At 34.1% G+C, this 60948-nt stretch overlaps 3 protein-coding genes and 1 long non-coding RNA gene across 5 annotated transcripts; 2 read left to right on the top strand and 2 right to left on the bottom strand.

Annotated features, from left to right (window-relative positions):
* The first annotated feature begins 301 nt into the window (after positions 1–301).
* On the top strand, positions 302–2301 carry LOC136803030 (uncharacterized). Its single transcript, XM_067059780.1, has 2 exons — positions 302–830; positions 1419–2301. The coding sequence occupies exons 1-2, from the start codon at positions 488–490 to the stop codon at positions 2030–2032; spliced, it is 957 nt and encodes a 318-aa protein (XP_066915881.1). The 5' UTR covers positions 302–487; the 3' UTR covers positions 2033–2301.
* A 24160-nt stretch (positions 2302–26461) lies between these two features.
* On the bottom strand, positions 26462–42677 carry LOC136803031 (centrosomal protein of 162 kDa-like). Of its 2 annotated transcripts, none has more exons than XM_067059782.1 (22): positions 42522–42677; positions 42059–42259; positions 41828–41903; positions 41346–41403; positions 40942–41027; positions 40290–40485; positions 39632–39744; positions 38862–39070; positions 38470–38509; positions 38233–38319; positions 33490–33660; positions 33157–33318; positions 32474–32887; positions 32226–32311; positions 31576–31783; positions 31177–31454; positions 30747–30915; positions 30070–30309; positions 28848–29113; positions 27778–28491; positions 27297–27587; positions 26462–26871 (listed from the first exon to the last, which is right to left on the bottom strand). In XM_067059782.1, the coding sequence occupies exons 1-22, from the start codon at positions 42600–42602 to the stop codon at positions 26506–26508; spliced, it is 4512 nt and encodes a 1503-aa protein (XP_066915883.1). In that variant the 5' UTR covers positions 42603–42677; the 3' UTR covers positions 26462–26505. The 2 variants fall into 2 exon arrangements, with proteins under 2 accessions (XP_066915883.1, XP_066915882.1); XM_067059781.1 differs by having other exon boundaries at positions 38862–39073.
* Positions 34911–37075, top strand: LOC136803032 (uncharacterized). The gene is made up of 4 exons (XR_010846089.1): positions 34911–34996; positions 35400–35460; positions 35854–35925; positions 36985–37075. It is a non-coding gene; the product is annotated as an uncharacterized lncRNA (long non-coding RNA).
* Positions 42678–42787: 110 nt separating the features above from the next.
* On the bottom strand, positions 42788–60504 carry LOC136803041 (alpha-1,2-mannosyltransferase ALG9-like). Its single transcript, XM_067059794.1, has 18 exons — positions 60396–60504; positions 51741–51876; positions 51133–51267; positions 50862–50932; positions 50511–50599; positions 48253–48326; positions 47936–47997; positions 47707–47794; positions 47411–47516; positions 47162–47250; positions 46074–46107; positions 45747–45826; positions 45162–45233; positions 44910–45042; positions 44337–44493; positions 43975–44104; positions 43531–43661; positions 42788–43305 (listed from the first exon to the last, which is right to left on the bottom strand). The coding sequence occupies exons 1-18, from the start codon at positions 60464–60466 to the stop codon at positions 43191–43193; spliced, it is 1773 nt and encodes a 590-aa protein (XP_066915895.1). The 5' UTR covers positions 60467–60504; the 3' UTR covers positions 42788–43190.
* Between the last annotated feature and the right edge of the window lie 444 nt (positions 60505–60948).

Raw genomic sequence — 60948 nt, forward strand, 5'->3', positions numbered from 1 at the left:
CTCAAGTAAAGATAAAACGTCGGCAATTCAACTTCTATAATCATCTGAGTAATCCCCTCGTCAGGGGGTCGTGTCAAAACATCGGTGAATGCCACTAAAAGAAGGGGGTAAAATACCCTTTTAAACAAATGAAACAATAAGAAATATTATTCAGAAAACAAAACATTGAAACATTGATGTCGGTATCTTTTACCGCTAATCGATGTTAATATGTGACGGCATTTCTCGACAACCGTTAGAAACTGGGGGTCGTGTTTGTAAAAATTTGTCATTTAAAAAAAGGGCACCGTCACATCTGTGAAACATTACTTGAGTGACTTTTTTGAAGACAACACCAATTCCTCAAACAGTCAATTATTGATAATTTCTAAATGAACTTTACGTAAAATTGGGATTTTGGCGAACAATAAGAATTATAACGGCTGTCTGGTGAATACTTATAACTGAACCTACTTGGTTGTTGGAAAATTTTGAAACGGCAACACTAATGGCAATCAAAACAGATTTCAGTATCGCATTCTTACTCGGACATTGCGAGAACTCGCGAAAACCGACTGACAATAGATGGCCGAAACACGACGACGAACGAAAACCTGCAATATGCATCGATGAAGGTAGCAACATTCGGGTGGTTGAAGATAATCATGATGATAATGAACATTATAAGAACAAGATACGAGAAATAGAGAGATTCGACCATCAAACACTTTGTGGTAATCATAAGATTTTGGATGAAGGATCTGTTTCATCTGGTGAATCGTCTTCACCGCCGTTGCTGTTGAAATCACCAGACTTCAATGATGATAATTCATCATTTCATTACGATAAAGGTTAGATATTTGCTAGGCTTCTGCTCATCCTCTAGTGAAAAAAGTTCTGCGATTCAGACTAGATATTCGCTAGTACATCTAATGTTAAAATTTCTTCAGACTCATTAAAGTATATAAAGACGTTTACCTGTTTGAAAATTCTGCATCATTAGCCAGAATTTCAAGCATAATGTGTCCTAATTTCTGTGTTAAATCCATTTTCTGTCCCAGACGAAAACTTTGTTTTAACCACTTTATATAGAACGTAATACCTTTCTAATGATTCACTCGATCCTTCCCTAAGAATGTTTTTCATGTATCCTGAATCAGCTCGCTAATGTCCTCAGTTCCTGTTTTACATTGTGATATTCTTCTCTGAGTGCAGAGTCTGTCTTCACTTGAACATTTTGTTGTTGTTTTTTATTGAAAGGAATCCTTCGGAATCCTTGCTCCCTATACTTTTTACAAACATTTAAATGTTAAGAATTGCTCTTAGAAATTGTAAAAGTTCTTAATTTAAATTCTAAGCACTATAAAAAGGTTCGAACTTTAACTAGAGAAGGTTATGTCTTCTATGTATTTTATTTTCGACTTGTTTTCTTTCTTCAGAATACGACGTCAATCAACCACATCGAACACGTACTGCATTTACACGAGATCAACTCAACAAACTTGAAAAAGAATTTAATAAAGAAAACTACATCTCGCGAGCACGTCGAGTTGAACTCGCTACCGATTTACAACTTCCCGAAAACACGATCAAAGTTTGGTTCCAAAATCGAAGAATGAAATCGAAAAGGAGGCGCCTTGGTTTCAATCGATATTATCACCCAGCATATTCTGGGTATTATATGCCGACCGGGTACTATCCATACCACGGCTCAAGAAATAATATGTGTTCGTGCTGCCCACCACATACGAATCGAGTTGTCGATTATACTGCATTGTCCCGAAAACCATCACCGTATCATCATCCAACTAGAGATCTAAAAGAACCACCCCATACTATTTTTAATAAACATTTTCAACGCCCTCTATCCGCCTTACCACCACCTACTCTACCAACCAGACGTTTTGAAGATATTCGTGATTTTACTACACAAAAACATAATGACTTGAAACCATTGACTACTCCAAGAATTCATGATGATAGAAGAAACCTACAGACAATCAATTCTTTTCCTCCACTTCACACAGCACGCTCTTCAAAGATTTATCTTTGACTTCTTATTTTTATTTTGAAATTTTAGATTTAAAATTCTGAGGGTAAAGTAATGATTTCTTGTTTTGAAAATTTTCAAAAAAAAGTTTCGAAATTTCTTAAATACCTAATTATATATAATGATTTTTCTAGCAATCTTTTTGAATAGTGAATTTTATCCGTTTTAGAGATATTTAACACCTTTGTAAATAAGAAAATTACAAATGAGAAAATTACCACGATAAAGTTAAAATACAATCAAACTGATGCATATTTGCATCGCCAAACAAATTTCATTTCCTACTTAACTCTTCAAGTGTCCAATGTCGGGTACATGTTTTTTTTTTTATAAGCAAGTGTATGCCCATTGGTCAGGCTCGAGTATGCTTAAGCTTTCAAAGCATCCAGACATAGAATATGCTTATTATATGCTTAAGAATTATTATGCTTTTGATTCACCCAACCAAATTTTTTAGTAAAATCTTTACAATTTTGTTAATATTCGATTAAAAAAGCATTTAAATTTTTGAGCAGTGGAATGTGGCTAGCCGTGGAATGTCATTTTTTACTTGACCAAATTGCAAACCTTTTTGAATAAAAAGAGATTGACTACTTGAAAAATATTTCAGGCTTGCGTATATGCTTATGTTTTGCTTAGGAAATCTGCAAATCTGAGCCTTCATATGCTTATAAGCGTTATGCTTATAAAAACTAAAACATGTATATCGGACATAAGGCTAGCTTCGCCTTCCTCTGTGATGCATACAATCAGTCCCATAATATATTTGCACTTTTGGCTAATTTAGCATTTTTCGAAAATTGAAGTTCGAGCGAGAATGTCAATTTCAGGCCTTCAACTTGATTTCATCGAATATTTCGATCTGGGAGGGATTTATTGGTTTCTAGGCTATATTTCAAGTCCTACTGGACCATTTTTTAACTTTTCGATCCTCAGATCCTAAGGTCGTAAGTCTTAAGTCTAGCGTTAAAACTCAGAGTTAAAACTCTACCCTTCGAACCTACTTTAGAGCATACTTACAAATCGATTGTGGTTTCAAAACACCCCGGTGAATTTCCCTTTTGTGCCAAATAATTTGTCACTGATTGTAGTTTGAGTTAGAAATCGCCATTTTTGGTCTAGCTCGTAGGAATTGGATTGGGCTTCATGATGAAGCAAAAAAAATCAACAAAGTTTATTGCTGGTTGACTCTATAAAGTAGTAAAAAACGACAAAAAACAGCCTATTGTCAATCAACCAATAACGAACTTTGTGTGATATCTTTTGATTGACTGAATGTTTTTGAAAACTTTTTTCACAGTGATGATGATCTAAGATTGAAAAATCACTCCCCAGTGAAAATGGTAATTATACCACATTTCTACAAGAAGTTGATTTTTTCCTTTTTCATTTTTCATGTTCATTTTCCCTTTTTTTCATTTTTTTTGTTTAATAATGTTCCACTCACAAATATCTTTTCAACAAGCAGAAAATTGCAACTTGATTCGAATTCTATCAAAAGTTACAGCCATTTTTTTCTCAGCTGCAAATTATTTTGAGACAGATTTTGGTATGTATTAGCCTTAAGAACGATCCAATCAGATACTTCAATAGCATTTATAATCTGTTCTGAAAATCTCGAAAATTTTCCAACCCCCTCCCCCGCTTTATTTGGAACCTAAGAGTAACAAGCTGGATGCTGATAGGACCAACCTAGCTAATTATGAAAGGATAGGAGAAAAATGAAAGCAATCATTTAGAAAATATATAGCATTGGCGAAAATTTATAACGCATTAAATTTCATCATTGATTGTTGGGCGGAGAGAGTTTTATGAAGAATTGATTCATGCTTGATCGTGGGCACCTGTATGAAAAAACAAAGAAATTGAAATCGCATTAGGTCATATTTGGGGCATTGATTGCTATTTGTATTACACAACCTTTGTGCAAAAAATTGATAATGATGAAATCTCGAGAAACTGTCGTAGAATCGGTTTTTCTGGATTATTTCCGGCATTTTGGCTGGAATTTTTTTTTCGAAAATAGGGCTGTCCCTTCCAAGGTATTGCCATTTTGCATCAGTGTTTTTTTAGAAAAAATATTTTTCCGGTAAAACATTTCCGGCGATTTTTTAGAAAGTTCCGGGTGCAAAAATCAGTTTTATTGGCAATTGAATCATGCTTGATCGTGGGTATTGTTACCAATAATGTTTTTGTGTTAAAAACATAAATATAAGAAAAAAGTCTACTGAAAATCTGCAAAATTAGTGATATCCAGCATATTTCCGGCATTTCGGCCGGATAAAAACTTTCCTAAATAATCGGACAAGGTCATGTTTTGGGTTTTTTTAATACGCACTATGTGCAAAAAATCAGAAAAAACTATTGATGAACTCTCGAAAAATGCCAAAAACAAGTTTTGCCGGTGGGCTCTGTCACATTTTGAGCATTGCCATTCTGCATCTTTATGCCAAAAATCAGAAAAAACTAATGAGCCAATCACGAGAAAAGCTGGTAACAGACGACTGAACGAACAAACGAAAAAATTTTAGAAAATGAAGATGAACAAGCTACATGCTGAATGGACCTACCTGAAGATTGATTTAATAAGACAATTGAAAAAAGACAACAATAGTATGAAAATGCAGAATAATACAAAAACAACTCGAGAAATTCAAGAAATCCGGCGATTCTCGGCTGTTCTCTGGCGATTTTTAGAAAGTTCCTGTACCAAACTCAGTTTTATTGAAAATTGAACCATGTTTAATCGTGGACATTCTTATAAATAATGTTTTTGTTTGAAAAAAACAAAGACAAATAACGAAAAGATCCAATGAAAATCTGCAAACGGCATTTTCCAGCATTTTCGGCCGGAAAAACATTTTTCTCAAAAAATCGAACTCAGTCATGTTTTGAGCATTGCGAATACGCATCTTTCTGCAAGAAATCAGAAAAAACTAAGAAACTAATAACCGGTTTTTCCCGCATATTACCGGCATTTTCGGCCAGAAAAAAATGTTTTTCGAAAATCGGGCTCCGTCACGTTTTAGGTATTGTCATTTTGCATCAGTGTGCAAAATTTAATAAAAAAATATAAAGTACAGCTCGAGAAATTCAAGAAATACTGTCTTTCCGGCGATTTTTAAATAGTTTTATTGAAAATTGAAACATGCTTGATGGTGGGCATTGATATTAATAATGTTTTTGAATGAAAAAACAACCAATTATAAGGAACACGTCAAAAAAAAATCCAGAAAACGGCGATTTCTGGCATATTTCCAGCATTTTCGGCCGGAAAAATTTTTTTTTCTCAAAAATCGGACTCGGCCATGTTTTGGGCATTGTTAATACGCATCTTTGAGCAAAAAATCAGAAAAAACTAATGATAAAATCTCGAGAAAATGCCAAAAAAATATTTTTTCCGGCATTTTCGGCCGGAACAAAATTTTTTCCGAAAAACGGGCTCCGTCACATTTTGGGCATCGCCATTTTGCATCTTTGTGCCAAAAATCAGAAAAAACTAACGAGCCAATCCTGAGAAAAGCTGGTAACAGACTTATCTGGTACTCGATGTAGAAATTTTCTTCCACACGCTAAAGCTCTGAAGGTCGGGAAAATTTTAACATCTGGAACCTTTGGGTTACCATTTTTCTTTTTTTCTGTAAGGTTTCTCAGGCAGCAGAGATTTTCATGCTAAATTCAGTCGGGTGCAACCGATAGTCAAGCAAAAAGTGTAAGGACAGCTAGACACGACTGTGATGCGGTACATCAAACGATGACTGCTAAAGGTCTCCGATGGTATATTGGCCCGCTCCTTCAGAGCTTTAGCGTGGGCGGCCGCCAATACGCCATCGGAATATCAGATAAGTAACAGACGGACGGACGAGCGAGCGATCGAACGAACGAACGAACGAACGAACGGACGGACATCGGTTAATTTATAGGACCTCCGAGGTAGGTTCAAAAATGAAGAAAAAAAAAAAAGAACTTTCTATCCTTTCGAGCTAGAAACTTCAAAGATACTTTGAAAGTACTCATAATTTCGGCTACCTTAAGGAAACTAATTTTCACGGTCAAAATAAAATCGGAAAAGTGGCATTTCGCAATTTTCACTTTTTTGAAATTTTTTTTACGGTTGGGCAAAATTTGGTAATATTTTCAAAGTCAGAAACATATTTGTTCAAATTTCACTCACTCATCTTCTTAAAAAAGCGAAAATAAGTTCCCTTAAGGTAATAGTTATTTTTGCCTTTACAGTTCTTGCATAAATTTTGTAGTTTTTGTAGGCTGCTGGCATCCACTAAAGAATTCGTGCTTACACTACCTGCGGTTTTGCAGAGCTCGGTCATCCAGACTACGTTATGTTGCTGTTTTTACTCCAACGGCTTTAACGTTTCTTTGTACCAAAAATGGAGTCTCTGAAAAAAAAGACAGCCCACATCAACCTGCTCAAAACTAACTTTCCAACGAGGTATTGATTTTAATTATAAACTTTTTTCTTCAAAATAATAATTTTTTGGTAACAGATTTTAGATCCTATGGTCAATGTAGAAAATGTGCGCATCCCAGATTTTCTGGAAAAGGCCAATAGAATGAACCACGATCAATTTTTGTTCGCTTACTTTCCATAATTTCTTCAATTAAAAATCTGTGACATGAAAAAAAATAGATATTGACTTATACAATAAATAGGTCATAAATTCTTAAATATATCTATATAAATACTTTAAAAAATTAACACTTTCAAAACTTTACCGACGATAAAACAATTTTAGTGCTACTAGGGAATTTCAAAATAATATAATAAGTCTAACAGTCAAAAACATCGTTAAAATCGCCTAAAAAAGCTATCGAACGAATGATTGTAATGATAGGTGAACACGCACGTGTTGTAAAAATTAGACTAGGAACAACAAAATAGATATTTTTAGAAGCAGCCAGATTGATAAGGCTCGAACTCTCAAATTTGTCTCTTTTTTTTGCTATCTTGTAAATTAAGATTTTTGAACCAACGTAATAATCTCAGTCGAGCTAATACCGAGTACTTTCAACCCAACCGGCTGAGTCAACTCGATCTCGGTCACTCCGAAAACCCTCATAGCTTCGCCTCAATCGCGATAATCCTCCTCTTTTAACTTTATCCGTTGGACAAGAAGGAACTGATTTGTGGTTTTTACAATATCCATTTAAATATTTTCAATCATGGCTGATAAGATTGACGAAAATGATCCAAGGCCATCCGATACTGAACCTGATAAGGATATCGAAGAGAGAAAGAGTGAAACACCGTTGGTTTCCTCTTTAGGGGAGGTAAAAGAGAAAGCCAAAACGAAGAAAAAGAAAAAACGTCACAAGTCGAAACTTGCTGGGAAAGCAGAATTCTCATCGTCTAGCTCTGGAAGCTCGGAGAGTTCCAGCAGTGATAAAAGTTCGTCTTCCTCTGACGAGGATAGAAAAAGGAAGAGAAAGAGATAGTCCAGTAAGGCTTCTCCAGTTAAAGTCAAGGACAATTTTTCAATCAATATAAAAATTATGTAAATATTCTTTTTGATTTATAATCTCGAAAGATTTTGTTTTGTTGAAAAAGTGTTCACACAATTTTGTGATGATGGTCAAACGCGGATGCTTAAGAAATTGTTCATTCCATCGACATACCATCGAATGTAGACTAGTAAACTAGTCGTTGAAAACAGACCCATATACAAAAAATCAAGCTCCAAATAAAAAGAATCGAAGGGGTGAAGTTGCGTCTCTTTTCTGAATTTCAACGACTAGAAGCTACTTCCCTCAAAAACCGTTGTTTAATTTTACAACTTTTTTTAGGTTTTTGAGAATCCATCCAACTTTTTTGACTAAATGATATTTCATAGTAACATTGAATATGGCAACATGTAAATAAATGAGCATTTCTAAAAACGCAATAAACAGAAAGAAAAATAAATGCAATCCCGCACGGGTCAGACATACAGAAATCTGTATGTCTCTCCTTACGATTTTAGGTGAAGAAAAAAGGCGTTGGAAGTAGCTTCTAGTCGGTTATTTTAGTTTATATTATAGTTTAGTTTACTAGTCTACATCGAATGGAATGTATTATAACAAACATGAACTTTGTATGATAAAATGACATAAGAAGAACTTAAAACAAAACAGAAACAATGATGCATCAACTTGACTTAGGCAATGCACTGGTTTCATGTGTGGGGTGCGCATGCGTACGGGAAACAAATTTTATTGTCCTACCACCGATGACAGGAAAACACGAGGCGCGCATTTTTTCTTGTGGGGAGCATTGTGTAGTATGCAACTCTCTCTGGACAACAAACTCTTTCACCCAATTACTTTGCTCAACTTTATATTGTGTCATTAAAGAAACGACCACGTTCAAAATATTGTTCTACTGCCAATGGCTGTATGAATAGTGACTGTCGATTATCTAAATGGAGAGACAAGATCTGTGAGCTGAATGGAATCCATAATTCTAGCGTGGATACTTCATAACAGATATTTTTCTGTTCTGAAAGACCTTCATGATACAATACTTAACCATCGTTAAATAGAGCTGCCGCTTAAGCGATACCGGTCAAATTGTAATGTAGTACTGAGACGTGAAAATCAAAAGTTAAAGAAAAATTGTACATGTAAACCGCCTTTACATGAAATTGATGTCAATCTATAAATATTTGAAGATGCCTGCTGATCTTGCAAAAACTATCGAGGGCTGATTGAAGAAAAGTAATTAGATTGTCTATATGGAGAGACAAGATCTGTGAGCTGAATGGAATCCATAATTCTAGCGTTTTTGCGTGGATACTTCATAACAGATATTTTTCTGTTCTGAAAGACCTTCATGATACAATACTTAACCATCGTTAAAAAGAGCTGCTGCTTAAGCGATACCGGTCAAATTGTAATGTAGTACTGAGACCTGAAAATCAATAGTTAAAGAAAAATTGTACATGTAAACCGCCTTTACATGAAATTGATGCCAATCTATAAATATATGAAGATGCCTGCTGATCTTGCAAAAGCTATCAGTGGCTGATTGCCGAAAAATGATTATTGACTGTCTAAATGGAGATATGTGAACTGAATCCATTATTCCAGCGTTTTTGCATGGAAAAGCTGTTGCTGAAAAGATATCGTAACATTTTGAGACGTGAAAAAATCAAAAGCTACAGTAAAAGTAACATTGTACTTGTAAACTTACATAAAATTAATGGCAACGGTAATATAAATTGTCTTTTCAACTTAATGTTACGTAGATGGATTGGATTAAGATTTACTTCAACCATTTTAAAACGAAGATTTTCAAAGGATTCCTGTCAGGATGGGCATTGGGAGAAAATTGTGTGGAAAGGATGAGTTTTTAATGCTTCTTTTGAAACTTATGCCTGGTTGAGAAAGGTAAGTGTTTAATGCTTGAAATTTTGTTTCGTTCATTTGAGAAGGACTCAGTCAACAAATTCAAAGTGTCATGGTCAACAACTACTCGCATTATTCGAAAATATAGTTGAAAGTTTCATCTACAAGCCCCAAGGATACAGACAACATCAAACTGCACTTACACTTTGCTCATATACTTTTATAATTAATCAAAACAATGGACAACAAATCAACGAAGAGAAGAGTAGACAAGAGACCAAGCTGGCGCAAAAAAAATCTTCCCAAAATATTTCCCAATTTTTTTTTCTTTTTACCTTCAGGCTGATGTGCCTATGATTTTCAAAATCTTGAGCAGTATTGTTGAAAACAAAACAACGACGAGGGGTCGAGAGGCCAACCTGGCGGAAACAAAAAGAATGATCGAGGCAAAGCTGAAAGAGTACGACGGTAGGAGAAGAGATAAACAGTAGAAGAAGAAGATCATAGAGAAGAAGAGACAGGGGTGGATATGAGGATGGAAGTTGTGGAGAGAGAGCCAGAAGACAAACCACGGGTTTCTGGCTTTGGAAAGGTGCGCAGTTGAATGTTCTTTTCATGGCTATGGTGATGGTGACCATCCAATATAGTCGAACAGCCATTCAATGTCGTTGTCGTCGTTGTCGTTGTCGTTGTCGTTGTTACATCGATGAATCATCTTCTGTGAAAATAAAACACTAAGAACGACCCATACCTAAAGATATTATCAGACAAACAAATCAGGGGTAAGAGACGTGAGCCCGATTAAAATGCATATGATGTACTTCATATGCAAGTGGATACAATAAGTTGACAAACCACCAAGTCTTGTGGAAAACATGAAAAATTATTTCCAACATTTTCGACACTCAACTAAGTAATGATGAGCTAATGATAAAATCTCGAGAAAATACCAAAGAAAAAGTTTCTTCGACATATCAAGTAAAAAGTTGCTCTTTGAAAGTTGAACATTTTGAATTTTATAATCGAAAATAAAAGAACAAAGAGGGGTCGAGAGGCAAACCTGGCGGAAACAAAAAAATGATCAAGACAAAGCTGAAAGAGTACGACGGTAGGAGAAGGGATAAAACAGTAGAAGAAGAAGATCATAGAGGAACGAGACAGGGCTGTATACGAGGGTGGAAGTTGTGGAGAGAGCCAGAAAACATACCAGACTTCTTCCGATTAAATGCATGTGATGTATGCAAGTGGAGACAACAAGTTGACAATTGGAATCGCTGATCAAAACAGATGTATTGGAAGATTTAGTCAAATTCTAGTTTCAACTAAATGAAAGATGCATCAAACCAAGTAGTATGACATCATTGCAAGCTACAGTGCTGATTGCTGATCATACCTTTCAAAGTACTTTTATAGACATCCATTCAAGATGTTTAAGGGGGGAAATTAAGCTTTTCATTTAAGTTTTGTCGAACAAAATTCTCTTGCAATTTAAAAAAAAATTGTTGTACCCTCCAGCTTTAAATGTTGTTGTGATTTAAAGTTGAAAAATTGAATAATTACTGGAACTACGAAAAACTTTATATGAACTCAGATAATATTGGACGACTTTGGTTAATTCTCAGGATGACCATGTTTTAAGGATGTCTTTAGTTCTTTCCCAAATTTAAGCCCAAATGTTCTCATATAAACCAGAAGAAAAAAAACATTATTCACAAAATGGTAAATAAATGTTTTTAGCATTTTTTACCCAAAAAAAATACGAAAAACTTGATGATTCCAATTAATCCAAAACCGATCTTTCCGGCATTGAAATCGATTGCAGAATCCCGTAAGGTATCGCCAACGAGAAGGCGTAGGGTGGGCGAGTGGGCGGCCATAAAATGTGCATCACATGCAAAAGAAAAACAAACGTCTTTGCAGCAGTTGATGTTGTCAAAAAAACATAACTCCACGTACGACAGTGAAAAAGTGTATATGGGTTTTATTTACGATGATAAGTTTGGCTGGTGTTGCCTTACTTATCAAATTTTGCCTTATTTATTAAATTTACTTTAATTGTTTTAAGAAATGTTTGTTTGTTTGGTTTACGACCTTCATTCGGTCACTTAACACATATTATCGGAAAGCAAAATTTATTGATCAGAATATTAATTAGGAAAGTTTAGAGTAAACAAAAAACAGTTTCCATAAGGGCCATAAGGTTTGGTTTTTCATATTAGCAAGTGGCAACAAAATTCAATGAAGTGGGAATTAAAAAAAAATGTCTCTAAAGAAGGTTTGAAACTCATCAGCTCTCATATTCTTGCTTCATTTCAAACTCCTCCAAGTTTTACTTACCAAGGTCAAAGTAAATCCATAAAATATTGTATTGAACAATGGGAACAACAAAAAATGTAAGTCATTTCGTTTGTTTATTTATCTATTTATCTATTTTCAATCGGATTTGACCGAACGACGAAGATGAAAACACTGGATATCCGTTTGAATTAAGAAAGAGAATTTGACATTGAAGAAAAATCCACTAAACTAAAAAAAGTAGGAATTTTTTTGTAAAAATAAAGGAGTTTTCGTGCAAAAATCTCTCTAAACAGGGTTTGAAACTCATTATCAATTATTCTTGCGTCTCTTCAGATACCTTCAAGTTCTACTTAACAAAGGAAAAAGAAATCCATAATGGTAGCTTCTCGTGACTATGACAAAAATAACAACAATGGCTACTCGTCATCATCGAGCAACGAAGATGAAAACACTGGATATCATTTTGAATTTGTGGAAACTGATTTCCAATGTATAATTTGTACCTTTGTGATGAAATAATTCACTGAACTGCCTTGTGGACATACAGGATGCAAATATTGTATTGAACAATGGGAACAACAAAAAATGTAAGTTATTTCGTTTGTTTATTTATCTATTTATTTATTTTTAATCGGATTTGACCGAACGACGAAGATGAAAACACTGGATATCCGTTTGAATTAAGAAAGAGAATTTGACATTGAAGAAAAATCTACTAAACTAAAAAAGTAGGAATTTTTTTGTAAAAATAAAGGAGTTTTCGTGCAAAAGTCTCTCTAAAAAGGGTTTGAAACTCATTATCAATTATTTTTGCGTCTCTTCAGATACCTTAAAGTTCTACTTAACAAAAGAAAAAGAAATCCATAATGGTAGCTTCTCGTGACTATGACAAAAATAACAACAATGGCTACTCGTCATCATCAAGCGACGAAGATGAAAACACTGGATATCCGTTTGAATTAAGAAAGAGAATTTGACATTGAAGAAAAATCTACTAAACTAAAAAAAGTAGGAATTTTTTTGTAAAAATAAAGGAGTTTTCGTGCAAAAGTCTCTCTAAAAAGGGTTTGAAACTCATTATCAATTATTTTTGCGTCTCTTCAGATACCTTAAAGTTCTACTTAACAAAAGAAAAAGAAATCCATAATGGTAGCTTCTCGTGACTATGACAAAAATAACAACAATGGCTACTCGTCATCATCAAGCGACGAAGATGAAAACACTGGATATCCGTTTGAATTAAGAAAGAGAATTTGACATTGAAGAAAAATCTACTAAACTAAAAAAAGTAGGAATTTTTTTGTAAAAATAAAGGAGTTTTCGTGCAAAAGTCTCTCTAAAAAGGGTTTGAAACTCATTATCAATTATTTTTGCGTCTCTTCAGATACCTTAAAGTTCTACTTAACAAAAGAAAAGAAATCCATAATGGTAGCTTCTCGTGACTATGACAAAAATAACAACAATGGCTACTCGTCATCATCAAGCGACGAAGATGAAAACACTGGATATCCGTTTGAATTAAGAAAGAGAATTTGACATTGAAGAAAAATCTACTAAACTAAAAAAAGTAGGAATTTTTTTGTAAAAATAAAGGAGTTTTCGTGCAAAAGTCTCTCTAAAAAGGGTTTGAAACTCATTATCAATTATTTTTGCGTCTCTTCAGATACCTTAAAGTTCTACTTAACAAAAGAAAAAGAAATCCATAATGGTAGCTTCTCGTGACTATGACAAAAATAACAACAATGGCTACTCGTCATCATCAAGGGACGAAGATGAAAACACTGGATATCCGTTTGAATTAAGAAAGAGAATTTGACATTGATTAAAAATCCACTAAACTAAAAAAACGAATTTTTTTTGTAAAAATAAAGGAGTTTTCGTGGAAAAGTCTCTCTAAAAAGGGTTTGAAACTCGTTATCAATTATTCTTGCGTCTCTTAAGATACCTTCAAGTTTTACTTAACAAAGAAAAAAGAAATCCATAATGGTGGCTTCTCGTGACTATGACAACAATAACAACAATGGCTACTTGTCATCATCGAGCAACAAAGATGAAAACACTGGATATCCGTTCGAATTTGTGGAAACTGATTTCCAATGTATAATTTGTACCTTTGTGATCAAAGAATTCACTGAACTGCCTTGTGGACATGCAGGATGCAAAAATTGTCTTGAACAATGGGAACAACAAAAACTGTAAGTCATTTCGTTTGTTTATTTATCTATTTATTTATTTTCAATCGGGTTTGTCAGCGCAACAAAGATGAAAACACTGGATATCCGTTTGAATTGAGAAAGAGAATTCGACATTGAAGAAAAATCCACTTAACTAAAAAAAGTAGGAATTCTTTTGTAAAAATAAAGGAGTTTTCGTGCAAAAATTTCTCTAAAAAGGGTTCAAAATCATTGTCAATTATTCTTGCGTCTCTTCGGATACCTTCAAGTTCTACTTAACAAAGGAAAAAAAATCCATAATGGTAGCTTCTCGTGACTATGACAACAATAACAACAATGGCTACTCTTCATCATCAAGCAACGAAGATGAAAACACTGGATATCATTTTGAATTTGTGGAAACTGATTTCCAATGTATAATTTGTACCTTTGTGATGAAATAATTCACTGAACTGCCTTGTGGACATATAGGATGCAAATATTGTATTGAACAATGGGAACAACAAAAAATGTAAGTTATTTCGTTTGTTTATTTATCTATTTATTTATTTTTAATCGGATTTGACCGAACGACGAAGATGAAAACACTGGATATCCGTTTGAATTAAGAAAGAGAATTTGACATTGAAGAAAATTCCACTAAAATAAAAAAAGTAGGAATTTTTTTGTAAAAATAAAGGAGTTTTCGTGCAAAAGTCTCTCTAAAAAGGGTTTGAAACTCATTATCAATTATTTTTGCGTCTCTTCAGATACCTTAAAGTTCTACTTAACAAAAGAAAAAGAAATCCATAATGGTAGCTTCTCGTGACTATGACAAAAATAACAACAATGGCTACTCGTCATCATCAAGCGACGAAGATGAAAACACTGGATATCCGTTTGAATTAAGAAAGAGAATTTGACATTGATTAAAAATCCACTAAACTAAAAAAAGGAAATTTTTTTGTAAAAATAAAGGAGTTTTCGTGGAAAAGTCTCTCTAAAAAGGGTTTGAAACTCGTTATCAATTATTCTTGCGTCTCTTAAGATACCTTCAAGTTTTACTTAACAAAGAAAAAAGAAATCCATAATGGTGGCTTCTCGTGACTATGACAACAATAACAACAATGGCTACTTGTCATCATCGAGCAACAAAGATGAAAACACTGGATATCCGTTCGAATTTGTGGAAACTGATTTCCAATGTATAATTTGTACCTTTGTGATCAAAGAATTCACTGAACTGCCTTGTGGACATGCAGGATGCAAAAATTGTCTTGAACAATGGGAACAACAAAAACTGTAAGTCATTTCATTTGTTTATTTATCTATTTATTTATTTTCAATCGGGTTTGTCAGCGCAACAAAGATGAAAACACTGGATATCCGTTTGAATTAAGAAAGAGAATTCGACATTGAAGAAAAATCCATTTAACTAAAAAAAGTAGGAATTTTTTTGTAAAAATAAAGGAGTTTTCGTGCAAAAATTTCTCTAAAAAGGGTTTCAAAATCATTGTCAATTATTCTTGCGTCTCTTCGGATACCTTCAAGTTCTACTTAACAAAGGAAAAAGAAATCCATAATGGTAGCTTCTCGTGACTATGACAACAATAACAACAATGGCTACTCGTCATCATCGAGCAACGAAAATGAAAACACTGGATATCATTTTGAATATGTGGAAACTGATTTCCAATGTATAATTTGTACCTTTGTGATGATATAATTCACTGAACTGCCTTGTGGACATACAGGATGCAAATATTGTATTGAACAATGGGAACAACAAAAAATGTAAGTTATTTCGTTTGTTTATTTATCTATTTATTTATTTTCAATCGGATTTGACCGAACGACGAAGATGAAAACACTGGGTATCCGTTTGAATTAAGAAAGAGAATTTGACATTGAAGAAAAATCCACTAAACTAAAAAAAGTAGGAATTTTTTTGTAAAAATAAAGGAGTTTTCGTGCCAAAGTCTCTCTAAAAAGGGTTTGAAACTCATTATCAATTATTTTTGCGTCTCTTCAGATACCTTAAAGTTCTACTTAACAAAGGAAAAAGAAATCCATAATGGTAGCTTCTCGTGACTATGACAAAAATAACAACAATGGCTACTCGTCATCATCAAGCGACGAAGATGAAAACACTGGATATCCGTTTGAATTAAGAAAGAGAATTTGACATTGATTAAAAATCCACTAAACTAAAAAAATGAAATTTTTTTGTAAAAATAAAGGAGTTTTCGTGGAAAAGTCTCTCTAAAAAGGGTTTGAAACTCGTTATCAATTATTCTTGCGTCTCTTAAGATACCTTCAAGTTTTACTTAACAAAGAAAAAAGAAATCCATAATGGTGGCTTCTCGTGACTATGACAACAATAACAACAATGGCTACTTGTCATCATCGAGCAACAAAGATGAAAACACTGGATATCCGTTCCAATTTGTGGAAACTGATTTCCAATGTATAATTTGTACCTTTGTGATCAAAGAATTCACTGAACTGCCTTGTGGACATGCAGGATGCAAAAATTGTCTTGAACAATGGGAACAACAAAAACTGTAAGTCATTTCATTTGTTTATTTATCTATTTATTTATTTTCAATCGGGTTTGTCAGCGGAACAAAGATGAAAACACTGGATATCCGTTTGAATTAAGAAAGAGAATTCGACATTGAAGAAAAATCCATTCAACTAAAAAAAGTAGGAATTTTTTTGTAAAAATAAAGGAGTTTTCGTGGAAAAGTCTCTCTAAAAAGGGTTTGAAACTCGTTATCAATTATTCTTGCGTCTCTTAAGATACCTTCAAGTTTTACTTAACAAAGAAAAAAGAAATCCATAATGGTGGCTTCTCGTGACTATGACAACAATAACAACAATGGCTACTTGTCATCATCGAGCAACAAAGATGAAAACACTGGATATCCGTTCGAATTTGTGGAAACTGATTTCCAATGTATAATTTGTACCTTTGTGATCAAAGAATTCACTGAACTGCCTTGTGGACATGCAGGATGCAAAAATTGTCTTGAACAATGGGAACAACAAAAACTGTAAGTCATTTCATTTGTTTATTTATCTATTTATTTATTTTCAATCGGGTTTGTCAGCGCAACAAAGATGAAAACACTGGATATCCGTTTGAATTAAGAAAGAGAATTCGACATTGAAGAAAAATCCATTTAACTAAAAAAAGTAGGAATTTTTTTGTAAAAATAAAGGAGTTTTCGTGCAAAAATTTCTCTAAAAAGGGTTTCAAAATCATTGTCAATTATTCTTGCGTCTCTTCGGATACCTTCAAGTTCTACTTAACAAAGGAAAAAGAAATCCATAATGGTAGCTTCTCGTGACTATGACAACAATAACAACAATGGCTACTCGTCATCATCGAGCAACGAAAATGAAAACACTGGATATCATTTTGAATATGTGGAAACTGATTTCCAACGTATAATTTGTACCTTTGTGATGATATAATTCACTGAACTGCCTTGTGGACATACAGGATGCAAATATTGTATTGAACAATGGGAACAACAAAAAATGTAAGTTATTTCGTTTGTTTATTTATCTATTTATTTATTTTCAATCGGATTTGACCGAACGACGAAGATGAAAACACTGGGTATCCGTTTGAATTAAGAAAGAGAATTTGACATTGAAGAAAAATCCACTAAACTAAAAAAAGTAGGAATTTTTTTGTAAAAATAAAGGAGTTTTCGTGCCAAAGTCTCTCTAAAAAGGGTTTGAAACTCATTATCAATTATTTTTGCGTCTCTTCAGATACCTTAAAGTTCTACTTAACAAAGGAAAAAGAAATCCATAATGGTAGCTTCTCGTGACTATGACAAAAATAACAACAATGGCTACTCGTCATCATCAAGCGACGAAGATGAAAACACTGGATATCCGTTTGAATTAAGAAAGAGAATTTGACATTGATTAAAAATCCACTAAACTAAAAAAATGAAATTTTTTTGTAAAAATAAAGGAGTTTTCGTGGAAAAGTCTCTCTAAAAAGGGTTTGAAACTCGTTATCAATTATTCTTGCGTCTCTTAAGATACCTTCAAGTTTTACTTAACAAAGAAAAAAGAAATCCATAATGGTGGCTTCTCGTGACTATGACAACAATAACAACAATGGCTACTTGTCATCATCGAGCAACAAAGATGAAAACACTGGATATCCGTTCGAATTTGTGGAAACTGATTTCCAATGTATAATTTGTACCTTTGTGATCAAAGAATTCACTGAACTGCCTTGTGGACATGCAGGATGCAAAAATTGTCTTGAACAATGGGAACAACAAAAACTGTAAGTCATTTCATTTGTTTATTTATCTATTTATTTATTTTCAATCGGGTTTGTCAGCGGAACAAAGATGAAAACACTGGATATCCGTTTGAATTAAGAAAGAGAATTCGACATTGAAGAAAAATCCATTCAACTAAAAAAAGTAGGAATTTTTTTGTAAAAATAAAGGAGTTTTCGTGCAAAAATTTCTCTAAAAAGGGTTTCAAAATCATTGTCAATTATTCTTGCGTCTCTTCGGATACCTTCAAGTTCTACTTAACAAAGGAAAAAGAAATCCATAATGGTAGCTTCTCGTGACTATGACAACAATAACAACAATGGCTACTCGTCATCATCGAGCAACGAAGATGAAAACACTGGATATCATTTTGAATTTGTGGAAAATGATTTCCGATGTATAATTTGTACCTTTGTGATGATATAATTCACTGAACTGCCTTGTGGACATACAGGATGCAAATATTGTATTGAACAATGGGAACAACAAAAAATGTAAGTTATTTCGTTTGTTTATTTATCTATTTATTTATTTTCAATCGGATTTGACCGAACGACGAAGATGAAAACACTGGGTATCCGTTTGAATTAAGAAAGAGAATTTGACATTGAAGAAAAATCCACTAAACTAAAAAAAGTAGGAATTTTTTTGTAAAAATAAAGGAGTTTTCGTGCAAAAGTCTCTCTAAAAAGGGTTTGAAACTCATTATCAATTATTTTTGCGTCTCTTCAGATACCTTAAAGTTCTACTTAACAAAGGAAAAAGAAATCCATAATGGTAGCTTCTCGTGACTATGACAAAAATAACAACAATGGCTACTCGTCATCATCAAGCGACGAAGATGAAAACACTGGATATCCGTTTGAATTAAGAAAGAGAATTTGACATTGATTAAAAATCCACTAAACTAAAAAAAGGAATTTTTTTGTAAAAATAAAGGAGTTTTCGTGGAAAAGTCTCTCTAAAAAGGGTTTGAAACTCGTTATCAATTATTCTTGCGTCTCTTAAGATACCTTCAAGTTTTACTTAACAAAGAAAAAAGAAATCCATAATGGTGGCTTCTCGTGACTATGACAACAATAACAACAATGGCTACTCGTCATCATCAAGCAACGAAGATGAAAACACTGGATATCATTTTGAATTTGTGCAAACTGATTTCCAATGTATAATTTGTACCTTGGTGATGAAATAATTCACTAAACTGCCTTGTGGACATGCAGGATGCAAAAATTGTCTTGAACAATGGGAACAACAAAAACTGTAACTCATTTCGTTTGTTTATTTATCTATTTATTTATTTTCAATCGGGTTTGTCAGCGCAACAAAGATGAAAACACTGGATATCCGTTTGAATTGAGAAAGAGAATTCGACATTGAAGAAAAATCCACTTAACTAAAAAAAGTAGGAATTCTTTTGTAAAAATAAAGGAGTTTTCGTGCAAAAATTTCTCTAAAAAGGGTTTCAAAATCATTGTCAATTATTCTTGCGTCTCTTCGGATACCTTCAAGTTCTACTTAACAAAGGAAAAAAAATCCATAATGGTAGCTTCTCGTGACTATGACAACAATAACAACAATGGCTACTCTTCATCATCAAGCAACGAAGATGAAAACACTGGATATCATTTTGAATTTGTGGAAACTGATTTCCAATGTATAATTTGTACCTTTGTGATGAAATAATTCACTGAACTGCCTTGTGGACATATAGGATGCAAATATTGTATTGAACAATGGGAACAACAAAAAATGTAAGTTATTTCGTTTGTTTATTTATCTATTTATTTATTTTTAATCGGATTTGACCGAACGACGAAGATGAAAACACTGGATATCCGTTTGAATTAAGAAAGAGAATTTGACATTGAAGAAAATTCCACTAAACTAAAAAAAGTAGGAATTTTTTTGTAAAAATAAAGGAGTTTTCGTGCAAAAGTCTCTCTAAAAAGGGTTTGAAACTCATTATCAATTATTTTTGCGTCTCTTCAGATACCTTAAAGTTCTACTTAACAAAGGAAAAAGAAATCCATAATGGTAGCTTCTCGTGACTATGACAAAAATAACAACAATGGCTACTCGTCATCATCAAGCGACGAAGATGAAAACACTGGATATCCGTTTGAATTAAGAAAGAGAATTTGACATTGATTAAAAATCCACTAAACTAAAAAAAGGAATTTTTTTGTAAAAATAAAGGAGTTTTCGTGGAAAAGTCTCTCTAAAAAGGGTTTGAAACTCGTTATCAATTATTCTTGCGTCTCTTAAGATACCTTCAAGTTTTACTTAACAAAGAAAAAAGAAATCCATAATGGTGGCTTCTCGTGACTATGACAACAATAACAACAATGGCTACTCGTCATCATCAAGCAACGAAGATGAAAACACTGGATATCATTTTGAATTTGTGCAAACTGATTTCCAATGTATAATTTGTACCTTGGTGATGAAATAATTCACTAAACTGCCTTGTGGACATGCAGGATGCAAAAATTGTCTTGAACAATGGGAACAACAAAAACTGTAACTCATTTCGTTTGTTTATTTATCTATTTATTTATTTTTAATCGGGTTTGTCAGCGCAACAAAGATGAAAACACTGGATATCCGTTTGAATTAAGACAGAGAATTCGACATTGAAGAAAAATCCACTTAACTAAAAAAAGTAGGAATTTTTTTGTAAAAATAAAGGAGTTTTCGTGCAAAAATTTCTCTAAAAAGGGTTTCAAAATCATTGTCAATTATTCTTGCGTCTCTTCGGATACCTTCAAGTTCTACTTAACAAAGGAAAAAAATCCATAATGGTAGCTTCTCGTGACTATGACAACAATAACAACAATGGCTACTCGTCATCATCAAGCAACGAAGATGAAAACACTGGATATCATTTTGAATTTGTGGAAACTGATTGCCAATGTATAATTTGTACCTTGGTGATGAAATAATTCACTAAACTGCCTTGTGGACATGCAGGATGCAAATATTGTCTTGAACAATGGGAACAACAAAAACTGTAAGTTATTTCATTTGTTTATTTATCTATTTATTTATTTTCAATCGGGTTTGTCAGAGCAACGAAGATGAAAACACTGAATATCCGTTTGAATTAATAAAGAGAATTCGACATTGAAGAAAAATCCATTTAACTAAAAAAAGTAGGAATTTTTTTGTAAAAATAAAGGAGTTTTCGAGCAAAAATTTCTCTAAAAAGGGTTTCAAAATCATTGTCAATTATTCTTGCGTCTCTTCGGATACCTTCAAGTTCTACTTAACAAAGGAAAAAGAAATCCATAATGGTAGCTTCTCGTGACTATGACAACAATAACAACAATGGCTACTCGTCATCATCGAGCAACGAAGATGAAAACACTGGATATCATTTTGAATTTGTGGAAACTGATTTCCGATGTATAATTTGTACCTTTGTGATGATATAATTCACTGAACTGCCTTGTGGACATACAGGATGCAAATATTGTATTGAACAATGGGAACAACAAAAAATGTAAGTTATTTCGTTTGTTTATTTATCTATTTATTTATTTTCAATCGGATTTGACCGAACGACGAAGATGAAAACACTGGGTATCCGTTTGAATTAAGAAAGAGAATTTGACATTGAAGAAAAATCCACTAAACTAAAAAAAGTAGGAATTTTTTTGTAAAAATAAAGGAGTTTTCGTGCAAAAGTCTCTCTAAAAAGGGTTTGAAACTCATTATCAATCATTTTTGCGTCTCTTCAGATACCTTAAAGTTCTACTTAACAAAGGAAAAAGAAATCCATAATGGTAGCTTCTCGTGACTATGACAAAAATAACAACAATGGCTACTCGTCATCATCAAGCGACGAAGATGAAAACACTGGATATCCGTTTGAATTAAGAAAGAGAATTTGACATTGATTAAAAATCCACTAAACTAAAAAAAGGAATTTTTTTGTAAAAATAAAGGAGTTTTCGTGGAAAAGTCTCTCTAAAAAGGGTTTGAAACTCGTTATCAATTATTCTTGCGTCTCTTAAGATACCTTCAAGTTTTACTTAACAAAGAAAAAAGAAATCCATAATGGTGGCTTCTCGTGACTATGACAACAATAACAACAATGGCTACTCGTCATCATCAAGCAACGAAGATGAAAACACTGGATATCATTTTGAATTTGTGGAAACTGATTGCCAATGTATAATTTGTACCTTGGTGATGCAATAATTCACTAAACTGCCTTGTGGACATGCAGGATGCAAATATTGTATTGAACAATGGGAACAACAAAAAATGTAAGTTATTTCGTTTGTTTATTTATCTATTTATTTATTTTCAATCGGGTTTGTCAGAGCAACGAAGATGAAAACACTGAATATCCGTTTGAATTAATAAAGAGAATTCGATATTGAAGAAAAATCCACTAAACTAAAAAAAGTAGGAATTTTTTTGTCAAAATAAAGAGAGTTTTCGTGCAAAAGTCTCTCTAAAAAGGGTTTGAAACTCATTATCAATTATTCTTGCGTCTCTTAAGATACCTTCAAGTTCTACTTAACAAAGGAAAAAGAAATCCATAATGGTGGCTTCTCGTGACTATGACAAAAATAACAATAATGGCTACTCATCATCATCAAGCGACGAAGATGAAAACACTGGATATCCGTTTGAATAAAGAAAGAGAATTTGACATTAAAGAAAAATCCACTAAACTAAAAAAAGTAGGATTTTTTTGTAAAAATAAATGAGTTTTCGTGGAAAAGTCTCTCTAAAAAGGGTTTGAAACTCATTATCAATTATTCTTGCGTCTCTTAAGATAACCTTCAAGTTCTACTTTACAAAGGAAAAAGGAATCCATAATGGTAGCTTCTCGTGACTATGACAACAATAACAACAATGGCTACTCGTCATCATCAAGCAACGAAGATGAAAACACTGGATATCATTTTGAATTTGTGCAAACTGATTTCCGATGTATAATTTGTACCTTGGTGATGAAATAATTCACTAAACTGCCTTGTGGACATGCAGGATGCAAATATTTTCTTGAACAATGGGAACAACAAAAACTGTAAGTTATTTCATTTGTTTATTTATCAATTTATTTATTTTCAATCGGGTTTGTCAGAGCAACGAAGATGAAAACACTGGATATCCGTTTGAACTAAGAAAGAGAATTTGAAATTGAAAAAATCCACTAAACTAAAAAAAGTAGGAATTTCTTTGTAAAAATAAAGGAGTTTTCGTGTAAAAATTTTTCTAAAAAGGGTTTCAAAATCATTATCAATTATTCTTGCGTCTGTTCGGATACCTTCAAGTTCTACTTAACAAAGGAAAAAGAAATCCATAATGGTAGCTTCTCGTGACTATGACAACAATAACAACAATGGCTACTCGTCATCATCAAGCAACGAAGATGAAAACACTGGATATCATTTTGAATTTGTGGAAACTGATTTCCAATGTATAATTTGTACCTTGGTGATGAAATAATTCACTAAACTGCCTTGTGGACATGCAGGATGCAAATACTGTCTTGAACAATGGGAACAACAAAAACTGTAAGTTATTTCATTTGTTTATTTATCAATTTATTTATTCTCAATCGGGTTTGTCAGAGCAACGAAGATGAAAACACTGAATATCCGTTTGAATTAAGAAAGAGAATTCGATATTGAAGAAAAATCCACTAAACTAAAAAAAGTAGGAATTTTTTCGTCAAAATAAAAGAGTTTTCGTGCTAAAGTCTCTCTAAAAAGGGTTTGAAACTGATTATCAATTATTCTTGCGTCTCTTAAGATACCTTCAAGTTTTACTTAACAAAGAAAAAAGAAATCCATAATAGTGGCTTCTTGTGACTATGACAACAATAACAACAATGGCTACTTGTCATCATCGAGCAACGAAGATGAAAACACTGGATATCCGTTCGAATTTGTGGAAACTGATTTCGAATGTATAATTTGTACCTTTGTGATCAAAAAATTCACTGAACTGCCTTGTGGACATGCAGGATGCAAATATTGTCTTGAACAATGGGAACAACAAAAATTGTAAGTTATTTCATTTGTTTAATTATCTATTTATTTATTTTCAATCGGATTTGACCGAACGACGAAGATGAAAACACTGGATATCCGTTTGAATTAAGAAAGAGAATTTGACATTGAATAAAAATCCACTAAACTAAAAAAAGTAGGATTTTTTTTGTAAAAATAAAGGAGTTTTCGTGCAAAAGTCTCTCTAAAAAGGGTTTGAAACTCATTATCAATTATTCTTGCGTCTCTTAAGATAACCTTCAAGTTCTACTTTACAAAGGAAAAAGGAATCCATAATGGTAGCTTCTCGTGACTATGACAACAATAACAACAATGGCTACTCGTCATCATCGAGCAACAAAGATGAAAACACTGGATATCCGTTCGAATTTGTGAAAATTTTATATGGAAGTTTATATTTCTATTCATTTATTTTCAATCGGATTTGTCCGAGCGATGAAGATTAAAACACTGGATACCCGTTTGAATTGAATTTGAATTTGTTGAAATAAAATGTAGTACCATCCATTTGTGCCTGATGATTAACACAGACTTCCATTATCGAAATGAAGAAATATGTAGAGAAGTTAGTCTACAGATAAACGGAACTTGTATCACAACATGAATAGTTAGAAGACTTATTACACACTTATCGCTGATCAAAAAAGAATCGAAACATTTTTTATAATGGGAAAAAAGGGAACATTCAAACAGTTACTTAAGAATTTACAATGATTGCAGTAGTTGTGCTGGTTGAATTTTAAACGAAATGGATTTTATAGGCGTTTGAAAATGTTATTTTCTGAATGCCATTTATTGAACTGATGTATGCTGTGAGGGTGAAGAGGAAGAACTATGACATTTAAAATACGATGAAATCTAATCAATAGCATACATTACATAGCTGATCTCAGCGAAAAACATTTAAAAGAAAGCCAGAAATCCAGGAAACCACTGAACAACTGTGAATCAGAGCGCAAAACACAAACAGAACCTTTTTTTAACACAATTTTGAAAGAGAGGTTACAACTGCGAGCGTATGTCAGATAAAGACGCACTATGCTAACCATTCTCCATCGGTCCAGAAAGAATCAAGCTTTTATCCCTAAGTTTATTAAAATCAAATGGATGATAGTCTTTCGAAGTGAAAACTTGCGATTTAAAGAAATACAGAAAATTTTTGATAGAAGACGACTTTTCTCTAAGTATCTCTCAAATAGAAATTAGCAAAAAAACAAAAACAAAAAAACAAGTGTGCAAAGTTTCAGCCAAATTGAACCGTTTTTGAAGTCTTCAGCCTGCCCCAAAGTTTTGCGGTGACAGACTAACATACAGACAGACATTCTCAGATTCTAGCTCAACTGAGTTGGGAATAAAGAAGTTTGTGACAACGGTCGAGGGCGACCCGATGGGCTCCTTTTTCTTTGGATGTCTACTCGAAGGTGGGGAAGGCGCCATTCCTTTACCTGAATTTCTCCAGTTAGCCTTGATCCGTCTCTTTAGTTAATATGTATCAATCAGAGAGGCATGAAGTAACAAGATTATAAAGAAATCAGAGTCGGTAGTTTCACTAATACATGCTGCTAGATTCAACTCGAAGAAACCAGTCAGAAGAATTGTATTTGCTGGCACGAAGAAAAGTTAATTTTGCAATGCGACTAACTATATTCGTTTTGACCATGAAAAGAATGTCATAAAGTAGGCAATGTCACCCGAGTACGTTGTGATCTTTTGACATTAAAGTTTGGCTGAGTTTAAAGGGAAATACAGTTTTTCGATTGGATAGGATGGCACTACAGTACAACAGTTTCACTCAATTCACGCTTCTATAATGCAAACATTTATGTAACATTCAAAACAAAAATTTTAAAGGCAGATTGACAGTATTTGGAAACAGGTTTGCATTGGTGGGATAGAAACTTTCATAAATGATTATTGTTAGCAGTTAGGAAGTTCCCGTTTTTTGATCATACAATCATTCGTTGATAACTTTTCAGACTACCTTACTACCTTTCAACTTTTTAGTTAAATATTGATAAGACAAATTCAAATTTCTGAAACTTAGATAGGCAGGAAGACAATCATTCGTGTTAACCACGCCACTTGTTAACTTTATGGAAATTTCGAGACAAAGAACTATACTTTGACAGTCATTTCGGCTAAGATTCCTTTTTTTTAGATATTTATAATATGTGGTGTAAAAAAACTGGCTAACTTTTCAGAGCTCTTTTTTTCCACGCGTCCAGGTCTATTCAGGAAGTGGGATCTCAGCCGAAACAACTGTAGAGCGTGGTAAACAGCCGAAAAAGTGTAAGAAATCTAAAAAATCTATAATAAATAATTACTCTTAACAACTATAAAATCAGATGTTTAGCATCTGAAGAAGATAATGGAAGAATGATACCTTGTCTTTTTAATTCACGCAATACCTCCAGAATAGCATCCAATTCTTCACGGAATTTCATCAATTCCGAATCCTTTTCTCTCAGAACTTCTCTCCACTTATCTTCAATGTGGGTCACGTCAACAGAATGTCGTGCATTTGTTTTCTCTAACACATTCTGCAGTTCATTCTCACGGTACACATGTCTGCTCTCCATGTTGGCGATTTTGGATTCGAGCATCTTGTAGTGATGCATCTCGGGCGTGAAATGTTTGCGCGCTTCACTGAGTTCTTCTTGTAATTGTAAAATGTCTTTTCGCAGGTTGTCTTCCACCAACTGTTATTGGGAAATAGCAAAATAAGAAATCTCAAGAATAATCAATGCCAGATACCCTTTCATCGACACAAACACTTGAACATCTTCCATAGTTAATCAAGGAGTCCTGTCCCTAGCCCTGTGTTAACCTACACTTTATCTTGTGGTAGCTTTCATAAAATGGCATTGCTTTTTACTTTGTTCTAGATGCGGGACAAATTGCAAACTTCTCGAATTTCACTATCAAACCAAAGCAAGAAAATCCCTTTCCAAAGCTGACATCAGAAAATATAGGAAGCTACTCCATTTCTCGCAAGACATTGCCAAAATTGTTAGACATAGCATTGCAGCGTGTAACAATACCTTGGACCGATTAACATAGATAATTATTGTAAATGTACAACAGGTATATAATAATAGCAGTTAAACTCTATAATATATACTACCTTGCATTTTGAGAGCTTCTCGCGGTCTTCTTTTGAGTCATCAACTCGTTGGTTCAAATGTTGAATCATCAACTCGCAACTCTTCAGTTTACCATTCAACTCGGCAACTTTCGAGTTCGAATGGTCGATAGCGTACTGCATTTTCAACTTTTCAATCTCTCGTTCGTGGGTCAGTTGGTCGGTTCTCATTCGCTCCGCGAACTGTTCTTCGAATTGTCGCTTTTCGCTAAGAATTTGAGCTTCTCTAGCTTCTTGTCGAATCTGTTTTTCTTTGACATCTAAGTATAACTCCTGAAAAATAAAATTGAAAGCTTGCTAGCCGTCATCTCGCACCAAAAACAAACTAGACCCTCTAGTATTTGCAGAAACAAGAGGTTGAAAAAAAGGAAAAGGTGATGGCGAGGCTATTAAACACCCCTGAATTTATTGTCATTGAAAGTGACAGCATACAGGGGTTTCCCTGACTAGAGAAATGTCTCACCTCTACTTTTTGTCTTAGCCTTTTGTTTTCTTTTTCCAAATCATGATATCGTTCGATAGCCTCAGCGCCGACCAATGGAGATGTCGAATGATCAGTTAAGCGTGACCGTGTTTTTCTTATTAAGTTCCTCTCGTCTGATTCTACTTCCCTAGCAAGCAAATCTTCACGTTCTCGTTGTAAAAGGATTAGCGTAGATTTCAACTCCTCAATCTCAGCTTCTCGAGAAATGAGCTTGGTTTTCAATCTAGCTAGGTCTTGTTTATTATTGGACCTAGACGAGGTTTTGGATGCTCTCTCTTCCAGTTTCAATTTATTTTCTACAGATTTCGAACGCTCTCTTAAACTATTAATAATGTCCTCGTACTCTGACTTTTGCCTTGATAATTCCGCTTCAAGTTCACTGACAGATTTCATAGTTTGATTATTAACCGAGACACTTTGAACTTGAAGTTGTTTTATGTGATCTTCATATCGGAAAGTCATTGCATTGTATTGTTGCTCGATTGCTCGAACTTTTCGACTATTGATTTCGTCTCGATCTTCCAGTTCTTTTTCTAAAGTTTTGATTTGTTTCTCCAGGTATGCACTGACGTTCTTGGAGGCTTCCACTGATTCGTAGACCTTCTTTTCACCAGGAATTGCTGACGCAGCATAAATGAGGGCTGGGATGGAGTTGGGATGTCTTCGGCGAATGATGTCCTCCATTTCTTTAACCTTTGAAAGAGAAATAGGGAATGTTTAGACTGGAGCCGTTGATAATGTGCCATGCAGTATTATCATATACCCATAGACAAAAAAAACATAATTCCTGATACACCAGGATACACCACGCTTTTATACCACCATATATTTATTTTTCAAATTTCGCTTTCAAAATTAGAATTCTTGTCACTTTTATTTAGAATATGCTAGACTTTATCATGTTTGGAATATCGAAAAAAAATAACCTCGCTTGATATTTGACATTTTCAAAATATAGCACATTTCAGTGCAGAGGTAGCAAACCATCAACTTAACTATACGTTAAACGGTTTGCCTACAAGAAATTCTATAAGACGTCTGACACTCACTTGTCGTTTCAAATCAAGGATAGTGGTAGAATCGGAATTCTTCTCTGATTGGTTAGAAGCTTTATCTTTACGTAGCCGCTGGTTCTCAGTCTCTAAACGATCTACCAGCTCTCTCAGTTCTTTGATTTCGTCTCTCTTGTCTTTGAGAACGACCATGTCTCGGTCAAGCAGTTGTTGGTTTTCGCTGTACCATTTCAACTTTTTGTGGAGTTTGCTCGTTTCTTCCTTGTGTAGAATTTGCATCTCTTCAATCTGTTTTAATAATCCTGAAATAAATTTTCAGGTTATTTGAAAGCCTTAAACGAGAAAGTAAAATGGAAATCCGAAGCAATCGGCAAAGTCTGGGTTCTTCGGAAGAAAATTAATTGGTAAAAAAAAACACCCCAGTCAAAAAATCGTCTGTAAAATGTTTCATCACCACGGGATTTTTACGTCACTTTTTTCATACTGATAAGTATCATTTGGATGAAGTATAAGGGCATTTTACAACCGATATCTAGAGGAAAGGATAGGACTGCTAATATCTTTTAAATTTGAGCCTTATGATTCATTCGATTTCAGTTCCTATCAAAAAATAACAACTGTGTAAGGGAAGCACAGGGTTGTGAATAAAGTAGGCTATAGTAGGGGGAAACAGAAAAACACAAGAGATTGGCAAGAATTCTTATCAAAAAATAACAACTGTGTAATGGAAGCACATGGTTGTGAATAAAGTAGGCTATAGTAGGGGGGACAGAAAAACACAAGAGATTGGCAAGAATTCTTATAAAAAATAACAACTGTGTAATGGAAGCACAGGGTTGTGAATAAAGTAGGCTATAGTAGGGGGGAACAGAAAAACACAAGAGATTGGCAAGAATTCTTATCAAAAAATAACAACTGTGTAATGGAAGCACAGGGTTGTGAATAAAGTAGGCTATAGTAGGGGGGAACAGAAAAACACAAGAGATTGGCAAGAATTCTTATCAAAAATAACAACTGTGTAATGGAAGCACAGGGTTGTGAATAAAGTAGGCTATAGTAGGGGGGAAAGGAAAAACACAAGAGATTGGCAAGAATTCTTATCAAAAATAACAACTGTGTCATGGAAGCACAGGGTTGTGAATAAAGTAGGCTATAGTAGGGGGAACAGAAAAACACAAGAGATTGGCAAGATGGCAAAACAACACAGTCTAAAAAGAGTAAAGCACAGTATCAAGAAAAAAGACCACGACTGGCATACCTTCTTCAGTTAGTGTATTATGTCTGTGTTGTTCACTTTGGTGTAACTTCTTCTTCAACAAAAGGATCTCATTGTCCAATCCCAACGCATGCTCTTTGTGCTCCTCTTCGCGAGTTTTGTAAAATTTGACTTGATTGTCCAACTGTGTTATCTTTGCAGCACCAAAGGATGCTGATGTTGACATCGAGGAAAGTTTTGGTCTTTTCTCAAGCTCTTCTTTTAGATTACCAACTTCTGAAGCTGAAAAAGGCGACAAATACAAATTAAGAAATGGGTGTAAATTCAGCGAAACGAACTGTTAACTTTGTCCCAGCTCGTCTTATTGTTGGTAAAGAAATTTTGGTCACAGCTGAAATTTGAAAGAAAATTCGAATATCCTTGAACAATCAAACATTCAAAAACCTTTTGAGTTTGATTGTGGTTATGCGAGCAAAAGCAAACAAGTAAGCTATAAGTTATTAGTCCACAAACAAATTTTTCATGTCTCTTTAAGAGTCCGGTTATCGGACGTCGGACGTTGCCTTTTTTTAAATCACTTAAATTGTGGAAAATAGCCTTTTAAAAGGAAAAAAAAAACTGGGAAAAGTGCCCTTTCGACTGTCAGGAACACTTCAGAACACTTACATTATTTTTACAATGTATGTTCTGCTCAGAGAAAATAAAAAAATGTAACATACCAAGTTTTTGGTTTTCTTCAAACATTTTGCTTTCAATTTTCTTCATATCATTTGTTTTGTCTTTGGCTTCTTTGTAAAGCCGTTCGTTTTCTTGTTGGTAACCTGTCAATAAAGCCTCTTGTTGTTGAAGTTGTTTTTGTAGGCTCTCCACATCCTCCTTGGAAAGCTCCTTTTGAAAATACAAGTAGAGAGTCGATCACTCAATCGAGAGGAGTAGGGTTTATGGACAATACTTCTTGTACAAAAGGGCTTCCTCGAAAGATTTGAGGAAAAATTTTCCAATAAAGGTACATTAAGATCAACCTTGATGTTTTCTCGTTATAGGAGAAATATGTTTCAGGATTGCGTAGAGGCTAACGGCATCCTAAAACTACAGGCTTGAGTCCCTATTTATTGTTGAGCAAAGTTAAGATGATTATAAGCTACTTACTGTGAACTGCTTTGTCTTCAAATCGAGAGCTGTTTTCCGATCTTGTTCAGCCATTTCAAGTTTGTTACGAACAATAAACAATTCTTCATTCAAGTCTTTCAATTTACGGTCGTATTCTAACGTTAATTCCTCTTTTGTTCTCGTGAATCGATCTTGCTGAGCTCGTAACTGTTTCTGGATGAGTTCGTAACTGTTTAAAAGTTCGTCGTAATTTAAACGAAGGTCTCGTAGTTGACTTTGTAAATCTTGTTCACGCTGTAGAGAACTCAGATGTGTTCCTGAATAAGATAATGAAAGGCTGAGAGAGATTTTAGGCGAGGGGAATCAAAGATTTCAGCAGACACGAGAGCTCGAAGGGTTGATTGTTTTGGCTCTTTAATGAGCCAACCAGTAAATTACCTTTGTCTCTAATAATAGATTTATCGAGTAGGGTTGAATTGAGATTGAGATCTCGTTGTTCCGCATCTTGGCGAAACTCTTGCAAACTAGCTGTCAACACTTCAATCGAGGCCATCAGTTCTTCTGGTGTTTTAGACTTGGATGAAAGATCAGTTTTTCGTTTAGCTGGAGACAAGTTGGGTGTTGGTCTTTTTTGTGGACTTCTTGGCTGTGATAGAAAGAAAAGATGGAAAATATTTTTCTCGCTAAACATAATAAGCCTTTCAGTTCTTACTTGACAAATTATCAAAATCCTTTTCAACTCCAGTATAGGAAGTTATCCTCCGCTTGAAGTATTTTGTCGACCTTCTTATTAAGAGTATGGGACCAAAAATTATTTTCTGTTAATCATAAAAAGATTATAATGATGAAAGGTTCCAATTGGACAGAATTGACTATAATCCAAGTTACCATAAATCACTAGAAATAAAAAATTTGAATATTGATAGGTCTCAAATTTAATAGATTTCTGGTAACTTAACATTATAAAACGCTCAGGTTCTGATCATCAACTACTTTTTTTGATGAATTCCATCTACTTAACACTATTGTACCCCAAGCTTAAAATATTCAACAAACAAACATTTACTAAGGTGGATCAAATCGTTTACCTTCGGTGGTTTGTCCTTGGTTTGTTCTTTGTTTTTTCGAAAAGTAGGAAAGCTTAGCGTTCCCATGCTCGGTGAAGAGCTTGTCCCTGTTGTTAGGGAAAAAAAGTTAACTTTATAGAAGCATGATGTTAACTAAAACCAATCAGTCAATATTAAAAAAATATTAGAACTAATTCAATAGTAAACACTCAAAGACATCCTTTTTTTAAATGTTGGATTACAGTAGATTTAAACTACTGGAAACTTACGCTTTTTAATGTTGTTTGTGCTCCCTCTAGGAGTTTCAGCTTTTGTTTTACGTCTTTGTTTCTTTGCTGAACTAGAAGACTCTGTTTCTCCAAGCACCCGACTCAGATCTCTTTGAACTTTCGACTTTTTAATAAGTTTCTTTTTCCTCTCTTCAGCAATTGATTTGATAATCTTTAAACTGTCGGTTGGAGGTGACCCATCACTGTCAGAATGTAGCAGGGTACCTATAGGTTGTAAGGAGAACCCTCTACCATCCTCCTGAGAGGGGATGTTCTTCGATATATTATGTGGGTCTTGGACAAGTTGATCGACAACTGCATTAACAATTAGTTCATTGATATCAGAAAATGTATGAAGATTGTTGAGCTGTGAGTGGGTAGCCATACCTGAATTCAAGGAAACATTCGAGATTCCTGGAGAGAAATGAATAATCGAGAGTTATCAAAATTTAATAAATTTACTTTAAGATCTATTTTTACATTGATTAGATATAATATGTTTGCAAAACCATAGATACTTGCAGGAAGATTTATTTTAGAACTCAAGCTCTGCTCTTGACTTCAGCTCATAAAACAAAAGACTAGTTAAATCTTCTGATTTTTTACACACAAAAAACTACACACATTTCAATATATTGAAGATATAGCTTATTTGGCACTTTGAGTATAGTTTGGGAGCTTACCAGTTTTGCTAAACATATTAGGGTTGGAAGAGGTGGGAATTTTTGGTTCTTCCGCAAAATTTGAAATGACTGGCTGTAAATCAAATTCGCTTCTTTTCAATGATTGCTCATTTTCCAAGTCGAAAAGAGGTTTACCACTGGGAACTGCTGCCTTACTCAAATCTAAAAGAAACAAAGATTATGATGAAAATGAAAACTCAGATTACTCATACTGTTAGTACAGTTATAAGAGAAAATATTCTGACAACATTGTTAAATAATCTAGCTGCTACTAGTAAACATCTGAAGAGGAAAACACAGTGGATATTTATTTTATTTTAAAACTCCTCTGACCTTGAACAATTTCGGCTGGTTTTTCTTCAGAGGTTCTCACACCAAAAGACTGGGTACTAAGTTGTTTGACGTTAGATAATGCCTCTGCAAATTCAATGGTTGTATCGCCAGTACGAAGGTAAGATTCATCTTGTGGTTGAAATGAAGCTTTTGATTTTGCTGCTGTAGACCCTAGGAAAAAGAAGGTTTGGAGAATTAGGGGTATCTAACCCAGTGGGCACAGAAAGTCCGGAGGACGCCTATATGACGTCCATATCACGTCCGCCCGTCCAAAGCCCGTCCCCGTCCAATCGCGACGTCCTTAAGACGTCTTTAATGGACTTTATTTTTGCAGGACGTCTAATAGGCGTCCGTAATACGCCCAAAATTATGTTATTTAGACCGGTGATTGGAATTCTGGTAGCGAGTGTATACAAACATGACTGTAACCGGGGGTGCAATATTTCGTGACATTGATTTTGTAAATGCAAATAATGGAGCGTTCAGCAAGAATTCCACAAATATATGAAGTTCATTTTCATATCTTCCCAATTCAGACATTAAAAAATGTTCATAATATTTTACTAACTGTCAGTTAAATAAATAGTTAGTTCAAATAACCCCCCGACTACTTCTTGAAAATAAATATGAAATACGGTGATCTGATTGGCCCGTTATAAAAGTTCTCCATAAAATTTTTTGAGGCGACAGAGTATTTTTCAAAGCAAAACTTCGCGAGGAAAAGATGGTCATGGAAGATCCTTTTGTCAATATTTCTGGCGATTTGACATCTTCTTTTTATGGTTCAAAAGATTGCTTAAAGTGGAGGATACAAGTAATAAGATTATAGAAGAGTAAGTGGTAAAAGATTTCTTCTTTCTATTTGTTTTCATACATCAGTATATCGTCATATGCCAAGGAATAAAATATTAACACAGGCTCACAGAAACCTAGCGTTCTAAAGTAATTTTTTTTTGTTGCATTTTGTATTCTGAACATCCTGGTTTCTTCCACCACTGATCAAGTTTTGAGTGGTCTCGTTCGACTTTTGGTTTAAGCTTTTCATTCTATTTTGTAAACAATAAAACACAAGGCGCCACATGAATTCAAGACTTCTTAAGATACACATCCGAGCAATAAAACAAGGCCTTCTTTTCTCAAAACATTTGTTTCTGTACTTTGTGTTGTTTTTCAGGCATTTTTAGTTGGGTTTAATTAGCAAGCGGTTGGCCTTTTCAATTTTTAGAAAAATATTTTCTCTAATGTGCGTTTCGAATGTTTTGATTCAGAAACGTTCTTATTTTTAAAAACATTCGAATACGAAATTCATTTTGAACATTCGAATCGCCAAAATTTCGAATGTTTTGTTTTGATTCTTTTTCTTGAAACTTTTTAGTGAGCCAAGTATAATGTGGTGCGCTTCAGTTTATAGAATGTTGGGATAAGATTATTATTTTTGCCAATTTCATTTTTAAGGAGCTTATGCTGAAAAGATGGAGCAAAGACTTTTGATTGATCATTTTCTCAGGTGAGTGAAATTTCTAAGACTATCTTTTCTCTAATAATTGGCTAGAAAATTCTGAAAATTAACTTGCATCATATAACATAATGAGTTTCTAAAGTTTCATTTTTTTTGTTCTTTGGGAAGCAAGTACAATTTTTTTTTTCTGAAAGAACAGAGGAGACACAAAAATATTTTGTTCAAAAAGAGATCGGTGAATTGCAATAACTGTGACTTTTGATTAGTTGACAACAACTCATTTCTGTGGTGGAAGACGTACAAAATTGGAGAAGGATTTTCGATCAAAAGGCGTTATTATTTAATCAAAATAAGGGTCTTATTTTCGTGTGGTATTGTATGGGTTTTCTTTGAGAAACTTAAGTTTCATTCGTATCAGAATACCCTGATTGACTGTTACTTTACCTTTTAGGTTCGTATCCATCCTACTGGCCCTCTGGAAAATGCAAAAATAACTGGTTGTTCAAAGCAAGGTATGCTATTCTTTGGTGTGTTTTAGGTACCACAAGTCAACTTTATTGTTGACGAATAATACACCCCTCTTTCAGTGACCAGGTGAGAAATTCTTAACCACTTAGGAATGAAATAAAGGAGGTAATTGAGATAACATCAGATTAAAGTTTTTGGTTTCTTGACCCTTAACCCTGCTTTCTGTTTTTATTTTAGGACGAGATTGAGATATTTTAGGCTCTTTATCCAATTTTACTCTTGAATTTCTTGCAATTCAATTTCAGCTTAGCACTGTTCTTAAATTGTTTTAGCTTCATACTATCTATTATAAAAAAGAGCTTGTAGTTATAAAGGTTTTGAGGGTTTTCTACTCTTTCCCAAAATCAAAACTTTTCTTTCCTCATTTTGTTTTCCAGATTCGATCAGCACTATTGCATAAATCTAACTCGTCAGTCCAGCTGAACAAAAATATCATCAACATGTTACAGGTAAACCTCATAGATACTAATATGATAAAAATGCTTAGATTCATCCATCGGATCTGGGATCGTAGTTTCTAAATACCCTCTTTATTAAGTAACAAGATTTTGGGTAAAACCTTTCAAGGGAGGCACCTGTACCCTCAGATTTATATCAATAAAGGTGAAATGGAGCTTACATCATGATCTCAAAAAACTTGCTTTGTAGACTAAATTATTTCAGCAATTGGGGATAAAAATAATGGACTGAAACTCGATGGGAATTACTATTCCCATATTTTTTATGGCTAAGGATTTCAATTCTTTTGTTTTTAAGTCAGAAGATTCAGCGGGGAAGAGAAAAATAGAATAAAATTTTGCAGTGAGGATCGGTTTATTTGATTATTTTCAATGAGGATGATTTTCCACCGGGGCCAATTTTTCCAGTGGGAAGGGGTCCCAGTGGGTCTGTGTGAAGGTAAAATTAAGGAAGGACAAAGTAACATCATTTGTCCCATAGGTTTATAAGTTATTTTGGCACACTGCTATCCGGAGGGTTATACTTTAGGCGTACAAACTTTCGCGAGCAGAAACTTTCGCGAGGACGAAAAATCGCGAAATTCATGACATTTACTTTCGCGATTTTAACGGAAAAATATATTTCGCGAGCATAAACTTTCGCGAATCAAGACGTAGAATTGAGAATTTTCACATGAAAAAATGGCTTAGAGGGACAAATACTTCTTGGATTGGCTTGAAACATTTGTCCTTTGACTTATTAGTCTTATAGCAGGCTAAAAAGTGCGATAAAAGTTACATTTTATTCAAAGTTTGAAGATTTACAAATTATCTATTTTGTCAAGAATTTTTCGCGAGCATAAACTTTCGCGAATGGCCCTTCCTAGAATTTTTAAATACATTTACTTTCGCGAAAAGGGCCAAAATTCGCGAAAATCGCGAAAGTTTCTGCTCGCGAAAGTTTGTACGCCTAAAGTAGTCAATAATTATCCTAAAAAAAAAGACATTCCTTTGTTTGATTTTGTCATATTATTTGTATTTATTTTCATAAATTATTATTTTCCTTTCAAGGTTGTGCATTTAAGAAGAAGGACTTTCAAACGTGTGTTCGCAGATCGATTTTATCAATGTCTGACTGAGCCGACTTGAAGGAAAAGAAAGAAACCAAATTTAAACACAAAGAAAAGCATGTCAAACTTTAATGGCACCAAGTATTTTAAGACGTCCGATGTATTCACAAGTAATAACCAGAGTAGAAGTTAAAGACTGTTATTAGACTTTTTCAAATTATATATATTTCATCAAGGCGTAAAATTTGTACGTAGTTTTTTTTCACCCTGTTCAGATACTCGTTTCAGTTGTTTGCTTCAGAAGATAATAGTTTCGACAAAATACAAAATCTTTCTGTTTATTTTTCTGATACCTTTGTTGTTATGTTGACGAGAAAACTAAACTGAATTTAGTGATATATTGTCAACTTGGAATAATTCAATAAACGAAATTAAAATTTCTTTTGAAAGAAACATAAATACTATCTCAAAAACTCTAAAGGCCGTAAAAGATAAACCTTCCAAGGAGAAGTTCTGATGAGTCTAAATGAAGTCTGTAAAAAGGTCAAAGTGATGAAATCACTCACTCGTACTTGCGTCTAAATGAAGTCTGTAAAACGTCCTTCAAACGTCCAATTAATTAAATGGCTCACCCCGGCGTCCATATGACGTCGGTAAAACGTCCTTTAGACGTCAAATTTTAAAAGAAACGTCCAAATAACGTCCATTTGACGTCACTTAAGGACGTCTTACTCGGACCTAAATCGGACGGACGGATATGACTTCATTTTGCACGTCCATAGAACGTCCAATAGACGTCTCCGCTAGACGTCCTCCCGTCCAAAATGGACTTTCTAAGGACGTCCATAGGACGTCTTGTGCCCACTGGGAACGTGGATAGCCAAGTAATCTAAGACTTTTAGACAGTGTTTCCATTATTTTTATAGGGTCCATGACTAGATGGCTCAGCTATCTATGAACTGAGCTGGACATTGGAAGGAGTGGGTTTCTAACTCTGATTGCAAATAACGTTTGGCACGATGTATAAACATAATTTTTTCTTTGCCATAGAAAGTTATGTGATGTACCTTCACGATCAATGATATTTTATTATTAGGAAACAAACAATTTTGTTTAAACTCGCTATGCACTTTTAACCAATATTCAATTTTTCATTGTATTCTGCCATCATGTCTAGGCAAAGGATGTGGTTTTCGAATCATTTTTAAAGTAAATTTTCTTTTTTTCTAAAATTTCTTTCTCTTTCTACCTTTCCCAGTGAATTCTTTGTTTCTTTGTGCAAGCTTTTCAGCAAGATTCAATCCAGCAGTCGAGTCCAGAGATTCCATCAAAGAAACTGCAGAGGTAAAAACGTGTAGGGTAATATTATGAAATGGTATGCAATATTATGGAGGCTGTTAATGTATTTCTTAATGTCAAGGATGCTTTAAAACTAAATAAAACCTAATTTGGACCAAGACCTAGCTACGAAACAAAGTGCCAATACCTTTTGACAATAGTGAAGGGACAGCTTCTGGCTTCTTCGTCTGAAAAAAAAAATCAAATGAAAAACTAAAGTAACTTGAAGGACACCATTTAACGTAATCGCCAACTATTGGCTTACAAAGCATTTAAAAAAAACAAAGAACAACTTTCCCCCACTCCCACGCCCACGCCCACGCCCCTTATTGATTATTCTGAAGTGTAAGCAAAAGAGGCGGGCCTCCTTTTTATATCATAAAAAAGGATATCATTTATGATTCATTGCAAACGGGAAACCGTTTACGACGAGCGGTTTTAAAAGAGAACTGTTCGTGAAGAAGGCTTTAAAAACTTCGAGATATAAAACTATTAGATTTTTCACCAGCACCTATTGTAAAATCTTTACTACAAAATTACCTTTGCCGGGGAAGGTTCGTTTAAGTTCAATTGTTCATCAGCTTTCTGTTCAACTTGTTCATCTTCTCTTCTAGAGAAAGAATCAACATCTGATTTTTCCGAGTAGCTTCTCTCTTTTCTTGTGGGTGATGATTGTACGGATGAATTTGTCTGTGATGTTTCTCTCTGAGTTTCAGTATCACGAGACTGGAGAGATTTACTTGGGCTTTCTGCTAAGGAAGGAAAAACAAAAACAATATAAAATCACACATCATATTCAATTTAATATCTATATTGGCATGTTGAATATGAGTCTTTAATAAATTTCATAATTTTCTTTGCCAAAACAATGAAGGATACTAGAATAGTAGGCCCAGAAGTTACCAGGAAGCCAGTCATATTACATGAAAATTTTGAAATTATATCGACCTGAACTGCTTCTGCTAATTTCTGATAACATAAACTGTCGAACGTGCTAACTGCACTGGCTCAACTTCAGTATCTTTTAAATTACTTGTAGGCCCAATTGTAAACATTGACAGAAAATTTTTCATGTAAGACATTTTTTAGCCTCGTTTTGGGCTAAACCTTTTAACCCTTGAAACAAAAATTTACAAAAAATTAAACCTGTCCCAAAGTTTTGAGGTGACAGACAGGCGTACAGATACACAGACAGACATTCTGAGATTCTAGCTCCACTGATGAAGTTGAGAAAAATTTGGAAACCTAAAATTGAATTTTGAAAAGCAAACCCTAAATCAATTTGTTTAATAAAGCCTTTTAATAATTACCTTTTGTGTAGTTAACTTTCTGATCATCTTCAATTCCGCTTCCACTCCCACTGTCATCATAATGAGGAGGTCTGTAAGGTTGTAAACCAAGGACACTCATACCTTCGTTTGTCCTTAAAGATAATCAAAGATAATGGTGAAAAGACTTTTCAAGAAATAATAGGACATTAGTGGAAAATTCCATTTTATGACCATACAGGGGGTGGATGAACATTTCCAGGGGGTCTAAAGAAGTATTTTTTCATTTTTTAAGGGGGTAAAAAGTTATTCTAGAATTTCCAGGGGGTGAACAACTGATTTTAGTTCATTCACCCTCACTTTAAGACACAAAAATAATTTTTTCCAAGGGTTCTTTTGCAAATTTTGCCATTTTCCAGGGGGTATCTACACTTTTTTAAGTAATTTGTTTTTCATTTGAAAAGGTTCGTCTACCCTCCCCCCTGTATGGAAATTTATGGAACAGGATATAAAGCAGGCAGATTCTTTGAGCTCAGTTAAAATTCTCTTACCAATCAGAAGACTCTATCACATCGGAGTTGTGTCAAGAAATTTCACCATTCAAGGTTTCTGGTTGTTCAACTCCAAGTTTACACGTTACCTTTATTCATCTTTATGAATAAATAGAATTGAGTTAAAACAACAAAGTGTGAATAATTACATTGACTCTTCTTCGTCAAGCTTGCGGTTCAATTCTCCATAATCAATATCATCTTGTTTTTCTTTTTCAAGTTGAGAGAAGAACAAATCTTTATCCTTCATTTCTTCAAGTGTTTCCATACCCATTTCTTGGTTTTGAGTTGTCGAGGAAGGGTTGACAGTGTTCCCAGATACACTGGATTGGGAGTTTGTACTACCTGAAAGTCATGAAAGGAAATGTCCATCATTGCTAATGGTGAAGTATTTTCTATTTCTAATATCAACACCGTACCTCGTCTAACAGCTTGGGAGATCAATAATATAAGTTATCAAGAGATTAAATCATTAAGAGAGAGTTAATAAGATATAAAGAATGTTTTAATCTTTTTAATGACCACTCAATTGTTTTCGATTGTTTTGACGTTGATTTCATTAAAATAGAGGAAAGGCAAAAGCAGATAGAGAAAAACAAAGCATAGTAAAAAGATATAATAGTGGAAAGAAAATAAATGGAGAGGGATAAGTTGTCTTTGATAATGGATTACCACAATCTAGAATTATGCACGAGTATCAATTAGCAAAAGACTCAAAAGATATGTAAAGAAAAAGCAAAGAGATCAGAAGGGATCACAAAAACTCAAGGATAAATAAAATAAGAAATGAACAAAACCAACCTGTAAAATCTTCTTCATACTGTGTTCCCCCAGCATCAACACCATCTGGTTCTTGTTCAGTTTCTGTTTTCACTGGTTCTGAATAACTGAGGAAAGGTTATTTAAACTTATACATTATTTAACGTATCTCCAATAATTTGCTGAGCATAATAGCATTAATATAAGGACAACTTTCTCCCCATTCAGCCTCTTGAGCACCAATTTTGGGCAATTCTCTTGTCTATTCTGCTTCGTCAGCATAAAGGCACTCCACCTCTCTATTTCATAAAAAAAGATATCTTTAAAATAACATGAACTTAATTGAGGTCTACATGAGAAAATGTCGAGTAGACACAATATACAGCAGTAAAACTTGTATCCTTAAAATATATCAGCGCTGATCAGCGAACAGAAATCATTCATACCTTGGCTCAGATTCACTGAGAATTGTATCGAGAGCTGTTCCAGGACGACTGCTATTCACTAAAAACAAACACAGAAGTACATTTTTAAGTTCCATTCAAACTGGCATTTCTCTAAATACAAAATATTTGAAAGGTTGTTGTTATTAAAGGATCAACTTGTTGTCCACAGGAAACAGGCTATCAGGGAAACTTGACAAAGCTTATTTAAACTCATTACAATGATAGAGTATATCGTCACATCAAATTGTATTTAACTTAAGGCTTTATAGAATTGAAAACTTTCCAGTGGATCAAGTCTTACAAATAAAACTCAATTTAAAAAAAAGGTTATAAACAAGGTATAAGAGGTCAAATTTTGGTAGATAAGGCTGGCTTTCTAGACCTGAAGAATGACCCCTTGAATATGAATCCACCAGCGGTTCAATTTTTTGTAAAATGTGTCTTTTTAGTTTTGATGTGACAATAATGAGGAAGTAAATTACCATCCAAACTGTCTCTGCTCATTGCAAGAGGGTTATTGGTCTGTTTTGGTGGAGCATCTATACCATCTACCTCATCCTGAAAAACATATCAAGTTAGTTTTGACAAACTTGGTAAACAGACATTAAATTTTATAAAGAAAGGTCTATTGTCATTATATCTCTTGTATCAATAACTTTAAAACCAGCAATTAAAGACACCATCTTGAATTTTCATCTTTCAAAGTTACTCACTATAGTATCTTCTTTGCTTTTGATCCATTTCTTTTTGTTTGCATTTTCAGAGGCTGTTACATCATCTTCACTTGTCGCCCACCATGGCTTATCGAACTTCTGTTGTTCATTAGGCGAGGGTAACGCTCCTTTAGCTTTTTGTTTTGTTGTCATCGATGTTAAAGAGCGCCTTGGTGAAGCTAAGGATTCATCAGACAATGACTAAAATGTAGAGCAAAGTGTTGCAAGCACCTTTGGTAAATACAGACAGAAAGGTCAAAACTAGGCGAAACATTTACCTTTTTTTTACAAGGCTTACAATTGGGACTGTAATGTAAAGTGAAGAATATCAACTGGACAGATTTCCGTTCACAGACAGAAAAGATTCAACACTGAAAGCAAAAGTTTTTTGTTGGTGAGAATCAATGAAATCAATTATTATTCTGCTCCATTATCTTGTCGAAAAAATGAAGACAATACGTACCTCATTCAAAAACTTTTCAAATTCAGCATCCAAGTCTCTGTCTTTAATTTTCTGCTTGCCACCACCCCATTTTGATGCCATCTTTTGAATATCTTCAAACAACCTCAATTACAACTAACTTTAATTTTCGGTATTTTTCATTTCTATAAATTCTCTAAAAAAAACAATAAATATACAACTTTTTAAGGAAGTGAGAAAATTCTAAATAGACTGATCAGGTAGTTAATCTTGCCTAAAGGGAAGTAAGCAAATGATGCTTAAATTTAAGGTAATGAAAAACCCACAAAAACCCACCGACCAAACAATCTTTTGTTCATATTATTTGAAATACTAAAATATATAAAATAGACTCCTATAAATTCCAAAAACCTGATACATAATTTAAAGGCTAGAAAATATCCAAATTCAAAATATCCTATAAAAATTATCTCGTGATTAAATTTGTTTATAAATAGGCTGACACAAGATAAACTATTTAATACAAAAGCTGAGAGTGAAAATAAAGCTCTTTAGACAGAACTGATATAAAGCATTGAGCAAAGTAGGAGTGTACTTTGCCAATGTTGTTTTAAGAAATCATTGCTCAATGACAGCCAGTATTGAAGCAAGTCAACAAGCTCACAAACAACAACAGCAGAATATCATTATTTTACAGGTGTCCATATTATGCTAAGCTTTCCTCTTTGGTGTCAGATTGATTCTTCTTAATATATTGTAGTCAACAAAAGTGCAATGTTTCTCTGATAGAAATGGTACATAGAATGCTCTGTAAAGCTGATGCGACCTACAAGTGAAATGTACGAGAGGTTTATAGGATAATATAACAATAATGAATAGCAGAAGTGAAAAATATAATATATATATAATCTAATCAATAAATATAATCCTTCATACATCACAAATATCTACTAAACAAACACACTAAATTTATGATTTGCTTGACTTTTTCTGTGAAACTCTAAACATGGGAACGAGTGGATGAAAGTAAAAGTAAAGAAGGAAACCACACCTTGATGCATCCAAAAATTTCTTGGAATATATAATTTGCCACTTGTTCTTTATTTGGGAATAGTTCTTCTCATGTTCACTTGCAGTTGGCAAATCAAGATCAATCAGCAGATGACACTTTTCAACATTAATCTAAAATGTAATCTTTTTAAATCAAAGAGGCCCCCTGCAGTTTGTGTGAATGGGCTTTTTCACTTACGTGAATACTTGAAAATTAAAGGAAAATTGTGTGAATGCGTGAATCGGAAAGCTTTGCGTGAACAAAAATTGCGTGAATTGCATAAAAAACATTGCGTGAATGTGTGAATTTGGGAAAAGAATTTGCGTGATTACGTGAATTGAAGGTCTCCTGGGGGGGTCTCATCTAAAGTCCTTGTAGCTCAAGATTCTACTGAGCTGAGGAGAAATGTTTGGGAACTATTTAAAAAGAATAAATTCTACTTACATAACGACTGAACTCTTCTTTATTCATATCATTCATGTTACGTGGAATGATTTTGGTTGCATCAGCCCCTTGTTGATATGGCTGTGGTAATTGACCAGCAAACTGAGACTTAACAAAGTGAAGCTCCCAGCTGAAGAAGAAGAAGTACATTAAGTCACCTCAAGATCATCGAGAATATAAATGAGGTTTCAACATATAACTGGTGACAGTTTCAAATTTTGTTTGTAAAATGGGTTTTACTTTTAGGATTTTATTGCTTGAATTGAACATTTTAAAGAAATTCCTGGAAACTCTAAACATGGGAATTAGTGGATATAAGACAATCCGCAATTCCTGAAAAACACATTGCATAGTGAACCTACTTTTCTGGAAGAAAGAAACTGCTCGGAAAACGATACCATTCCCTGCCAACACACACATTGATCTTTTTCTCAGAATGAAACATTGGTTTTGTTTCTGGGTCATAAGGAGTGACCAGGTTCGTTAGTTCTGGATAAACATCCAGAGGAGCATGATAACCTAATAAAATGGGAAAAATTAAATTAAACTTTTCCAGTTTTTGAGTCATAATAAAATTTCCTAGGCCTTTATAGCAAAAAACCCTCCTCACATCGCATACGCATTAAGGGTAGAGATTATCAAAATTAAATTCCACGAAACAAGAATATCCTCATGATTTAAAAAGTCGCCTATAGAATTGGTGTTTTGGGGCCAAAATAAGCCATATTATTTTAAACAAAAATTTCTCTCAACAGCGAAATAAATTTTGTGAAACTTCTGAATTTTGAGCTGTGAACCACGAAAATCAAATTCCGCAAAAATTTCTTCCCTTAAGGTAAAAGATCATAAGCGTCCCAGGTCTTAAGCGTTTGCCCCATACTATATTGTACAATGTGTGATATAAATTTCATCTGTTTTTGAATTTTAACACTCACCAATATAAAGTGCAGAAGATCTTGAGAATGAAAATATTGTGTAAACCACAAAAACAAATATTGCAAGCCAATTTGAGCTATCAGAATAGTGTTGAAGCTTATTTTTTGCACTCAGCAAATGATGATATAACTCCTATAAAAAAATTAGAATTTTATGACTAGAAAGGAATGCTTTACTGCATATTTGTTTAATGTACTAAGTAAGCGTTGAAATATAAAAATGAAATAAACATGAAAAAAACATTTTCCTACCTGTATTTTGGACAAAGCAAAAACTGCACTGAAGATGACCAAAGGGTAAATTGGAAACAGAAATCTCTCCTCCTACAAAAATACAATAATATATTTTCTCTTTAAATTATTGATAGAAGTCCACAGTCATCATACTTTTAAGATTGTTTCGTGACACTTCACACATTTGTCTTTTTTTTAGGTTCATTAAATGTGACTCCCCACGCAATCTAAAGTACGAAAAAATTTACCCGGCCTGTGCAGTATTACAAGCAGTCTAGTAGCGATCAAATTTTTGTTTTAGATGAGCCTTCAGATCCTTCTAGAAAATCTAATTTCGAACAGTCCTAGTTGCTTGTAGATCACAGCTGCTTGTTTAACCGACCATGGCCAATCTGTTTGTTAGTGTTTGTTATTTAAGATTACATAAAAATATTGTTATAACAGGACGATAAAGGCTGGTCTGGAGTCAGACCCTTCAAAATAGCTGCTAAATTAAGATTTTACCAGTCATTTACCAGCCTTTTTAATAGATTTTCTAAGACCGGTCCAACTTTCAGGTAAAAACACCATTGGGACACATATTGTTCAACTAATTGAGCATACCTTATGAGGTCTTGTGAAAAATACCAATCCCCAAATGTAAATGGGTGACAAAACAATCCAAGTAGGTAAATTCAGGGGACCTGAAAAAAAACATTCAAATAACAATGAAGATAACACATATATCGTACGGAGGATCGAGACAAAAATACCATTAGATGCTAGAAATTTCCAACATGTTTCGGCCAGGGCCGTTTTCAAGGGGAAGATAACAATATAAAATTGCACTTATAATATCAATAGAAGTTACTTAAGTTACCTAAGACGACACCGTGTTTAAAGGATTTTTTTCAGGATGTTGATCTAAGAGAGTTACTTAGGGAGACTTACCAATTTTCTTCTGGGTTATGTAGTCACAGAAAATCTAAAAGAAACAAGCAACATGCTGAATGGACCTACCTGATGATGAAAGTTAGATAGCAATGCGAAAAGAAAAATGAAAAAAGTCAGTCAGAAAATATAGCGTTTAGCAAAAATACACAACACAATAAATTCATCATTGATTGTTGATGGGGGGAGAGGGAAGGGTTGTAGGGAAAAAATAAATAGGAAGTTCTGGTCGCAAAAATCATTTTTATTGACAATTGAATCATGCTTGATGGTGAGCATTGTTATCAATAATGTTTTTGTGTGAAAAACATAGAAATAAAAGGAAAAAATCCAATGAAAATCTGCAAAAAGGGCGATTTCCGGCATTTTCATCCGGAAAAATTTTTTTCTCAAAAATCGAACTCGGCCATTTTTTGAACCCTATTTTTAGGCAGTTTTTGGCCCAAATTTGCCCAAATATATATTTTTTCGAAAATCGGGCTCCGACACATTTTAGGCATTGTCATTTTGCATCATTGTGCAAAAAATCAGAAAAAAATAATGAGTCAACTTTGAGAAAAGCTATATTTTCTTATTTGGTTAAAGGGAATTTCCCCAAAATACGAAAATCCGTTTTTTAAGGCGAATAAGAATTTTCCAGGAAAAACCACTTTAGCCATTCTTTAGAGAATCTTGCCCTCCATCTTTGTACAAAAAATCAGAAAAAAGTAACGACAGGATTTTGCACAAAGTCCAAAAAACCCTATTTTTAGGTAGTTTTTGGCCCAAATTTGCCCAAATAAATTTTTTCTCAAAAATCGGGCTCCGTCACGTTCTGGGCATTGCCATTTTGCATCATTGTGCAAAAAATCAGAAAAAACTAATGAGCCAATCCTGAGAAAAGCTGGTAACAGACGGACGGACGAACGAACGGACGGACGAACGGACATGGGTTAATTTATAGAACCTCCACCGGGGTACCCGGAGGTAGGTCCAAAAAATAAATCATTAAGTGAATTACAAAAATCATCTTCCTAAACATGGATTCAAAGATAAAGGAGAATTGGCTAAAACTAAATTAACAGTTTTAATTAACAAACTGGACTTACACATATTGGAAGAGAGAGCAAAGCCATAATGAAGGTGACATTGAAGTTTAAAAACCCATTTATGAAATAAAATGTCCAAGACTCTACACCTAAAATAGAAATATGGTAAAAATTCTAAAACAAAAGTAATGTTGATAAAAGAAATTACGTCTTTCTCACAGGTGTAAAGACAATATCCAATTTAAAATGAGTCATCAGCTTATCCAACCCGAGTGACATAAGGTTGTAATAATGTGTAAATTTTATTACCATAAAGATCTGGCCCTCCTTGTCCAAAAACATTGTACAGGAAAATGTTTAGTGGAGCTATCACTTGTTTTCCATAGTAGTGGCTGTCAAGAGAAACCATAGGAATCTAAAAAGAAACAGAGAAATAAGAGCTACGTTGATTAAATTCTAAGAGATTTTTGACTTGAAAATTTACTCCAAAGACCTCAAGACAATTTTTACTGATCTGGACAAACATTAAAATTCATTCAAACTTTTATTGACGTTTCCAGTAGATACAGAGATAGTGGGTAAAAAAGAATGTTATCAAATTGTACCATAATAGCAAGGAAGATTGCACCAGACCATAGAATGAACTTCCACAGGTTACCTTGACGAAAAATGATATCAAATGCAATAGGAAGCCTAAAATACAAAGAAAAAAGAATATTCAACCTTCTACACAGTGACAGAAATGGAAAAACATAAAAATCTAAAACATAAATTGTGCTTTTATGTGAAGTATTTTGAAAAGTAAAAAGGATCAAATTTAGACCCATTTCATACCCAAGAATGGCAAAAAAAGGCCAACCAAGTAGGGTTCCTATGGCAATACCAAATATTGCTACCTGAAAGAAAAATATGAAATGAGCCTTATTCAAACATGTTTTTGTTGCCAAGGTCAACCCTTTTTTTAAAGTTAATTATGCAGGAAGAACCTTCAAATAAGCCTGTCTGTTTGTTGAGGATGCTTAATTCAACAGAAAGTTTTAACAGTACGTTACTATTCATTTTTAAAACCAAGTGTATTTTCTTTAGGTCGTTAGGTTGTATAAAAAATAGAAGATATTAAAAAATGGCTACATTGAGAATGGATAACTCACAGCATTGTTTCTATCAAACCATCCACCAAAAGCAAGCAGGCATGAATACATAGCAAATGAGCTTGGTAGAAAAGCTAAAAATAATTTTAAAAGTTCAAACTTAAATTCAAAGTCAACAACATATATATATTGTATATTGAGATAACTTCCAATAACATAAATAGGATAGGCTTTACTTCCTCAGATAAGGGCTGGGCGCTTATTCACTTATTCAACTTCTGTAATTTAAGGTGCAGCGTTTATTACCTTAAGGGAAGAGATTTTAGCGGAAAGAAATTGTCACGAAATTTAATTTTGCGGTTAAGAAAATTTTTTGTTAAAAATATGGACTATTTTGCCCTAAAAAGACCAACTTTATCAGGGGGGGGGGTCGGTACTAAAATCCAAGACATATATGAGTACTACAAGGTTTTTTGACCATTTTTGACATACCCCCACCTAATTTTTGAAAAAGGAATTTTAGTACATATGTACTAAAAAATTTTTGATATTTCTGGCATAGCACCTAAATAAGGCTTATTTTGGAATTCGGTTCGAAGAATGCGGGTCTTTGGACATAGCATGGACCAGGGGTTTAGGTACCCCCTAAAAAAATAGGTACCCCCTGAATTTTAGGTACCCCCAAAGAACAGATGTTAGTAGGTACCACCTGTGATTGGTACCCCATGTGACTTGAGTATATGTCAAGAAATGAAAAAAATTGTATATTTTTACAATTAAAAAAAATAATGATAGTTAGATAAAAGCAAGATAAAATATAGTTCCCAAGCCCCAGACCTTACTGCATAAAAGTTAGATACCCCCAGAGATCATAGGTACCCCCTGAAATTGAAAAAAAATCCAGCCCCCAGCCTTTTTCAGGAAGATTTTGGTTGTAGCCCCCCCCCCTGCGGGCTGGGGGGGGGGTTCATGCCATGTTGGACTTTCAACAAAATGCCAACTCTGGTTATTTAAGCTGTCAATGAACCTGATCTATCTCTATCTATTCTAGATAAAGACTCAGAAACAGTCAAGACACTTTTGCTCTGCTCTACTTTAGTTACTGCAAAGATTGATTGGTTATTTTTCACCTCTAATTTACAGCTTGTTATTTCTTTTCTATCCAGTTATCCACGGTTCTTTACAAAAAACAAAGCATTCAACTTCGAAAACATTTCTTATTCCATAGTATATAAAAGCAGAACAATTAAATTGAAACATGTGTGTTTCACAGCCCCAGAGGCAGCCAGAGGAACCTTTTTCCTCAGTCGAGATAAAATTTCCTATTGAAATGCTAATGGGGATAGAAATTCTATTGTTCCAAGGTTAAAAACCCAGTGGGAATATGGTTTTGGAGTGCAATTTTTAAACATGGAATTTTGAGTGGGGATGAAATCAAAGTCAATTTCCCAGTGGGGCTGAAATTCAAGGGTATTTTACCACCGGAGACAAAATTTTTGCTTAATTTGTGACACAGGGACGTATTTAAATCTTATAAAGTTAAAGAGAGTTTTTATTTTTTCATTTTGGCTAAATGCTCAGTCAATAGTTAAATTTCCTAAAATTTGGTGGTTTTTAGTACTCATGTACTAAAATTTTTTTTTAATTTCTTGAAGACCCCACCTAATTTGGGATTTTAGTACACATGGTACTAAAATGCTTTTAGGCTTTTTTTGTAATACCACCACCACGTCACTAAAAGTCATGATGTCTGAAATTTTAGTACCGACCCCCCCCCCTTTTTTTAATCATGAGAATATTCATGTATCGCAGAATTTAATGTCGCAGATTTACTGTAAAAATAGCGAAATTAAATTCCGTGAAAATTGTAAAGATTACAAATAGAATGGAAGGATCCTGTTTATTAGAAGAAAAATATGGAACATATCGCTACTTTAATTCAAAAGGGGCCTAAGTCCAGGTACCCCCCAATTCAAAAGGGGCCTAAGTCCATTTTTATGAAATTTGAGATCTTTAGTTTTTCTCAATCTCTGGCTCATTTGCTCTTTTTTGATGTATATAACAAGTAGTTTTTGAAGTTAAAACGGTTCATAACTTCATACTGAAGCTCTGATAAAAGTGATGTTTAATTCTAGTTTAGCGCTAGTTCAAGAACATTTTAAGAACGCACGATTTCATTTGTACTTCAGATACTCAGGGTTTAGAGCATAGGCACTTATTAGAGGGTAGCCCTTAATGAAGAAAAATATGGCAAGCTAATGAAAAATGAAGCAAATCAATGTTGTTGGAAGAATAGTGGGACAAGCTTTTAAAAATACCTGTTGAAGATATAAACATTCCAGTATTGATTATGGCAAAAAGAAAATACATTCTTGCAACGTGTTTTCCAAATTGATTCAAAAGTGAGCTACAAAATATGATTTAAATCATAAATAGTTTTTCCTTAAAATAATCAAAGTTTGTAACCTTAAATTTGACAGAAAAGATCACTTTCATTCAAAACAATTGCATGAACAAATGGTATGATATTTTCAATTAATTTTAATAAAATACAACAGCAAAGTCCCAGTTCAAAAAAATGTTTTCAGAGATAAAAATAATACAACAAAAATAACAAAAACTTTGACCTTGTAGAAAACTTTTATGTCTCTAATCAAAGTCAGACTTACTTGAAAAAGTATGTTTCGCAAGCTGCACATAAAATTCCAAGGATAAACCGTACATAATAAAAGACAGTTATCTAAGAGGAAAAATGAAAATTCTCAAAGAAATCCAAAGAATTTTCTCAAACTCTCTAAACTACAAGAAAAAATTTTGAATTTAGTTATGCCATTCAGAAGGATAAAAAAACAGCATCCATGTTCATTTATAACATGGTTTTATCTGATTTTATTATTAAAGACTTTTAGTTTAAAGACTTTTCTTGAGGTTCAAACTTACCTTATTTGCCAGAAATAGATCTTTGATAATCTTTGCTGGCATGGTATATAGATACAGGTAGGCGTAAGACCTGATTGCATATTCTGGAGAATACTCCCAGGTTTGAAAACCAGATTCGTACATCAGGTAATGTGTCTATAAAGACAACGATTAAGGTTAATAATACCGGGTGCGCCACAAAAAAGTTTCTCTCTTTGAAACTAATTTTCTCGAAATCTTAAAAATTTTTAAAGAACCATTCCTATTTCATTGGGAAGAAGAAAGAGACTTAAATTTTGATGCGTCATTTATTAAATTCGATTAATTAGATCAAAAGTTATGCTCAATTGGATAAAAAAGTTAAAAAGTTAAAACGTTAAAAAAGATTATCCTTTTTCTTTGATTCTTTCTTGTGATTTCCCTTCATTATGCATCTTTGGGGGTTTTGAAATATTTTTTGAAGAGCACTGCAACATGTCTTATTGATGCAACGTCAAATAAAAACTGATGAAAATGGTACCCAGGGACTAAATTCTCTTAAAAAGTTTTCATTAGAATTCCATGAAAGAAACTAATTTTCATAATCATAAGTGTCTGAAGGTTAAGAAACTAGTAAAATCATGTCTTACTGGTTCCCAATAATTGAATGTTTCATCGCAGTCAGATATGTTACTCAAGAATGATGCTGTGATTCTTGCAGAGAGAAGAACATTGAACACAACTGACAGTCTTGGACACCAACATTTACTTTCAGCAATGCCAACACTAGAACACAAAATAATTTTGAAAGCTTTAAGAAGTAAAGCTGCTCTTTGCCAAGAACCATATTTTAATTTTAGACAATTTTGTATAATTTTTGTTTGAAAATACTCAGTTGAATAGTTGATTGATCTTAGTTTTGTGAGATATAGTATACCATTGAGCTTTTTGCTTATCTTAGATTATATGCAAAAGTCTTGGCAGTAGATTAGCTGTGGTCAATTTCAAAAGAAAGTATGCGAAACCTATTCTTAGGACTAAACAAGCCTTTTAATCTTTCAAGCATCTTCTTATTTTTTAACTAGGGGAAGCATCTTGAGGGAGGGAGGGGGCTAAAAAGGCCCCTCCTTAAAATATCAAGATTGAAAAGAACTATGAACTTGAAATTTTGACCAGTGGTATATGCATAATTGAGTTGATTTGCAAAACTTTCCTTTTGCCACCTGTATTGACTGATTTCCTCGTCGGATTTGATTGAAAATCTGTTTCTGAAGACTATTTTACCAAATTAAAGAGACTAATTTTTTCACAACCTAAACTTTGTTAAACTGTGTTAAATTTTCTTTTTTAATATTACAAAAAATGTATAGGGTACCGTGAAGTCGGGTAACTTGCATCAGTGGAGGGAAACTTGCATAGCCATCAAATGCTTGACCAATCAAAGCAGCAAATTTCAAAACAAATGTAACAGTGCAAGGACTTTAAGCAGCTCAGCTCAGCTCAGATGGCAGCTGGACACATGTAATCTCAAATTTATCTACCGGGTGACCCACGAAAAAGTTCGGACAGTTTTCGGCGTCTCGAGGCTGAACAAATGTCTCAAAGTGCTTGAAATTTTAATATGTAGAAAGTAGATATTCTAACTTAAAGTTTGAGCTATTAGCTTTTAAATTTGACCCACAAGTTCCCTACTTATAAGCTTTTAAAGTCAAAATTCACTTTTCGGAAAGAGCGAAATTACGTCAAAAAAGAGGTATCAAATTGTTTCATTATCAATCAATCATGCAAGGTCGTTAAATCGTTAGAAAAGAGCATGTTAGATATTTTTATTCAATTTTGAAACTTTTTTTAGATTCTTTACTTTCACAAAATTTATTAACAAGTTATTCGTTCAGAAAAGAACCACCACCGCACCATACACTTTCTAGCATATTCCAGGCAAACCCACACTCTTTGTTCTTTCATAAGACGCGACATTTTCATAAAAAGAAGGCAAATTTTGCCTATTTGCAAAATATTTTTGATGAAAATATTTACAATAAATTTATATAAATCTACTTCGTTGTTAATTTATTATTTTACAAACTTTAATTACCTACAACACTAATTAACAAGGTCCGTAAAACATCAGCACACTCGTAAAACACAATGTTAAAGAAAACAATTATAATTTGATACCTCATTTTTGACGTGTTTTTTGCACTTTCTGATAATTGAATTTTGACTTTAAAAGCTCATAAATGAAGAACCACTGAACCAAATTTAAAAAGTAATAGCTCAAAGTTTAAGTTAGAGCATCCTCTATCTTTAAAAAAAAAGATTGAGTTTATATTACTTTTATTTCAGACCCTAGCCAACGAAAACTGTCCGAACTTTTTCGTGGGTCACCCGGTATATATCAAACATAATAGACGATATCGCGTTTAAATAAATGCAATGCATTCTGGTTTCTCAGGGACCCTCAAGGGAATTATAATCTATTCCAGATCATTATATAATCAACATTATAATTCCTTTGAGAGTCCCCGAGAAACCAGAATGCATTGCATTTATCTAAACACGATATATCGTCTATTATGCATGACATCATTTTCATGATTAGGATAATTTGTTTTGATTTAGCTTTGTATTTCAATGACCAGCCAGGTCATTTAATGATTGGCTATGCGAGTTTCCCTGAAAGTTTCCCTGAAGTTTTCCCCTGACTTCACGGTATGTTATGTTGAGAATAAAATATATCCCATCAACTGCTCTAACTTGGGACCATCTGACAAAACATGGGATGGCACCGAATTTCCAAAGTCTTGATTTGAGTTAATGAACGGGGTATTAAAAAAATACACGATTTCTCTTTCTCACCGAGTAGGCTTTTAAATCGAAATATCGAAATATGAAAAAATGTCTGGAACAACGAAGACCATATTAGTGGCAAAACGATGGAGCGTTTGACATCACTTGCGCGGCAAGTTACACAATTGTTATTTGTCAATCCCATCTGGCGAAAGGCGGTTAGGTGGCGGGCGTTCTTCAATCCGTGTCCAGTCATTTTGAATGAAAACATAAAAGTTAAAATAAAAAGGGCGCGCTATTTGTTGTTCTGTAAATATTTCTTCTTGAATCAATAAATTTGATCTTTTATTGTTCTAATAAGTACAATATTTAATTGTTCTAATGAGTACAATATTTATTTATATGAGGTGCTTTGTTGCCTTTTTAATCTTTGTGTAAACTTGCATATGTTTGCATATTTTCCAATTAAATCCAACCACGGGTTTTTCGTGCGGCGGCAATCAAAAATATGTTGCGTTCTGGTCGTCCGACCGACTGTTTATTTACAAGAAAACCTGATTTGGAAAGTCGGTAAAAACGTCGGGTTTTTGGGCGAACAATGGCGGGCACAGGCGAACGCAACTTTTTGATAAATAACGAGATTGCTAACGGGAATTTTTTGACCTGCACAGGCACTAGCAGGGTTTAAAGCCTGTTTGCTGCAGTTCCACTAAAAAGTCCTGAAAGTCTCGATGAGTGATCGGCTCCCGCATGTTGGAAATGATCCAAAATCATTTGTTTAAGAAGTTAATACCTTGACAGGGTAAATAAAATTATACAAATCATGGCAAAAAAAATATAATTTTATTAATTATTGTTTACAATTCAGTCCATCCTGAGTAGCCGAGTGGATAAGGCGATGAGCTGGCTAGAGTTAGAATGTCGTTTTTAGCAATAAGCAAAAAGCTCGTCCCAGCTGTTAAAAAAACTACTTAAAGCACTATAGCTTTCATCCAACAAAATTGTCAATTTTGAAAGTTAGATATTCAGAATCTATTTAAAATTTTGCTTTTAATGATATATAACATCACAGGGTTTTGTGAATGTGCTGGAAAGATATTGGTTTTTGAAAGGTCAATAAATAGGCCCATTTTGGCCCAAAATTTGATGAAACAGTGAAAATCATAAATATGAATAATATATATTTTCTCATCTTATTTCAACATGTTGTCATCAAAATTGTTATTAAATCTTTCCTAAGGCATGTATTTTCCAAGATCAAAAAGCATATACTGAAAAATTAGCACTGTTTTAAAAAAATGGACATTTTTGGAAAACAATAGACGATATCGTGTTTAGATAAATGCAATGCATTCTGGTTTCTTGGGGACCCTCAAGGGAATTATAATCTATTCCAGATCATTATATAATCGACATTATAATTCCTTTGAGAGTCCCCGAGAAACCAGAATGCATTGCATTTATCTAAACGCGATATCGTCTATTGGAATGGAACATTTAAAAAAAAAATCTGTTAATATTTTTCCCTTGACTATTTCTAAGGTATGACTAAGTCTAAAATTAAAGTTTGATAGCTAAATATCATCAGATGACTTGTTTGAACATGTCATATAAATATCAAGTTGATTGATGAACAAGTTTTGGAGAAAAGATAATTTTAAAACACTGACCTGGATTTTCTGTCACGGCACAACGCAAACTTAAAAGTGCACTAAAAGATTACCTTGGTGTTTTTAAGTGAATTCTTTTAGTGATTCTCAACAGCCCTGATAGGTCTAATATTTTAAACATTTAAAAACTGAAAAAATTCTGCTTTGTTAAATTTTTTTTTAATTATGATTTTATGTCACGGCGCAACGAAATTTTAGACCCCCAAAAAACTCATTGGACAACTGAAATGACTTAAACTCTTCAGTAACTTCCAAATTATCAATATTTAAAAACATTTGGTAAGGTAAACTTTTTTGTAGCCTTTATATGGCCATTTTGTAAAAATCTTGATTTTTGTTAACTTTCTGGTGATTTTAGCCCAGAAATCAGAAATTTGGTCATAACTTTTCAATGGAGCATGTTCCTGCTCTGATTTTTTCACAAATTCTTCATGAAATGATATCCTTTATGTCTATATAAAATTTTTTGACTTTCTGAAAACATTTTTTGCCATTTTCAGACTTTTTGGGACGAGCTGGGACGAGCTTTATGGCGCGTCGAATTAAACAAAAGTAGTGAAATAAACTAGACAAATTGAAAACCTAGAAAATGAATGAAATACCCTAGAGTGTAAGTAAGACTAGGCCACAGTGTGGATCTAAACCACACTGAAACGACCGCCTTCCATCACGCATCACGCTCGCGAAAGAGCGCGCACACATTATTAACGCCTACATGTCATCTCCAGTACATTTTAGATTATTCATTGAAAACAGATTACAATATAGTCATTTTTCATGTCTCGATTATTCAATTCCAAATAAAAGACATTCAGGGAGAAAAAGACAAACACCTGGGTAATCTAGTTAAAAAAACCGAAAGTAAATGGCAGACAAAGTAATGAGCCAAGGCAAAACAAGATTAGCGTACCACTATGAAAGAAACCGCCTCCGGCGTCGAAAAACATGACAAGTTCAATTTAGGCCACATAGCAAGTGGCCTCGGTGATCTGAATGTTATCACTGGGCAGCCAAGGCGTTTACCACATCATTGCCGATCATCCATTCTGCTCTAAAAGCTACTTATTTCCCAGTTACTTATTTTCCAAAACGCGCATAGAACGCGCCGCAATCATGACGACGGATTGTATCTAGTGATTCTTTTGTTTTGGAGGACTACATTTTGTGAAATCTAGCGATAGATTTTAGTTTCAATCCAGCGTTTGTGTAAAAACTACGCGCGGGTGTTTTGGATGAGAAATAAGTGGTTTTCAGCCCTGTGAATCCAGGTCGGCATTCAGCAATGCCGACCTGAAAGCCGACGTAACTTGAGCTGAAGTCGGCTTTTATTTGCCGACGTAATTTACACTCTAGGTCGGCGTGCCGACAAAAGAAATGTTTTGGGTTGGCAAAGCCGACCTAAAGAGGAAAAATATTATTTGTTAGGTTAATCTAATTGTGTTATCATTTGATAACACATGATAATCGAGCCTCATTCCATTCTCTTTATAAAACATAAAACTTAATAACACAATTATAGAGCCGCTGAATTTGTTAGTTCGTTAATTTTCTTCCTATTTTGTCTTTGCCGACCTAAACAAGCTACTTAGGATGGCTTTGCCGACCTAAAATGACCTCTAGGTCGGCAAAATTTTGCCGGCCTACAGCCGGTTTTGGTTGGCACTTGAGTGCCGATATGATTTTGTCTGAATTCACAGGGCTGGGTTTCATTTTTCATCCAAGAGAGACTCGCCTCCTCTAGCCCTTTGGGCTTAGAACTCAATGGTGGTCACCTGAAAAGCTTATTCAGCTAATTCTTCTTCTTCATTATATTAATCAGGTTGGGTGCGTGTGCGCGACAATAACCAAAAAGGTTGACTTCGTAAAAAAGAAGTTTCGTATCTGGGTCTCGAAAAAAGTTGGTATCGGAAAAAAAGTTGGTGTCGGAAAAAAAAAGTTGGTGTCAGAGAAAACATGCAAACTGAAAGCAGTGACCAGACGATCTCAATCGAACGGAATCGACGATCGAACCAGTCGAACCAAATCGAACACAATCGACTGATTGAAATTCGATTGTCGAACGCAATCGAATCTCAATCGAATATTACCACAATTTTCAGATTTGATTGATGTTCGATTGCGTTCGATTGATGTTCGATTGCGTTCGATCGTCGTTTCATTGACCCCCGGATTGTTCATCGCATAATTTCTACAGGAAATCAAAAGTAATTTCATTTGGCTTGTGATGTTTGAGAGCTTGGATGTTGGGAAGCTGCAAGAATAAAGCCAGACGATCTCAATCGAACGGAACCAACGATCGAACCAGTCAAACAACAATCGAACCAATCGAATATTACCCAGAATTTTGACGTTCGATTGAGATTCGATTGTGTTCGACAATCAAATTTCAATCGGTCGATTGCGTTCGATTTGGTTCAACTGGTTCGATCGTCGATTCCGTTTGATTGAGATCGTCTGGCAGTGATTATGACGTCACACATTCAGAGGCTTAAGATCAATGTTTTGATTTGATCGTCTGACGGTTCTATTCCCAGGAGAATAATTTACCGTCAGCCGAATAAGGATATTTTTGTACCTTCGCGGGTGATTTTTCAGCTTGAGTTTATGGTTAATGTTATGGTTTTTTAAAGTGCTTGTTCTAAGAGATGAGCGAATTTGATTATTTCTAGTTTTCAAAAGAAGCAAATTTAATCTTTCTGCTACAAGATTACACTTACCGCCAAATGATCAAATCAAAACATTGAGAAAGTGTGAATACATAATTGATGCTTTCAGTTTGCGTGTTTTGCAATTTTGATGTGTGTACTCCGTCTTCGTGGAATTTTTTTATGGCATGAAAACAGAATATGCAATGTCTTTAAGAACAAATTCCTAAAAGGCTTTTGTTGTTCTGTAAATATTTCCTTTTGGATTAAGAAATTCCATCTTTTATTGTTCTAATGATTATAATATTTATTTATAAGATGCTTTGTTGTCTTTTTAATCTTTGTGTAAACTTGCATATGTTTTGCATACATTCCAACTAAATCCAACCACGGCATTTTCGTTTCTGTATTTTTGCATACAATTCAAGACCAGACGATCTCAATCGAACGGAATCGACGATCGAACCAGTCGAACCAAATTGAATCTCAATCGAATATTACCGCAATTTTCCGATTCAATTGATATTCGATTGCGTTCGATTGATGTTCGATTGCGTTCGATTGCGTTCGATCGTTGATTCATTGATTGCTTGTTCATCGCATAATTTCTACGGGAAATCGAAAGTAATTTCATTCGGCTTGTGATGTTTGAGAGCTTGGATGTTGGGAAGCTGCAAGAATAAAGCCAGACGATCTCAATAGACCTTTTCGCCTTTCCGTCCGCCATCTTGAATTGTATGCAAAAATACAGGAACGAAAATGCCGTGGTTGGATTTAGTTGGAATGTATGCAAAACATATGCAAGTTTACACAAAGATTAAAAAGACAACAAAGCATCTTATAAATAAATATTATAATCATTAGAACAATAAAAGATGGAATTTCTTAATCCAAAAGGAAATATTTACAGAACAACAAAAGCCTTTTAGGAATTTGTTCTTAAAGACATTGCATATTCTGTTTTCATGCCATAAAAAAATTCCACGAAGACAGAGTACACACATCAAACTTTCAAAACACGCAAACTGAAAGCAGTAATTATGACGTCACACTTTCTCAATGTTTTGATTTGATCATTTGGCGGCTCTATTCCCAGGAGAATAATTTGCCGTCAGCCGAATAAGGATTGTTTTTTACCTTCGCGGGTGATTTTTCAGTTTGAGTTTCTGTCTAATGTTATGGTCTTTTGAAGTGCTTGTTCTAAGAGATGAGTGAATATAATTGTTTTTAGTTTTCAAGAGAAGCAAATTTAATCTTTCTTCTACAAGATTACACTTTAATATAATGCCAATTATGCATGTAAGTTTTTAATTCATACTTTCTTTTTGCATATGTTTTGCATACTTTCTAAGGGAATTTCACCACAGCAATTCGGCCACCATAATTTTTGCATACAATTCAATATGGCGGATGGAAAGGCGAAAAGGTCTATCGAACGGAATCGACGATCGAACCAATCGAATATTACCCAGAATTTTGACGTTCGATTGAGATTCGATTGCGTTCGACAATCGAATTTCAATCGGTCGATTGCGTTCGATTTGGTTCGACTGGTTCGATCATCGATTCCGTTCGATTGAGATCGTCTGGTCAAGATGGCGGACGGAAGACGAAAAGGTCTATTATGCATGTAAGTTTTATATTAATACTTTCTTTTTGCATACTTTCTAAGGGAATTTCACCACGACAATTCGGCCACCATAATTTTTGCATACAATTCAATATGGCGGATGGAAAGGCGAAAAGGTCTATTGCCGACTTGATTCATCGGGATTTACTAGATCTTAAAAATCCGACAAAATTTACTACCGACCAACCGACCGACTGGATTTGAAGATGTTTTAGGACCCGAATGGAACATATTTTTGATTGCCGCCTTTGTCTGTTTTTGCATACAATTCAAGATGTCGTTTATGATGTTATTATTAAACTATTAAAAAAAAACCCAACAACCTTGGGTAAAAATGAAGAAGGTGAATTAATGTAGGATAACGTGGTCAAAAAATATATCAGGCACAAGCTATTAGAAACACTTGCTTGGGCATGTCCCATATGTTAAAAGGCTACCATACGCATACCAGAATAAAAAGATAAAAGAATGAAGTCAGTTATACCTCGAGACTGTCAGAACCATGGACCAGGAATATCTTTTATCATCAAGAAGAATTTTAAGCATCAAATACAGACAAAATATATATACCTCGCATCATTATCAGTTTTGGTTTTGACATTTTGGACCTTTCTTCCAAATCTTGGACGAGGTCCTTCCATGACAGAGCGTGCAAGTAACTAATTTTCGGTGGCGGCTAAATCGAAAGATCATAATTTTTCAACCAATCAATCAGCAACCAATCAATCAGCAACCAATCAGCAAATCGAGAAAGCGGGAGGAGTCAACAGTCCAGACTTCTGGAAGATCATTAAGCCAACAAAAGATAAGACACAGAAGAAAACGTCAATGATAGATGAACGAGGAGAGGTGAAGGAAGATCAATAGGAGATTAAGAATGTATACAAGCAATGGTACCAGAATCTACTGATGGCATCACCGGCAACGACAGAGGAGGAAAGGAGAACGGAGGAGAGAGTCAATGAATGTTTTGAGATGATAAAGAGAGAAGCAACTAAATGCGAGATAAGAGAAATATCCAGGGAAGAACTGGATAAGGTTATAAGAAACCTCAGCACGAAAAAGGCTGAGGATTTCAGTGAAATAAAAAATGAGTTTATAAAGTACGGAGGAGAGAAATTAA

Source organism: Clytia hemisphaerica, unplaced genomic scaffold (genome assembly GCF_902728285.1).
Source record: "Clytia hemisphaerica strain Z4C2 unplaced genomic scaffold, Clytia hemisphaerica genome assembly, whole genome shotgun sequence".
Lineage (NCBI taxonomy): Eukaryota > Metazoa > Cnidaria > Hydrozoa > Leptothecata > Clytiidae > Clytia > Clytia hemisphaerica.

Coding starts and splice junctions, on each gene's coding strand:
- LOC136803030 (XM_067059780.1), top strand. CDS start 488: ATGGCAATCAAAACAGATTTCAGTATCGCATTCTTACTCGGACATTGC. Junction 831..1,418: donor ATCATTTCATTACGATAAAG/GTTAGATATTTG, acceptor TTCTTTCTTCAG/AATACGACGTCAATCAACCA.
- LOC136803031 (XM_067059781.1), bottom strand. CDS start 42,602: ATGGCATCAAAATGGGGTGGTGGCAAGCAGAAAATTAAAGACAGAGAC. Junction 38,320..38,469: donor CCCTTCACTATTGTCAAAAG/GTATTGGCACTT, acceptor TTACCTCTGCAG/TTTCTTTGATGGAATCTCTG. Junction 28,492..28,847: donor TCCTTGATTTGAAACGACAA/GTGAGTGTCAGA, acceptor TCTCTTTCAAAG/GTTAAAGAAATGGAGGACAT.
- LOC136803041 (XM_067059794.1), bottom strand. CDS start 60,466: ATGGAAGGACCTCGTCCAAGATTTGGAAGAAAGGTCCAAAATGTCAAA. Junction 48,327..50,510: donor AATGTTTATATCTTCAACAG/GTATTTTTAAAA, acceptor AATTATTTTTAG/CTTTTCTACCAAGCTCATTT. Junction 43,306..43,530: donor AAATTTTTGGATGCATCAAG/GTGTGGTTTCCT, acceptor TTTCACTTGTAG/GTCGCATCAGCTTTACAGAG.